Source organism: Coffea arabica, chromosome 2c (assembly GCF_036785885.1).
Source record: "Coffea arabica cultivar ET-39 chromosome 2c, Coffea Arabica ET-39 HiFi, whole genome shotgun sequence".
Classification (NCBI taxonomy): Eukaryota; Viridiplantae; Streptophyta; class Magnoliopsida; order Gentianales; family Rubiaceae; genus Coffea; species Coffea arabica.
In genome coordinates this window covers 64,231,290-64,303,378 of record NC_092312.1, presented here as the reverse complement: position 1 = coordinate 64,303,378, position 72,089 = coordinate 64,231,290, and the positions used below count along the sequence as shown (strand labels likewise).

Sequence of the window (72,089 nt, the reverse complement as noted above, 5' to 3'; positions counted from 1 at the left end):
AGATTCAGATTCGCACCAAAAATTGGCATATGGACAGACAAGAGAACGAGTGTGATAAAGTACACCCTCGTCTCAAACAAAATAAACAGATAGTTCAATAGTTCATATCACAGATTGCATGTACAGAAACCGAGTTAAACAACAAGTGAGGGGAGGGGTACACTCACCGGTTCAAGTACGGATACTTCAAAAGTTTTCACTTCACACTGGCTTTAATTGCCACGAAACCCTAAAAGAACCAAAGTAAAACAATTGAAGGTTCCACTTCCAAAATCGAGTAAACAGAATGCACATGTGAGGCTCGACTACTAGTCATATGCTTCGCCAACTAATTACCAATGTAAGGAGGCAAAACATGATTTTTGGGAATGAAAAGGTAATATGAAGACCTAGGGCTCAAACAACCCAAAAGCCCTTCATTTCTACCAAAAGGCAATTCAAACTTAAAGGAACCAAACGGCCTAGAAAATTGGACAGCATTCCTCCTAAATTTGCTTACTTTTCCAGCCATCAAGGCTTCCTTTTTTCCTCAATCAATCCCCAAAGTCACACACCAAATAATTTCATTCAATATCCGTTCAATAAGTTCCAAGTAGTACAAGTACAAATTCAAACTAGGGAAAAGTCCGGAAATGAAATTTAAGCTCTAAAACCCAAAAACAGTTTTGACGTCGTTTAGCGTATTGGACACAACCGGCGCTACGATTATCGGATGGATGTGTAATATACACCGTTTCGAAGCTAAAAGAAAGGGCTACAATGTTGAAGAAGGCCACTCAGTCCAGTTTACAATGTATCTAGGTAAAATTTGTCCAAACAACTCCAGATTTTCTAGTTCGAAATTCACAGTGACAGTCCTGATTCATTCAGTCATATCTCAGCATATACAACTCCAATTCAGGTGATTCCAAAGCCATTTGAAAGCTAAGACACAAGGCTATAAGTCTTAAGAAAACATTGACAATCAAATCAGTAGTATTCCTGGTCAAAACAACCAATTACAGAAACTGATTAGCATGTTCGGGTAGAAACAGGGCAGCAGGGGTATTTCGATCTTTTCACAGGCTACGTTGCTCCGATTGGGCTGAAATTTTGCAGAAAACTATAAAATAGTATTCTATACAACTTTTATGTTTTAATCTAAGGCTAATTCGGCATCTAACTATGAGGAACAATGCCAGGCAGAAAGAGGGGAAATGAAACCCTAACTTCCACAATTTCCTTTCAATGCAGAAATTTCCTGCAATTAACCACAATTTACACCTTCTAGCTTCATTCTACATCATTACCAACCATCAATCATGGCCACACCATATTACACATATGAAAACAGAAAAATTCAAGAATAAATATAAAAGTCACCAATCTCAACTAAAAGTCATGAAATAACCCACAAAAACACCTCTTAGGCTACCACAAGCCATTAATTAAACATCATCAAGAACAAAAGAGGAGTTCCTTAGATACTCACCTTAAAATATAAGAAGGGAAGCAACTAACCACCTTAGCCTTCCAAACAACTTCACAACCAACCTTAATATCACCAAACTAAGAGGTTTTATGGGGAAATTTGAAGATTAAACGGTTGAATTGAAAGATTGGACAAGATTGGAGACTGGAAAATTGAGAGCTTTTCTTTCCTTTTTGATTTATAAGAGCCGGCCAAGAAGCTTGCAAAATTGAAGTAATTTTGGTCAATTTTTAGTTTAAATGGTAAAGTCATGAATAGTGGTCAAGAGGTCAAAAGGTAAGAATGAATCTTCAAGTGACACTTGTCACTTCATTTAATGCTAATCTATCCTTTATTTCTCTCACACCAATCCACTTGGTAACCTCTAATTATCGCATAACACCCGGTAAATTAAACCCAATACCCAAATCTTAACCTAAGAGGCCGAATTTTTTCGAACTTTCTGCACTAGCGGGTCCCACGTCCGGTATACGCTCTTACTTTCTCAAAAACTAACCGATACTAGAAAAATCATCTAAAAACTAAATTTACTCATAAAATTATGTTTAAAAATTTTTCGAAAAGAAAATGTGGAAAACGTGCAATTAAAAGGAAATAAAACTTAGACATTAAGAAAATTACGGGTCCTCACACTCTCTTCCCCTTAAAGAAATTTCGTTTTCGAAATTTTCTTATCAACGGAATCTATCAAAATCTAAGGTACCCAACGGATCGTACCTTCTACGTCCTCAAACGAGTCAGGACCTTGATGGCGTTCTAAAGAGTACACCTGAGCCGGTACCTTGGATCCAGTCCCTTCCTTTTCCGACTGTCCAGGGTTAGTCTTAATGGGTTGCGGGGTCCCTTTTCCTTTTCGTAATCGAACTGGGTATTCTGCAATCCAATGATCGGCACTTCCGCAGCGCAGACATTTTCCCTCTTTCTTCCAATAATTTGCCTCCGTATGATTTGGCCCTCCGCAATATCCACAGGGACCACGAGTAGCAGAGACTGGTTCCCTTTGAGAGACATCACGCGACACTCCCGATTGTCGCACTCCCCCGTTTCCCTTTCCAATCTTAGGGGGCATACTTGTACCTTCTTGCTCAGAGCTACTCCCGGGAAAGCCCCTTTTCTTGGCTTGGAAATTTTTTTACCTGCAGCCTAGCATTCTCTACTCGTTGCGCCTTCTCTACGGCATCGCTGAAGGCGTTAATTTGGGCTACGACTAGATTTTTCTGGATCTCCGCGTTCAAACCCTGGACGAATCGCTGTATTCTTCGTTGCTCGGTCACGATAAGTTCGGGTGTGAATTTGGATAGTCGAGTGAATTGGCTCTCGTATTCGGCCACTGTTTGAGTCCCTTGACGAAACCGGATAAATTCATTCTCCTTTTGTTCCTGAATTAGAGGAGGAAAGAATTTAGCATTGAACTCCCGCATAAAGTTCACCCAAGTCCTGTGCATTTGCTCTCGGTCCCACTTTTGTCGTATTACGTTCCACCAGAAACGGGCCCCCCTTCCTACTGGAAAATAGCAAAAGTCACCTGCCGTTCCTTCGTATAGTGCAGGGCAGCAAAGATATCCACCATTTTCTCTAGCCACCTTTCGACTTTATCTGGATTGGGCCCCCAAATGAACTTCGGTGGGGCGAACTTCTGGAATCTCTCGAGAGCCCTGTCGTCGCTCTCGACGTGGTTACCAGGGTTCCCAAGGTTGGGATTAGGGTTGTGACCCTGTTGGTGCACTACTTGAGCTAGCAAATCAGTCATTTGCTGCATGACAGCAGCTATTTGGAAGTTGGGATCAACCCTAGGTTCGGGGTTAGGTCCAAACGAGATTTCCCCAGTGCCCCTTTCAGACGTGAGTTGCCTAATTCCACGCTCGCGGCCTTGTCCACTACGAGTGCCCTCCATTGATCTAAATCAATCTAAGGTCGAGGTGCAAAGATAATATTAAAGATAAGTATAGGCATAAGCAAATAACAAGAGGTACTCACAGATCAAAAGCATATATATACACACAACTGTACCGAACCAGTCACACAGTAGCAGGCAATTAGATACAACCAAAAGAGGTCCATGAAGGTAACGGGGTCATCCAAAAGTACTATAAACGAACTAGATTAAAAACGCAAAAGCAACTAACAAAAGTTATTTCCCTTCAAGGTCTCCATCCCTAATCTATGAGAATGCCACAATTTATATCTTAATCCAGGTTAATCATACTTACGAACACCGAACAAACCACATGAAGTTCCATAGAATCAACTTTCTAGTTCGCCCAATCCTTTCTAACCTAGGCTCTCATCTCTTTCGTATCCAGGAGCAAGAATCTCATCTAAGATAATTCACAACTCGAGTCGGCCGGTCCCAAGAGTAAATCATCCATATTATAGATTCCTACCCGACATACATATCTATCTTCCTCAAGTTTCATAATAAAGATTTTTACACTTATAACATACCAGGTTCATAACTTATGCTCAAAAGAGCACTTAACCCTTTAGACATCTTTACCAAAAGCGAGACCATAACACCACTTGGCCCCAAGCTCACTCCGCGCAGAGACCACGCGAAGCGGCTCTGATACCACCTGTGACAGCCCCACCTTTCCCTAAGGCATACCAAAGGGGTTAGCGGACTGCCGGCCCAACTCTCGCCAGGACTATCGAGTAGTTAAATGAAATCGAAAACGTTCAGGAAGATAATCGCGCGCTCAAACGATTCAAAGACGCCAAATGGCAAAACGAAAATCAAAACCACAATGAATAGTGGTTGCCACATCACCACCCAACCAGGAGCCAAACGAATACAGATATGACCATATAATTCGGGAAAGTATTTCCAATTCAAATAGGATACATGAACAGGGTAAATAGTTTTATACACATACGTTTGTAATTTACGGAACAAAAGAAGATAGTTAGATCAAAATACATTTAGAGTTTTCCAACTATCGAGGAGTTTTACAAAAATATATTAAAACTAGCTCGACTCGTGCTTCAAAACATCTTAGCCCCAAAAGTGGTTTCCTGTAAGGAAAACAAAGATAACGGGAAGGGGGTGAGTTTACGCTCAATGAGGTACCAAAATAATAGCAAGTAAGAAACGTGGAACTTCATATTCAATTAATCACATATGCGAATCAAATAAAGAAGTGAACAAACACCATAGACAGAAAGGATACGGGTGAGTCTCAGGAGCCAAATTCCCATTTGCTTCACCGAAACTTGATCGAAATAATAGTTGACACTTCGTCAACGTTAAAAAAAGTAACCAATACTGTAGACTTCACTTTCTTCGATTCCTTCCACCTCACATACCCCTACCGGGCCGAACTCCAATCAGTTCAGAAATGGTAATACTCGAGTATACCGGAATCAGGGGTTTCAATACCCAAAAATCCCAAAACAGACTACCGTGGTTCGTTATCTAATCGATCAGGCCCTTGCAGGCCCGATTCGAGTAACTAGCCACAGGTGTTGAGCTCAGAGGTCACAGAAAGGTCGTTGGATACAAGCTTCCAAACGACGTCCGAACAGATACAGATACAGATACAGATATCAGATTCAGATTCGCACCAAAAATTGACATATGGACAGACAAGAGAACGAGTGTGATAAAATACATCATCGTCTCAAACAAAATAAACAGATAGTTCAGTAGTTCATATCACAGATTGCATGTACAGAAACCGAGTTAAACAACAAGTGAGGGGAGTGGTACACTCACCGGTTCAAGTACGGATACTTCAAAAGTTTTCACTTCACACTGGCTTTAATCGCCACGAAACCCTAAAAGAACCATAGTAAAACAATTGAAGGTTCCACTTCCAAATTCGAGTAAACAGAATGCACATGTGAGGCTCGACTACTAGTCGTATGCCTCGCCAACTAATTACCAATGTAAGGAGGCAAAACATGATTTTTGGGAATGAAAATGTAATATGAAGACCTAGGGCTCAAACAACCCAAAAGCTCTTCATTTCTACCAAAAGGCAATTCAAACTTAAAGGAACCAAACGGCCTAGAAAATTGGACAGCATTCCTCCTAAATTTGCTTACTTTTCCAGCCATCAAGGCTTCCTTTTTTCCTCAATCAATCCCCAAAGTCACACACCAAATAATTTCATTCAATATCCGTTCAATAAGTTCCAAGTAGTACAAGTACAAATTCAAACTAGGGAAAAGTCCGGAAATGAAATTTAAGCTCTAAAACCCAAAAACAGTTTTGACGTCGTTTAGCGTATTGGACACAACCGGCGCTACGATTATCGGATGGATGTGTAATATACACCGTTTCGAAGCTAAAAGAAAGGGCTACAATGTTGAAGAAGGCCACTCAGTCCAGTTTACAATGTATCTAGGTAAAATTTATCCAAACAACTCCAGATTTTCTAGTTCGAAATTCACAGTGACAGTCCTGATTCATTCAGTCATATCTCAGCATATACAACTCCAATTCAGGTGATTCCAAAGCCATTTGAAAGCTAAGACACAAGGCTATAAGTCTTAAGAAAACATTGACAATCAAATCAGTAGTATTCCTGGTCAAAACAACCAATTACAGAAACTGATTAGCATGTTCGGGTAGAAACAGGGCAGCAGGGGTATTTCGATCTTTTCACAGGCTACGTTGCTCCGATTGGGCTGAAATTTTGCAGAAAACTATAAAATAGTATTCTATACAACTTTTATGTTTTAATCTAAGGCTAATTCGGCATCTAACTATGAGGAACAATGCCAGGCAGAAAGAGGGGAAATGAAACCCTAACTTCCACAATTTCCTTTCAATGCAGAAATTTCCTGCAATTAACCACAATTTACACCTTCTAGCTTCATTCTACATCATTACCAACCATCAATCATGGCCACACCATATTACACATATGAAAACAGAAAAATTCAAGAATAAATATAAAAGTCACCAATCTCAACTAAAAGTCATGAAATAACCCACAAAAACACCTCTTAGGCTACCACAAGCCATTAATTAAACATCATCAAGAACAAAAGAGGAGTTCCTTAGATACTCACCTTAAAATATAAGAAGGGAAGCAACTAACCACCTTAGCCTTCCAAACAACTTCACAACCAACCTTAATATCACCAAACTAAGAGGTTTTATGGGGAAATTTGAAGATTAAACGGTTGAATTGAAAGATTGGACAAGATTGGAGACTGGAAAATTGAGAGCTTTTCTTTCCTTTTTGATTTATAAGAGCCGGCCAAGAAGCTTGCAAAATTGAAGTAATTTTGGTCAATTTTTAGTTTAAATGGTAAAGTCATGAATAGTGGTCAAGAGGTCAAAAGGTAAGAATGAATCTTCAAGTGACACTTGTCACTTCATTTAATGCTAATCTATCCTTTATTTCTCTCACACCAATCCACTTGGTAACCTCTAATTATCGCATAACACCCGGTAAATTAAACCCAATACCCAAATCTTAACCTAAGAGGCCGAATTTTTTCGAACTTTCTGCACTAGCGGGTCCCACGTCCGGTATACGCTCTTACTTTCTCAAAAACTAACCGATACTAGAAAAATCATCTAAAAACTAAATTTACTCATAAAATTATGTTTAAAAATTTTTCGAAAAGAAAATGTGGAAAACGTGCAATTAAAAGGAAATAAAACTTAGACATTAAGAAAATTACGGGTCCTCACACTCTCTTCCCCTTAAAGAAATTTCGTTTTCGAAATTTTCTTATCAACGGAATCTATCAAAATCTAAGGTACCCAACGGATCGTACCTTCTACGTCCTCAAACGAGTCAGGACCTTGATGGCGTTCTAAAGAGTACACCTGAGCCGGTACCTTGGATCCAGTCCCTTCCTTTTCCGACTGTCCAGGGTTAGTCTTAATGGGTTGCGGGGTCCCTTTTCCTTTTCGTAATCGAACTGGGTATTCTGCAATCCAATGATCGGCACTTCCGCAGCGCAGACATTTTCCCTCTTTCTTCCAATAATTTGCCTCCGTATGATTTGGCCCTCCGCAATATCCACAGGGACCACGAGTAGCAGAGACTGGTTCCCTTTGAGAGACATCACGCGACACTCCCGATTGTCGCACTCCCCCGTTTCCCTTTCCAATCTTAGGGGGCATACTTGTACCTTCTTGCTCAGAGCTACTCCCGGGAAAGCCCCTTTTCTTGGCTTGGAAATTTTTTTACCTGCAGCCTAGCATTCTCTACTCGTTGCGCCTTCTCTACGGCATCGCTGAAGGCGTTAATTTGGGCTACGACTAGATTTTTCTGGATCTCCGCGTTCAAACCCTGGACGAATCGCTGTATTCTTCGTTGCTCGGTCACGATAAGTTCGGGTGTGAATTTGGATAGTCGAGTGAATTGGCTCTCGTATTCGGCCACTGTTTGAGTCCCTTGACGAAACCGGATAAATTCATTCTCCTTTTGTTCCTGAATTAGAGGAGGAAAGAATTTAGCATTGAACTCCCGCATAAAGTTCACCCAAGTCCTGTGCATTTGCTCTCGGTCCCACTTTTGTCGTATTACGTTCCACCAGAAACGGGCCCCCCTTCCTACTGGAAAATAGCAAAAGTCACCTGCCGTTCCTTCGTATAGTGCAGGGCAGCAAAGATATCCACCATTTTCTCTAGCCACCTTTCGACTTTATCTGGATTGGGCCCCCAAATGAACTTCGGTGGGGCGAACTTCTGGAATCTCTCGAGAGCCCTGTCGTCGCTCTCGACGTGGTTACCAGGGTTCCCAAGGTTGGGATTAGGGTTGTGACCCTGTTGGTGCACTACTTGAGCTAGCAAATCAGTCATTTGCTGCATGACAGCAGCTATTTGGAAGTTGGGATCAACCCTAGGTTCGGGGTTAGGTCCAAACGAGATTTCCCCAGTGCCCCTTTCAGACGTGAGTTGCCTAATTCCACGCTCGCGGCCTTGTCCACTACGAGTGCCCTCCATTGATCTAAATCAATCTAAGGTCGAGGTGCAAAGATAATATTAAAGATAAGTATAGGCATAAGCAAATAACAAGAGGTACTCACAGATCAAAAGCATATATATACACACAACTGTACCGAACCAGTCACACAGTAGCAGGCAATTAGATACAACCAAAAGAGGTCCATGAAGGTAACGGGGTCATCCAAAAGTACTATAAACGAACTAGATTAAAAACGCAAAAGCAACTAACAAAAGTTATTTCCCTTCAAGGTCTCCATCCCTAATCTATGAGAATGCCACAATTTATATCTTAATCCAGGTTAATCATACTTACGAACACCGAACAAACCACATGAAGTTCCATAGAATCAACTTTCTAGTTCGCCCAATCCTTTCTAACCTAGGCTCTCATCTCTTTCGTATCCAGGAGCAAGAATCTCATCTAAGATAATTCACAACTCGAGTCGGCCGGTCCCAAGAGTAAATCATCCATATTATAGATTCCTACCCGACATACATATCTATCTTCCTCAAGTTTCATAATAAAGATTTTTACACTTATAACATACCAGGTTCATAACTTATGCTCAAAAGAGCACTTAACCCTTTAGACATCTTTACCAAAAGCGAGACCATAACACCACTTGGCCCCAAGCTCACTCCGCGCAGAGACCACGCGAAGCGGCTCTGATACCACCTGTGACAGCCCCACCTTTCCCTAAGGCATACCAAAGGGGTTAGCGGACTGCCGGCCCAACTCTCGCCAGGACTATCGAGTAGTTAAATGAAATCGAAAACGTTCAGGAAGATAATCGCGCGCTCAAACGATTCAAAGACGCCAAATGGCAAAACGAAAATCAAAACCACAATGAATAGTGGTTGCCACATCACCACCCAACCAGGAGCCAAACGAATACAGATATGACCATATAATTCGGGAAAGTATTTCCAATTCAAATAGGATACATGAACAGGGTAAATAGTTTTATACACATACGTTTGTAATTTACGGAACAAAAGAAGATAGTTAGATCAAAATACATTTAGAGTTTTCCAACTATCGAGGAGTTTTACAAAAATATATTAAAACTAGCTCGACTCGTGCTTCAAAACATCTTAGCCCCAAAAGTGGTTTCCTGTAAGGAAAACAAAGATAACGGGAAGGGGGTGAGTTTACGCTCAATGAGGTACCAAAATAATAGCAAGTAAGAAACGTGGAACTTCATATTCAATTAATCACATATGCGAATCAAATAAAGAAGTGAACAAACACCATAGACAGAAAGGATACGGGTGAGTCTCAGGAGCCAAATTCCCATTTGCTTCACCGAAACTTGATCGAAATAATAGTTGACACTTCGTCAACGTTAAAAAAAGTAACCAATACTGTAGACTTCACTTTCTTCGATTCCTTCCACCTCACATACCCCTACCGGGCCGAACTCCAATCAGTTCAGAAATGGTAATACTCGAGTATACCGGAATCAGGGGTTTCAATACCCAAAAATCCCAAAACAGACTACCGTGGTTCGTTATCTAATCGATCAGGCCCTTGCAGGCCCGATTCGAGTAACTAGCCACAGGTGTTGAGCTCAGAGGTCACAGAAAGGTCGTTGGATACAAGCTTCCAAACGACGTCCGAACAGATACAGATACAGATACAGATATCAGATTCAGATTCGCACCAAAAATTGACATATGGACAGACAAGAGAACGAGTGTGATAAAATACATCATCGTCTCAAACAAAATAAACAGATAGTTCAGTAGTTCATATCACAGATTGCATGTACAGAAACCGAGTTAAACAACAAGTGAGGGGAGTGGTACACTCACCGGTTCAAGTACGGATACTTCAAAAGTTTTCACTTCACACTGGCTTTAATCGCCACGAAACCCTAAAAGAACCATAGTAAAACAATTGAAGGTTCCACTTCCAAATTCGAGTAAACAGAATGCACATGTGAGGCTCGACTACTAGTCGTATGCCTCGCCAACTAATTACCAATGTAAGGAGGCAAAACATGATTTTTGGGAATGAAAATGTAATATGAAGACCTAGGGCTCAAACAACCCAAAAGCTCTTCATTTCTACCAAAAGGCAATTCAAACTTAAAGGAACCAAACGGCCTAGAAAATTGGACAGCATTCCTCCTAAATTTGCTTACTTTTCCAGCCATCAAGGCTTCCTTTTTTCCTCAATCAATCCCCAAAGTCACACACCAAATAATTTCATTCAATATCCGTTCAATAAGTTCCAAGTAGTACAAGTACAAATTCAAACTAGGGAAAAGTCCGGAAATGAAATTTAAGCTCTAAAACCCAAAAACAGTTTTGACGTCGTTTAGCGTATTGGACACAACCGGCGCTACGATTATCGGATGGATGTGTAATATACACCGTTTCGAAGCTAAAAGAAAGGGCTACAATGTTGAAGAAGGCCACTCAGTCCAGTTTACAATGTATCTAGGTAAAATTTATCCAAACAACTCCAGATTTTCTAGTTCGAAATTCACAGTGACAGTCCTGATTCATTCAGTCATATCTCAGCATATACAACTCCAATTCAGGTGATTCCAAAGCCATTTGAAAGCTAAGACACAAGGCTATAAGTCTTAAGAAAACATTGACAATCAAATCAGTAGTATTCCTGGTCAAAACAACCAATTACAGAAACTGATTAGCATGTTCGGGTAGAAACAGGGCAGCAGGGGTATTTCGATCTTTTCACAGGCTACGTTGCTCCGATTGGGCTGAAATTTTGCAGAAAACTATAAAATAGTATTCTATACAACTTTTATGTTTTAATCTAAGGCTAATTCGGCATCTAACTATGAGGAACAATGCCAGGCAGAAAGAGGGGAAATGAAACCCTAACTTCCACAATTTCCTTTCAATGCAGAAATTTCCTGCAATTAACCACAATTTACACCTTCTAGCTTCATTCTACATCATTACCAACCATCAATCATGGCCACACCATATTACACATATGAAAACAGAAAAATTCAAGAATAAATATAAAAGTCACCAATCTCAACTAAAAGTCATGAAATAACCCACAAAAACACCTCTTAGGCTACCACAAGCCATTAATTAAACATCATCAAGAACAAAAGAGGAGTTCCTTAGATACTCACCTTAAAATATAAGAAGGGAAGCAACTAACCACCTTAGCCTTCCAAACAACTTCACAACCAACCTTAATATCACCAAACTAAGAGGTTTTATGGGGAAATTTGAAGATTAAACGGTTGAATTGAAAGATTGGACAAGATTGGAGACTGGAAAATTGAGAGCTTTTCTTTCCTTTTTGATTTATAAGAGCCGGCCAAGAAGCTTGCAAAATTGAAGTAATTTTGGTCAATTTTTAGTTTAAATGGTAAAGTCATGAATAGTGGTCAAGAGGTCAAAAGGTAAGAATGAATCTTCAAGTGACACTTGTCACTTCATTTAATGCTAATCTATCCTTTATTTCTCTCACACCAATCCACTTGGTAACCTCTAATTATCGCATAACACCCGGTAAATTAAACCCAATACCCAAATCTTAACCTAAGAGGCCGAATTTTTTCGAACTTTCTGCACTAGCGGGTCCCACGTCCGGTATACGCTCTTACTTTCTCAAAAACTAACCGATACTAGAAAAATCATCTAAAAACTAAATTTACTCATAAAATTATGTTTAAAAATTTTTCGAAAAGAAAATGTGGAAAACGTGCAATTAAAAGGAAATAAAACTTAGACATTAAGAAAATTACGGGTCCTCACACTCTCTTCCCCTTAAAGAAATTTCGTTTTCGAAATTTTCTTATCAACGGAATCTATCAAAATCTAAGGTACCCAACGGATCGTACCTTCTACGTCCTCAAACGAGTCAGGACCTTGATGGCGTTCTAAAGAGTACACCTGAGCCGGTACCTTGGATCCAGTCCCTTCCTTTTCCGACTGTCCAGGGTTAGTCTTAATGGGTTGCGGGGTCCCTTTTCCTTTTCGTAATCGAACTGGGTATTCTGCAATCCAATGATCGGCACTTCCGCAGCGCAGACATTTTCCCTCTTTCTTCCAATAATTTGCCTCCGTATGATTTGGCCCTCCGCAATATCCACAGGGACCACGAGTAGCAGAGACTGGTTCCCTTTGAGAGACATCACGCGACACTCCCGATTGTCGCACTCCCCCGTTTCCCTTTCCAATCTTAGGGGGCATACTTGTACCTTCTTGCTCAGAGCTACTCCCGGGAAAGCCCCTTTTCTTGGCTTGGAAATTTTTTTACCTGCAGCCTAGCATTCTCTACTCGTTGCGCCTTCTCTACGGCATCGCTGAAGGCGTTAATTTGGGCTACGACTAGATTTTTCTGGATCTCCGCGTTCAAACCCTGGACGAATCGCTGTATTCTTCGTTGCTCGGTCACGATAAGTTCGGGTGTGAATTTGGATAGTCGAGTGAATTGGCTCTCGTATTCGGCCACTGTTTGAGTCCCTTGACGAAACCGGATAAATTCATTCTCCTTTTGTTCCTGAATTAGAGGAGGAAAGAATTTAGCATTGAACTCCCGCATAAAGTTCACCCAAGTCCTGTGCATTTGCTCTCGGTCCCACTTTTGTCGTATTACGTTCCACCAGAAACGGGCCCCCCTTCCTACTGGAAAATAGCAAAAGTCACCTGCCGTTCCTTCGTATAGTGCAGGGCAGCAAAGATATCCACCATTTTCTCTAGCCACCTTTCGACTTTATCTGGATTGGGCCCCCAAATGAACTTCGGTGGGGCGAACTTCTGGAATCTCTCGAGAGCCCTGTCGTCGCTCTCGACGTGGTTACCAGGGTTCCCAAGGTTGGGATTAGGGTTGTGACCCTGTTGGTGCACTACTTGAGCTAGCAAATCAGTCATTTGCTGCATGACAGCAGCTATTTGGAAGTTGGGATCAACCCTAGGTTCGGGGTTAGGTCCAGACGAGATTTCCCCAGTGCCCCTTTCAGACGTGAGTTGCCTAATTCCACGCTCGCGGCCTTGTCCACTACGAGTGCCCTCCATTGATCTAAATCAATCTAAGGTCGAGGTGCAAAGATAATATTAAAGATAAGTATAGGCATAAGCAAATAACAAGAGGTACTCACAGATCAAAAGCATATATATACACACAACTGTACCGAACCAGTCACACAGTAGCAGGCAATTAGATACAACCAAAAGAGGTCCATGAAGGTAACGGGGTCATCCAAAAGTACTATAAACGAACTAGATTAAAAACGCAAAAGCAACTAACAAAAGTTATTTCCCTTCAAGGTCTCCATCCCTAATCTATGAGAATGCCACAATTTATATCTTAATCCAGGTTAATCATACTTACGAACACCGAACAAACCACATGAAGTTCCATAGAATCAACTTTCTAGTTCGCCCAATCCTTTCTAACCTAGGCTCTCATCTCTTTCGTATCCAGGAGCAAGAATCTCATCTAAGATAATTCACAACTCGAGTCGGCCGGTCCCAAGAGTAAATCATCCATATTATAGATTCCTACCCGACATACATATCTATCTTCCTCAAGTTTCATAATAAAGATTTTTACACTTATAACATACCAGGTTCATAACTTATGCTCAAAAGAGCACTTAACCCTTTAGACATCTTTACCAAAAGCGAGACCATAACACCACTTGGCCCCAAGCTCACTCCGCGCAGAGACCACGCGAAGCGGCTCTGATACCACCTGTGACAGCCCCACCTTTCCCTAAGGCATACCAAAGGGGTTAGCGGACTGCCGGCCCAACTCTCGCCAGGACTATCGAGTAGTTAAATGAAATCGAAAACGTTCAGGAAGATAATCGCGCGCTCAAACGATTCAAAGACGCCAAATGGCAAAACGAAAATCAAAACCACAATGAATAGTGGTTGCCACATCACCACCCAACCAGGAGCCAAACGAATACAGATATGACCATATAATTCGGGAAAGTATTTCCAATTCAAATAGGATACATGAACAGGGTAAATAGTTTTATACACATACGTTTGTAATTTACGGAACAAAAGAAGATAGTTAGATCAAAATACATTTAGAGTTTTCCAACTATCGAGGAGCTTTACAAAAATATATTAAAACTAGCTCGACTCGTGCTTCAAAACATCTTAGCCCCAAAAGTGGTTTCCTGTAAGGAAAACAAAGATAACGGGAAGGGGGTGAGTTTACGCTCAATGAGGTACCAAAATAATAGCAAGTAAGAAACGTGGAACTTCATATTCAATTAATCACATATGCGAATCAAATAAAGAAGTGAACAAACACCATAGACAGAAAGGATACGGGTGAGTCTCAGGAGCCAAATTCCCATTTGCTTCACCGAAACTTGATCGAAATAATAGTTGACACTTCGTCAACGTTAAAAAAAGTAACCAATACTGTAGACTTCACTTTTTTCGATTCCTTCCACCTCACATACCCCTACCGGGCCGAACTCCAATCAGTTCAGAAATGGTAATACTCGAGTATACCGGAATCAGGGGTTTCAATACCCAAAGATCCCAAAACAGACTACCGTGGTTCGTTATCTAATCGATCAGGCCCTTGCAGGCCCGATTCGAGTAACTAGCCACAGGTGTTGAGCTCAGAGGTCACAGAAAGGTCGTTGGATACAAGCTTCCAAACGACGTCCGAACAGATACAGATACAGATACAGATATCAGATTCAGATTCGCACCAAAAATTGACATATGGACAGACAAGAGAACGAGTGTGATAAAATACATCATCGTCTCAAACAAAATAAACAGATAGTTCAGTAGTTCATATCACAGATTGCATGTACAGAAACCGAGTTAAACAACAAGTGAGGGGAGTGGTACACTCACCGGTTCAAGTACGGATACTTCAAAAGTTTTCACTTCACACTGGCTTTAATCGCCACGAAACCCTAAAAGAACCATAGTAAAACAATTGAAGGTTCCACTTCCAAATTCGAGTAAACAGAATGCACATGTGAGGCTCGACTACTAGTCGTATGCCTCGCCAACTAATTACCAATGTAAGGAGGCAAAACATGATTTTTGGGAATGAAAATGTAATATGAAGACCTAGGGCTCAAACAACCCAAAAGCTCTTCATTTCTACCAAAAGGCAATTCAAACTTAAAGGAACCAAACGGCCTAGAAAATTGGACAGCATTCCTCCTAAATTTGCTTACTTTTCCAGCCATCAAGGCTTCCTTTTTTCCTCAATCAATCCCCAAAGTCACACACCAAATAATTTCATTCAATAGCCGTTCAATAAGTTCCAAGTAGTACAAGTACAAATTCAAACTAGGGAAAAGTCCGGAAATGAAATTTAAGCTCTAAAACCCAAAAACAGTTTTGACGTCGTTTAGCGTATTGGACACAACCGGCGCTACGATTATCGGATGGATGTGTTATATACACCGTTTCGAAGCTAAAAGAAAGGGCTACAATGTTGAAGAAGGCCACTCAGTCCAGTTTACAATGTATCTAGGTAAAATTTACCAAAACAAACCCAGTTTTTCCAGTTCGAAATTCACTGTGACAACCCTGATTCATTCAGTCATATCAACATATACAACTCCAATTTAGGTGATTCTAAAGCCATTTGAAACCTAAGACACAAGGCTATAAGTATTAAGAAGACATCGACAACCAAATCAATAGTATTCCTGGTCAAAACAACCAATTACAGAAACTGATTAGCATGTTCGGGTAGAAACAGGGCAGCAGGGGTATTTCGGTCGTTTCATAGGTTACGTTACTCCGATTGGGCTGAAATTTTGTAGATAACTATAAAACAGCATTCTCTACAACTGTTCTGTTTTAACCTAAGGCTAATTCGGCCTCTAACTATGAGGAACAGTGCTAGGCAGAAAGAGGGGAAATGAAACCCTAACTTCCACAATTTCCTTTCAATGCAGAAATTTCCTGCAATTAACCACAATTTACACCTTCTAGTTTCATTCTACATCATTACCAACCATCAATCATGGCCACACCATATTACACATATGAAAATAGAAAATTCAAGAATAAATATAAAAGTCACCAATCTCAACTAAAAGTCATGAAATAACCCACAAAAACACCTCTTAGGCTACCACAAGCCATTAATTAAACATCATCAAGAACAAAAGAGGAGTTCCTTAGATACTCACTTTAAAATATAAGAAGGGAAGCAACTAACCACCTTAGCCTTCCAAACAACTTCACAACCAACCTTAATATCACCAAACTAAGAGGTTTTATGGGAAAATTTGAAGATTAAACGGTTGAATTGAAAGATTGGGCAAGATTGGAGACTAGAAAATTGAGAGCTTTTCTTTCCTTTTTGCTTTATAAGAGCCAGCCAAGAAGCTTGCAAAATTGAAGTAATTTTGGTCAATTTTTAGTTTAAATGGTAAAGTCATGAATAGTGGTCAAAAGGTCAAAAGGTAAGAATGAATCTTCAAGTGACACTTGTCACTTCATTTAATGCTAATCTATCCTTTATTCCTCTCACACCAATCCACTTGGTAACCTCTAATTATCTCATAGTACCCGGTAAATTAAACCCAGTACCCAAATCTTAACCTAAGAGGCCGAATTTTTCCGAACTTTCTGCACTAGTGGGTCCCACGTCCGGTATACGCTCTTACTTTCTCAAAAACTAACCGATTCTATAAAAATCATTTAAAAACTAAATTTACTCATAAAATTATGTTTAAAAATTTTCCGAAAAGAAAATGTGGAAAACGTGCAATTAAAAGAAAAGAAAACCTAGACATTAAGAAAATTACGGGTCCTCACATGCAGATGACTGAAATGGTTCCAATGGAACACCGTATCCTTCAATATGTGTTTATTTTACATAATGATAACTGCTTCATGCAAATGTGCTATACCTGTGATATGTTCAAATTACTCGTAGAATGATAATTATCTCATGTTCATATGTCAACATGCAACCCTGAACCATACATGCGGTATGCTCAATTATTTAATTTATTAGAACTGTTAGAGTGTCTTTGAACCTCACTGGATTGTGTAGCTCAGCCCACGTTTTTGTTTTCTTTAACAGGGTTCGAGACCAAGAGTGCTCATGAATAGTATTAGATTGTTTTCTTTTGAACACTTTAAATTGTATTACAGCAGATAGCTGTAGTAAATATTCTTTTGGGTTGTATTAAGTTTGACAGCTGATAAATTGTAAGTGTGAGATATTTTGGAGTACTTTTATTATGTATTGAAGTTATTTGAAATATTATTGAAGTATTCCGAGTTTTTGAATTGTGGATTGTAGTGAGTCCTGGCGAGAGTTGGGCAGGCGTCCCGCGGATATCCTTTGGTTCGCCTTAAGGAGAAGTGGGGGCGTCACAGTTAGTATCAGAATTTAGGCATCAGATCTTTGTAGTGTATCCTAAACTTACAAGTTTAGGATGCCGAACTGTGGGATTGGTTTGAAAGTTAAGCGACTACTTGCAGGGATGAAAATTAGAGCCGCTTCGCGTAGTCTGTGCGCGGGGTGAGATTGGGCCAAGTAGTACTATGGTCCTTATTATGTGAATGAGTAAAGGCTTAAGCACTCTTCTAGAGTGTAAGTTGTGAATCATGAATGTGATAAGTATAAACCCCTTTGTCTTGATATTTGGGAAAAACATTTGGTATGTATGTTGGGTAGGAATCTCAAATGCGATGATTTACTCTTGGGAACTAGCCAGCTCGAGATGTAAATTATCTTATTTCGAATTCTTGTACCCGAGTACTCAAGCATTGAGGACAATGGTAAGAACTTGAGATCTCCATTTGCGGGTAATAAGAATGAACCAATATTTCACATGAATAGTTACAAGAAACCGATAATCGTTTGACTAAGATGGCCCAATAATTAAGAGCGAGAGGTGAAGAAGATCGTGGCCTAGAAGATCCTTGTGTTGGGGTTAAAGTTGAACATGTTAGGGAATGGGGATCATTTAGTTTCAATCAATCTAGTGAAGCACTACTTGTGATCTTTCGTAGTAGGACGATGGGAGTAGAACTTAAGAGATGGATGCACTTTTGATAATTACTTGTTCATTTTTGTTTATTGACTTTGACTTGGTATGTACCTTACTTGGTTTGTTTGTGACCTCTTGATTCGTATTATGACTTTTGATATATGTAAAGAATCATACTCCTAATTCTAAATGTATTTGTAACTTGTATATGCTTTAAGTTCTTCTATGCCTAATTATTCCTTTTCTTACGCCTATAGAGTTATATTAAGTATGGCTCGGCAAGAACAATGAATGGGTTGTGGTGTGGATTTAGGCAACCCGCACTGCTGAAAAAGAATGATGGCCGGTCTTATGTAATCCAATGGAATCTTAGTGATAGATATGAATCGGAAATGAACGAGAAGATTAGACCTACCAGTGATATAAAAGATTGATCTAGTTGGGTACCTAGAGAGGTTCTCCCCTGTGCAATTTTAATAATTGTTCTACCGTATCTTGTGGTTGGTTCTGTGGACATGTTTCAACTTTTTATGAATGTTTGAACTTTCGAAGTATTTCGTTGGTTATTTGTGAAGTGATTTGAACTCATTACTTATCTGTTGTACTTAAAAAAAAAATAAAAAAACTTTTTCTCTTAAAAGCATTTTCTAGAATAAATGTTTATTCAAATGCAATTCTTAAGTCGAAACTTTGATGAAATTTTTGAAACATCCTTCAGTTATATGTTATTTCATTGTATACGCTCTTTAATACCCATGCATTGAGTCGCATGATTAATCTTTTTAAATGTATTTGAGAAATTTGAAATATGTATTAATGACGGTGGCAAAAACATTATCTGAAGTTTCTTACTAAGAAAACTTAGTTTCGGACTATGAAGAAAGGTTTGTATCTTTTAACTCTAATTTTGAAATTGTGAATCGTATTTTGCCTCATACATATCCGAAATACATAAAAAAAAACCCTCGATTTTGTCTCGTATATTATGATTGACTTGATTTGAACAAAAATTTGAGTGGTCATTTGGGACCAAAGAAATCCGATTATTTCTAAAATTGTTAATTTTGGAGATCGAATGCCAATAAATGATTTCTGGACAAATTGAGTCGAAGATTTTGGTAAAGTTAGTTTTCTATTGAAAATATATCTTCCTATTTGAGTTTCGAACCATCAGATGGAATCATTTAACTAGACTTTTAATCGACCCTGGAGTTGACTATTCTTGTGAAAACCTTATTTTCGTGAGTGGTACAAGTAAAGTGTGATTGTTGCCCTATAGTTTGGAGGGTCGGAGTCCTATGAAGAAATCAGTGCTTAATTGTTAGTGCAAATTATAGAAGTTATAAATTTTGGTAGATCTAGTGGACCTGGCAAATAAGGAGTACGATATTATCGTAAGTGTGAATTTCAAGAACGAAATTCTTTTAAGGAGGGGAGATTGTGAGAACCCGAAAATTTTCTTATTTTATTTCATTTTACTAGTTTAATTAATTATTTAATTTGACTATTTAAAATCCATTTATATGAAAAAACGCATCTCTTATGTTTTTAAATCGTTTTGTTAGAAAAGTTACTTTTCGAAAACTCGTTTAATTCGGAACAACAAGTACATACTTTTCGAGATAATATTTGAACTAAGAGTGTATTAATTTTGGAAAAGTAAGAATGATCAATAGTAAATTAAGAAAGGTCGTGAGGACTCGTAAAAATATATTTATTTTAAGCTCCTGTTACGAGGTTATTTAAATATTTAATTGCCTGTTTGTCCCGAATATTATTTTCTAATTTTTTTAGACCCAATTACATGGAACTATGACTTACATGTATTTTTAAAATGACTTGTTATGGAAATTAATTTTTGGAAGCTCGTTAAGTGAGAATAGTGAATACGCGTTTTCGAGACAGTGATCGATTTGAGAATACAATAAACTCGAAAAATTAGAGACTTGTATATCAGTCTTAAAAATAGGTATTTTATGTTTAAGTACTCAAGTATTAGTTAGCAGTACTATCGTTATAAACATTTTTTGGAGATTTCACTTTATCGCGCTTAAATCAGAAGTACGTGTTTTTACGCGTGCGATCAATTAAGGGACTTAAGGCCTTTATTTTTAGACCATTAAAAGTGAATAATAATAGCATGAATACAGGTGCATTAGAGATTTAGTGCACAATTGAAACAAACTCGAGAAAAAATGGAGGTACGAAACGTGCGCGTACGCGTACCATTAAGAGTTGTCTTTTGTGTAAAAGGCCACCAACCACCAAGATTCTTTAGGAAGCCTCTTTTGATCAGCACCATCTCTCTCCTTTCTCCTTCAAGCTGGCCGAACACACTAAACAAAGAAGAAGGAACAAAGTTCTTCTCATTTCACCTCCATTCATCCAACCATTTCACCTCAAAATTTGTACACAACTTCCATAATACTAGAAGAACAACTCTAGCTAGGTGAGGAGCATCATTTTCACGGTTTCTTGGAGCTTTCTAGTGGCCAAAATTTCTGGTTTCATCTCAAAAACTAGGAGGTAATCATCTCAAAAACTAGGAGGTAATCATCTAATCTTCTAGTCTTAGTTTTAGTGGATGGATCTTTGATATGAAGCTTATAGCTTCATGTGGGTGTTGTTATTTGGATGGAAATTTTGTTGTGTGGGTTCTATGAACTCCCACTTTTATTGGATGGACTGATTTGGTGATTGATGATGAAATTAATGTTGGTTTAGTGCTTATATTAGTAGAATAATGTTGGGCTGTTGATAGAAACTCAAGGATAATGCAATGAGTAAAAGTGATTATTTTACCCCTGCCCTGTTCGTGCACTTTGGTGCAAAATTTTGAGGTTCTAATGGCTTTTTTATGATGCATACATGTTATATGGATAGTGTAGAAAGTTTCGTTGAAAAATAACATGATTTGGTTGGTCAAATATGTTGATTTCCAAAGTATGGCAAAACTGGAAAATTTTCCCGGATTGCCCAGGCAGTCCTGTTGTTTTAGCTATAACTTTTTACTTCGATATCGAAATTGAGTACCGTTTGCGGCATTGGAAATTAGACATTCCCAGATTTCTATTAGTATAAAATGTATATCCTGGTTCCACTTGTGTGAGCCAAACCATTCGTTTGAATTTGCTGTCCTGTTTCGTTGGTTCACTAGAGGGCAGAACATGAACTACAAATTGATACTCAAATGTGAGCTAGTTGTGGATGGATTTTGAAAATAATTTCCTCTGAGAACTTGTAACTTTATGAATCTAGTTTTCAACATCATCAACTACGCTCGATTCCAAGTTGAATTGAGTGAGATATGGCCAAATTACAGACCTGGATTTTTGCTTGAAAATCCTCTTTTGGCTAGTTAAATGGCCTAACTTGATTTGGAACTTGTTGTTTTGGAAACTTTGATGTCCAACATCTACCAAACTTTATATTAGATGTTCCTTAGACTTTGTTTCACAAATAAACCAGATTTGGGTTGGTTGCATTGGACAAAATGTTTAAAAATGGAAAGAAGAGCTAGAAGACAGTTTTGCCTTGGAAAATTTCTTGAACTTTGATGGTTTAGTTAACTACCTTCCCGTGTGAATTTTTAAATGAAATTTGATAGAGTAGTAGCCCTCATATGGAGGTTTAATTGTGTAAAATTTGGTGATATTCTAAGACCATTTTGATATGCAAATATTGTCCCGAAATTGCTCTTCGAATTTGGAAAACTTTTCCTTTTCTCTTAGTCGAATGACCAATTTTGACTTGGGAGTTGTTATTTCGAAATTCTTGGTGTTAATCACCTAAGAAAATGTATCTTGAAAGTTACTTAGACATTGTGTACACAAATGAACCATGTTTGAAAATATTTCATTAGCCAAATGATTTAGAAAAGGGAAATGGTAGCACAAGGCAGCATTGCCTTGAAAATTTAGAAACTTTCGTGACTTTGTTAACCGACTTTCCATATGTATTTTTCCATGAAATTCAATAGAGGAATAACCCTTATGTGGTAGTATAATACTATCAAATTTGGTGTCATTCTGAATCTATTTCAATGCTTAACCAAAGTCCCAAAATTTGTGATTTGAACCTGGAAATTGCCTAAAAGTTTCGATTTTTCAGCAACTTTGAACTACTATATCTTGGTGCTAAAAACTCCAATTCTTGTTCTATTTGTTATGTTTTAAACTTTGTTTATGACTCTAATTGAGTTCCAAATTTTAGAGACTGGTTCACATTGTGTGAATTTTGCTGCATTTCCAAACTTTGCCGAAAACCAACCTCGAAACTGTCTTGCAAGCCAAAACAGCAACTTTGAGACAAATTTTGAATACCTTCCGTTTGGAATCATGGAAAAATGTCTTCTAGAAACTTTTAGTACATTGGAAATAGTTTCCAACGGTATCAAGTTTTCTAATTTTAGTCATAGAGAGTGAGATCTGATTTTTCAAAATTTGCCTGCCGAATCTGAAATTTTCAAATTTAAAGCAAATTGAGGGTTTCAAACTCTCCATTTTCCTCCGATATTGTTAGACCGTTTTACATTTGATTTCAAAGGCAAAAATTAGATTTCTCTTGTGTTTTTTAGCATCACTTCCGAGTCTCGATTATGAATAATTAAGGCTTAATTCATGAATTATCCTTAGAATGAACACTAGTACAATCTTCTCGATAAGTAGGAAATTTTAAGCAATGGTGTGTAATAGACAACTATTGTTTGTTCAGGTGCTCAAGGAGACCTTCAAAAGGATCTCGAGGGGAACACTTAAAGGATTGTATACACACTTACTCTCTTGTTTCAATAGGTGGGTGTTCCATACAGGAGTACGTAATTTGAATAAGTCTATGACATGTTTATTCTATGATCATTAAGTGTTAAGGGTTACATGTTAAGTATTTACCATACTCATGCATATTTAAGTAAGGTATACTTGAATTATTCGACATGAAATGCTTGAAGAACATATTTACATGACTACTTGAATTATTCTACATGAAATATTTGAAGAGCATATTTACATGACTACTTGAATTATTCGACATGAAATGCTTAAAGAGCATATTTACATGACTATTTGAATTACTCGACATAAAATACTGGAATTGTATATTTATGTGATATGTTTAAATGATTAATTATGCTATGGCTACATAAGTCGGTTGGAGTGAATCTCCTCGACTCTTAAGTGGTAAAAGTGGGAAACGGCCAATAGCGGCCTATTAAAATGACAAATGTCTAGCAATTAACCGTGATTACTACCGTTAACCGTCAATCGTTAACCGTTTATCGTAATTATTTACCGTTTTCCTATCTACTTGATTACCTGGTACTTGGTTATTTGATTACCGTAAATTACATGTTCACATGAAATTATCAAATATTACTTACATGTTTATGTATTAATTGATGCTAGTAAATGCTCATATGAAATTGTCCACCATTTTAAGGCGAGTGTGTATTTTATCTCACTCGACCTACCAAAAGAATAAATTTTTACCGTTCGCCAAATTATTTGATTACTTGTGCATGTTGTAAGCTCTAAACTAAACTTGGGCCCTGCCCTTGGTTACTGACCTACTCGAGCCATGATTGAGCTCGGTCGGGTAGGTTGGAACCCTGAACTACCGTTTCAGTATACTCGAGTATTACTAATGGAAGGATAAGGCGATGATCAGACGGTACCGTAGGGACCGAAAGTCATAAGTTGCAGATGACCGAAATGGTTCCAATGGAATACCGTATCCTTCAATATATGTTTATTTTACATAATGATAACCGTTTCATGCAAATGTGCTATACCTGTGATATGCTCAAATTATTCGTAGAATGATAATTGTCTCATGTTCATATGTCAACATGTAACCCTGAACCATACATGCGGTATGCTCAATTACTTGATTTATTAGAACTGTTAGAGTGTTTTGGAACCTCACTGGATTGTGTAGCTCAACCTACGTTTTTGTTTTCTTTAATAGGGTTCGAGACCAAGAGTGTTCGTGAATAGTACTAGATTGCTTTCTTTTGAAGACGTTAAGTTGTATTACAGCAGATGGCTGTAGTAAATATTCTTTTGGATTGTATTAAATTTGAGAGCTGATAAATTGTAAGTGTGAGATATTTTGGAGTACTTTTATTATGTATTGAAATTATTTGAAATATTATTGAAATATTTCGAAATTTTGAATTGTGAATTGTAGTGAGTCCTGGCGAGAGTTGGGCAGACGTCCCGCGGATACCCTTTGGTTCGCTTTAGGGAGAAGTGAGCACAGCCTGCTTCTTGATCAATCGTCCACCTCATATAGGTATAAACTGCAAGATACCTTATGAAGTGTGGTCTGGTATGTCCCTACTTACTTAAATTTGAAGGCTTTTGGTTGTACTGCGTATTATCATGTCAGTGAGGGCAAGCTAGAACCAAGGGCTAAAAAAGGAGTGTTTCTGGGATATGGAGACGGGGTTAAAGGGTATAAAATCTAGTCACCCTCAGAAAAGAAAGTTATACTCAGCAGAAGTGTAATTTTTTATGAAAACTCTATACTTAACCCCCCAGTGAAGACTGTTGTTGAAGAAAGTGCAGGTGTTGATAAACAGGTAGAGTTACAAATAATTCAAAATGGTTTTGAATCACAGCAGCAATTTGGTAATAATCAACTGCTATCCTTTGAAACTGAACCTCCTGCAGAAGTAGAGTCTTCAGAACCTACATCAGCAGAAAGGTTGGCACCTATATCCCATACTGCGTCAGAAACGCAGTAGCATGGTATTGCTTATGATCGTGCAAGGAGAGTGGGAGTACGACCTCCTAGCAGGTATCGGGATTTTGTAGGTTATGCATTTCAGGGTGTTGAGGAGGTGGATTCTCCTGAGCCCTCTACCTATAGAGAAGCTATTTCAGACAGTGAATCAGCTCAATGGCTTGCTGCAATGGGTGATGAAATGGAGTCATTACCCAAGAATGACACTTGGGAATTGGTCAAACGGCCAGCAGAGAGAAAGGTTGTGACTTGCAAATAGGTCTTTAAAAGGAAGGAAGGAATTTCTCTAGCTGAGGGCATCAAGTATAAAGCACGTGTTGTTGTAAGAGGGTTCACTCAAAGAGAAGGAATAGACTACAATGGGATTTTCTTACCAGTGGTCAAACACACTTCTATCAGGGTACTACTAGCAATGGTTGCATATCAGGACTTAGAATTTGAACAACTAGACGTGAAGACAGCTTTTCTACATGGAGAGTTAGATGAAGAGATTTATATGATTCAACCAGATAGATTCCATGTTCCGGGAAAAGAAGATTATGTATGCAAGTTGAAGAAATCCTTGTATGGATTAAAGCAGTCCCCAAGGCAGTGGTACAAAAGATTTGACGGCTACATGATTGAGCTCGGCTACAACAGAAGTCAATATGATTGTTGTGTATATCACAACAAACTTGAAGATGGTTCGATGATCTACTTGATTCTGTATGTAGATGATATGCTCATAGCTGCGAGGAACAAAGCTAATATACAGAAGTTGAAAAGTCTTCTCAGAGCAGAGTTTGAGATGAAAGACTTGAGTGCAGCACAGAAAATTTTGGGAATGGAGATTTTCAAGGATAGAAGTCAGAAGAAACTTTTCTTATCACAGAAGAGATATATTGAGAAGGTACTATCCAGATTTGGCATGTCTACAGCAAAGCCCTTGAATACTCCGAGTGTAGCGAATGCTCAACTATCAATTACACTCGTACCACAGTCAGAAATCGAGATAGAGTATATGGCTAAGGTTCCCTATTCTAGTGCAGTGGACAGTTTGATGTATGCCATGGTCTGCACTAGATCTGATCTGGCACATGCAGTCAGTGTTGTTAGCAAATTTATGGCTAATCTTGGGAAAGAACACTGGCTGGCCGTGAAGCGAATTTTTCGGTACTTGAGGGGTACATCTGATGTTGGTCTCATCTATGGAGGTGATATAGAGTGTTTGATTACAGGCTATTTAGATTCTGATTATGCTGGAGATGTTGATAGTAGGAGGTCGATGACTGGTTATGTTTTCACTCTTGGGCATTCTGCAGTTAGTTGAAAAGCAACTCTACAACCTACAGTGACTCTGTCCACTACTGAGGTAGAGTATATGGCACTGACGGAGGCTGCAAAAGAGGGAATTTGGTTAAAGGGGTTGGTTGGAGATCTTGGCCTACATCAGGATCAGGCTAATATATATTGTGATAGTCTCAGTGTAATATGTCTAGCCAAGGATCAAGTTCATCATGAGAGGACTAAACACATTGATGTCCGATATCACTTCTTGAGATCTGAGACAAGGATCAAGGTGAAGAAAATTGGCATTGCTGACAATCCTGTTGACATGTTCACCAAGCCGACAATCCTGTTGACATGTTCACCAAGCCGGTTCCTTATAGTAAGTTCAAACATTGTTTGGACTTGCTAAATGTCCTAAGTTTCTGATAGCCCTTATGGACATTCTGATGGTACTTAGAGACAATTCTGATGGTAAAAGAAGACTCTGAGTACGTCGGACACTTCATCAGTGCGTCTGTTACATCTGTTTTCGAGAAGATTCAAGTCAGGGTGGAGATTTGTTGAAATGCCTGGAATCAAATCTTCGACCTCCGCTGAGCTGTTCGGGGTCTCGCTGCCCGGTCAGTGAGTCAGGGGTTCAAGGGGCGACGCCCCCCGGCTGAGGGGCCCGGGGGACAGCGTTGTCCTCGACGGGGGTTCGGGACAACGCTCCCGAAACTTACGGTATATATTAGATATCGTATCCATTTTAGTTTGGATCTCGATTTTTTGGCCTAATTTTTGGGTCCAATCCGTTTTGGTTATTTGGTTGTATACATATACCTTATATGCATACTGTACAAAATATCTGATATATTTCGAACTCTAATAGAAAAATCTGATTTCTCCCAAATTTGTTCTTGCTTGTTCTTGTTTGTTCTTCCGTTCCGCTGCATCTGTTTAACAGACCGGATGATTACCTTCTACTTCTTGGTGTAAAATCAAAATGTTGCAGCTCTAAAGTGCAAGAAAAATTGTGAGAAAGATGTCCTCCACCAAGCCAAGATGAATCTCCAAGTTGTTAGAAGCTGGATGGTGTTTTTGGGTGCAAGATTGGAGTAAAATTGGTGCAAGGTGAAGTTGGGTTTTCTCCTTCTTCTTCCTTGTGTGTTTCGGCCAAGCTAAGAGTGAGGAGAGAGAGAGAAATCTGGTGAATGAAGCTTCTCTTGGAAGCTCAAAGACTTGGGGCCAAAGTTTTGTCCAAAAGTCAACTACAAATAGTGTCGCGCGCGGGCGTTTCGTGTCCGTTTTCTCTCAGGTTTGCTTCACTTGTGCACCAAAACCTCTAATGTACTTTCTTTAACATTATAATTATTCACTTTTAGTAGTTTAGAACAAATTTCTTAAATCTCCATTTAACCATTTCGGCTCGATATACGCGAACTTCCGATTTGCGCGCGTTAAAGCGAAACCTAAATGAAATTCTTGTAACGATAATATAAGTAACTAATAGTAGGGTAATTAACCATAAAAATAGTTATCTTATAAATAAAAATATGAGTCCCCACACAAGTCTAGTATTAATTTCTCAAATCCCCAATTAGTTTGTACTGGCGCGACTTTCGGGAATCTTTCGACGCCCACACGGTATAAGTTTAATTTTTACTCACTCATATCTAATCTCTCAATTAACTTTTCTTAGTCTACTATTGATCATTCTTAATTCTCCAAAATTATTGCACTCTCGAATCGAATTTTGTCTCGAAAAGCATGTACTTATTATTCCTCACTAAACGAGTCTTCGAAAAATAAAATTTTCTAACAAAATGTTTTAAAAACATAAGTAAGGCATTGTTCCATGTAAATGAATTTAAAATAGTTGAAATAAATAATTCAGAGAAAATGAGTGAATAAATATTTAAATACACCAATAAAGTAGGCAAAAATAAGAAAATTTTTCGGGCTCTCACAGAATTTAGATAGTTATCCATTTAAAACCATTGAATTTATATGGATTATCCAAATCCTTTTAAGGTTGGTTTATATGGATGGATTCGTGGATATGAATCCATTTTGCCGCTTCTAGTATCCACCACCATTGACTAGTAATATGCTTGATAACTCTTCTGGATTGCAAATCAAGGTCCATAAAAATAACAACCTGGATTTACAATGGAGTATGAGTACTATTGTCTGTACATACTACTCTATACACTGAATTTCATCATTAGAGTTTTCTGTAGTTGAAATTGAGGAACAAATATGTGGTTCCTGTTAAAATGTAATAACAGATGAGGGGCCTTTGTGGAATTGCATATGCAATTACAGAGTGCAATTCATTGGAGGAATTAAGTTGTTTCTACATAAGCTCAATTCTTGTAACTGAATTTAAAACACAATTCCTACAAATTGTTTCACACTCGTTGTTTAAGTGTGTACATTTGTTAAACCTGTAAATACACTTCCTGTGTATATCCATATACTTGACTTTTCCAAAACAGAGCACATTTGGATTATTTTATTTGGGCTGCTTTCTAAAAGATGGACCAAGAGCTCACACCCAACCATCCCATTTTGCTGTAAAAAAATAAATAAATAAAAAGAGGCAACTTTCCCAAACAATTGCAACACTTGTCTTCTTTTTTTCTTTTTCTAATTGTACATCTAGAAAACACAATTCCAGATCATTTTCATTTCTACAATTTAAAAAAAGAATGGAAACAAAAGTCACCAGTAAAATACATTTGAAAACATGAGAAAGAAAACTGAACACAATTCAAAGGAAACAAACACAAACAAGCATGGCAATGTAAACAAAATTGCTCAACTCAATTCTGCTAAAACATTGTCCTGAGAAGCCAGGGAAAAATTCAAAGAGCCAACGCTTTTTTATTGTCTTTCTGAATCCTCACAAATTACCTAAAGTCCTTGGCTGCCCAGCTTCACTCTTGGAATTTCTACTGGCTCAGCCATTGTTAAAAATACCACCACTTGAACCTTTGCTACAAGCTACAGTAGCACTAGATGAAGTAGCAAGGGGAACACAATAGATTCTATTTTATGCGCTCTTAAACTTGGAAGACAGTTCAAAGAAATGGTTGCTACATTGAAGATCCTAACACCAACTTACAGTACGATTAGTTGAGCCTAGCTATGCGTAGCATTAATAAACTAGGCAATAGCCTTTCAGTAGTTGCAAACATATTTTTCGAAGAGATTGACAAAGTTTTCAAGTAAAGATAAAGTATAAGGAAATTTTGATTTAATAATAGCCCAACAAAGATCCAAAGGAAGCGATTTATCTAACAATAGCCCAACAGCAATTGCAGAAATATTTTTTTTTTTTGAAAAGGATGACAAGATGTTATTTGAAAAGAACACCTTTAATGACAAAAAGGAAAAAGAAAAAAAACCAATCTCAAGAACAAAAGACAGCAGCTTCCATACTTCATTTGACCGATCGATCATCTCAATAAATACATTCGACGGCACTAACAAGAATGAGAATTCCTGCAAAGCTAACTAATTACAGCTAATAAAAGTTCAATGAGCAATGGGCTACTGTGCTTGCTAATTTGCTGCACTCACTTAAGATAAAAACTTGCAATCATGACTTGTATAGTAGAAATAATGTCTTTTAGAATCAGTTTGTGGTTTTAAGGCAAAGAATGTTCAAAAGAAAATCAATGGAAGTACACCTACAAAATAAATTCACAGATTAATAATACTACTCCATTGAACATCACAATGATAGTAATTATTGATACAGAGTTACATATCCCTAGTTCGCGAAAAGATACAGGTTCCTCTGTGAGAACATTGGAGTTGGTTTTTTGCATAAAAATACATTTAGTGCTAAGTGCAAAGTTTGTTCACTCTTGTACATAAATGGCGGTAATTAGAGAAAGTCTTTCTACCATTTGTCTAGCTTCCGACCTGTAACTGAGACGTGCTCAATAAATGTCTAATTGACAAAACTGCCTCATTCACATGTTGTGCTTCCATTTGTCTAGGTTCCGACCTGTCATTGAGATACGCTCAATAAATGTTTAATTAGTAATAATTTCATGCATATGTTGAAAGCCCTCAAAATAATATTGAATCAAACAATTCTCAATGTGATGAATTCAGGATGCTTTCTGCTATAAGAAAAGATGGATAAAAGGCTCAAGCAATAAAAGGACAAAAGAAATCCTGAGGTCAGAAACGACAAACGATGCAAAGCTGGGAGGCAATTTAATTGATACAAGAGAAACTTTCTGATACATTAACGAAGTAGAAAAGAGGCCTATATATAAGATCATTCAGTGCCAAAATCCTATTAGGACTAAACTTATCGAATCACATTAATAATCGGACAACATAAGTTTTCTATACAATAAGCCTAAAATTAATAGGAAATAGATTTGGTAAAATCCTATATTATCTCCCTTAAATCAATGTTTCAAACTGCATCATACTAAGCATATTTTTCAACTTGAAAAACAATTCCACCTTCAATGGTTTCATAAAAATATCCTGACACTTGATCTTCACTCTTGCAATAATCAATGACAATATCTTGATCTTGAACTAGTTCATGAATGCAATGAAATTTGATGTCAATGTGCTTGCTTCGTCTGTGAAATGCTAGATTTTTTGACAACTCAATAGTAGACTTGCTATTATAATATATTTTGGTTAGATCAACTTGTTCATGCCATAGAAAACCAAACATTCTTCTCAATTACAATGATTGAGTAGTACTATATGTAGCTGTCGTATATTCCGTTTCAATTGTGGATAATGCCACCACTTGTTACTTCTTAAAACTATGAAAATGCACCACTACATAAATAAAAGGTATAACCTGATGTGCTCCTCTTTTGAATCATGTCATCAGTCCAATCACTATCTGTAAAACGAACAAGATTAGAATTGTCAGCATATGGAGAAAAGATACCATTAGATTGCCTACCTTTATTGTATTTTAAAATCCTTCTGACCGCCTACCAATATGATTGGCACTGAGACTCCATAAATTTGTTAATTAAACAAACACCGAAAGTGACGTCAAGCCTTATCAAAGTCAAGTATCTAAGACTTTCAACCAAACTCTTGAAATTAGTGGCACCAAAAATTCACTACTGTCATCTTTCACCAACTTTAACATCTCTTCAACTAGAGTCAATATAGGTTTGATAGTATCCATTTTAAACCTCTTTAATATGTCATTGCATTCTTCTGTGTAATAAATACTTCTTTTGTTTGAGAAACCTCAATGCTAAGAAAATATAATATTATTTCCAAATCAGTCATTTCAAAGTGACTAATCATAACCTCCCTGAACTTAAAAATCACATTGGAATTATTTTCAATAAAAATGAGATCATCCACATATAAGTATATAATAAGAATATCACTGCCAGGATTGAATTTGATTTGCAAAATATGCTCATGTGGACATCTATGAAATTCGTGTGAGCTCCCATGTCTTGTTCTCTATTGCATGGAACTCCTTATCCATTACCTGATTCCAGTGATTATTTTTGACAGCCTCTTCAAACTAATTGGATCACAATCTGTAAATAAAACATCAGACAAATTATCATCATTACTAACAGCATAATCATTCAAATATGCTACCATGCAACATTCTCATTGCGGATGACTTAATAATTGTACAGCACTTGATTGCGCCCTGGAAGATGAAAAATTGCTAGTAGATTGCCTGGACTGCTCTATTGGTTGATCAGAACAATTTTCTTCAACCAAATATGACGGTGTTGGTGGATGCTTTGGTATAGAATCTAATACTTTCTTAAATCGATCCCACACTCCTTGCTCATCAAACATGATATCTCTAATAATTATCTTCCCGATATCTAGATTGAATAATTTGTAACCTTTAGTTTCTTGACTATAGTCAAGAAAAATGCACTTTTATGCCTTGTCATCTAATTTTTTTCCTGATAGCACTTGGGACATCGAAATAGGCAAAAAAATCAAATATTTTCAAATGAGAAATATTTGATTTTTTTTTTGTCCGTCCATAACTCTTGCTCTGTCTTCCCAAAATTGCATCATGTAGGAGACGTATTAGAAACATAAACGGCACAGGAAACAACTTCTGCCCAAAAACCATTAGACATATTTTTAGCATGTATCATTGATCTTACCATATCCATCAGAGTGTGATTCTTCCTCACCACCACTCTATTCTGTTGAGAAATGTATCTGGCTGTCAACTAATATTTAATCTTATGTTTCTCCAAAAAATCATCATAAACACTAAAATCAGTGCCTCTGTCAGTTCTCAAAATTTTAATAAACCAGCCACTTTGCTTTTGAACATACACTTTAAAACTTTTGAATTTATTTTTCAAAAAATATACCCAAGTTTTCCTGTTAAAATCATCAATGAATGTAATAAAATATTTACTACTACCATTGGAAGGAACATCAACTGAGCACACGTCAGATTATATCGACTCTAATGATTGACTAGTTCTCCAAGACTTGTTTTTGGGAAAAGAATCTTTGTGTTTCTTTCCCAAAATACAAGACTCATAGTAGTAGAAAAATCAATAGAAGACAGCCCATGCATCATTTTCATTGTGGCAAGAAAACTCAAATTTTCAAAATTCAAGTGACCAAAATGCATGTTCCACAACCAAATATTATCAAATACAACAAAAATAAAGTAAATCATGATAATTAAGTGTATAGGCCATAAATGACTAGTATTTATATATATACCTTTACTATTAGTTTCAAATGATCATTAGTGATAGTGCTAATGCCAAATCTAAACTACAAATCACTCCCTTCTTAGAATGTCATCCAAAACTTCGCAAATTATGACAAAAATTTGGCACATAGAAAACATCAAAGGTAAAATTAGATTTACCATACTTCAAAGTAATACCAATTTTGCATTCCCAGGCACAGGCACTCTTTCATTATTATTATTATTATTACTATTTTCTTGCTCATTATTGGGGTAATTATTGTTACCTCTCTGATAGTAAAAATTACCTCCGTCACGACCTTTAAAATTGCCTCTACTATGGTCTCATCCTCTTCATATGAAATTTTGGTTCTGCTAATTTAAAGCATTACGCTTGTTTTTGGATTTATTTGTTTACACCTGTAATGCATTTTTCGCCATTTCTTTCCTTGTATCATCTTATAGCTTTCTGTTAATTTTTTGTTCATCAAAAATTAATGAACCTTGCAATTCTTTAGCTGTCATAGTTGAAAGATCTTTCGTTTAGTGAACCATAGCTACTACATGATCAAATTTCATGGGCAAGTATTCAGGGCTTTTTCTTCTATCCCTTATCGCCGAGATCATGACCATTGAACTCCATCTTGGTTTTTACGTCAATCAATCTGGAAAAATATGATTCAATGGTTTCTGATTTTAACATGGTGATTAACTCAAATTTCCTCTTCAACAACAATAGAATATTGACGGATTTTTGATAAGAGTGCAAGTTTAATCCAAAATATACCCGTTTGATTACAAGTAAACATGTCAAATATTAGTAGGGTATATATCGGGTCGATTCCACGAGGAGCAACTATTACAAGTACTAGATCCTTTACTTATTCTATTATTTAGGCTATCCATTAAATGAAGACAATAGAAAGAACAACACTTACTATCTAACTATTTTAACTAAATAACTTGCAAGATAACAATGGAGAGATTTCACTAAATACTTGAGTCTAGAGCGATAGAATCCACTTATGATACCAAAGATACAAGTGAATAGATTATCTCTTGTTACTACTCTTGTTTAACTAGAGATTCATTTCTAAATTTACCAAATCTCACTCTCTTGATGTACTGGTTTAGAATAGTCTAGTTTTCCCTATTCTCATGGTGAATAATTAGATCTACTCTTTTGTTCTTCATGGAATGCTAAAATAATCCACTTAAGTGTACCTCTATTCTCATGGGTTTACTCCTTAAGCTCTATTTATGTTGTTCCATCATGATTACCAATTTTCATTGAATAGTAACAACTAAAAACTTTCTATTAGTGATCAAGCAACAACAAGCAATAAGCATGCATAAATGAACAAGTTAATGCAAGATATAATAAGTGTAAATCATATTCACTACATATCAAGTAGTCATAAAGTTCATCTACTCTTTAGATTTAAAAACTTAGTTGCACATGCGAAATAAGACAATAAAAAGCATAATTTCATTGCATGCAAACATAGTGAATCACAAGAAAAGAGAAATATAGAGAAATCTTAGCCAAGGTGATGAACAGGCTCTCAAAATCTTCCATTTTTTCAACAAATTAATGATACAATGAGTTCTCCAAATTTTTCTTACAAGTTTCTAGCTAGAGAGTGTGATAACCCCATCTCACCCTAAGGCGAATCAAAGGGTTCGGCGGACCGCCTGCCCAGCTCTCGCCGGGACTCAGTCATACCTCCATCAAAACCGGAATAAAACTACACGAATCACAATGAAATGGAAGGGCCGCCGCCATGTAGGATCCAACCAAGTACACGTACACTTTGTTTGCCATGAAAGAATGTACATTCCCGAATATATATATATATATATATCACATGAACATGAGAAAACATTTTAAATATACATATTAGTAAGTTTACAAATCCAAAAGGAAACATTGTATTAAGATATATTTAGGGTTTCCAAGTTGTCGAGGAGCTACACCAAGAGAACAAAAGAATTTCTAACTAGCTCAACTCATTTCTCAAAACATTGCAGTTCCAAAAGATGGTTCCCTGTCAGGAAAACAAGGATAACGGAACGGGGTAAGCTAAAAGCTCAATGAGGTACCAACAGTATAAACAGTAGAATCAGTAGAATTCATGAGAAAGCACTTTGGAGGCATGTATTCACATCAAATACGAGAAATAAATGAACATAACAATGTAAAGGATACAGGTGGCCCTCAGGAGCCAAATCCCCGTTGCTATATTTGATCCCGCCTCGTTGACCCTCCGTCAACGTTCGAAAAAGAAACCAGTCCGGTAGAACACCACTTTAACGTCAAAACCCCGTTCACCAAACATACCCCTTACCGGGTCCGAATGCCAAACAGGAACAGGAATGGTAATACTCGAGTATACCGGAATCAAGAGTCTCAATACCCAAAGACTCCCGAGGAACAGGTACCCATGGATTGTCAATTATCTCGACCAAGCCCTTGCTGGCTCGATTTAATTAACTCCCCATGAGGTTGAGCTCAAGTTTAACAGGACGATCAAGTTTAATAGGACGATCGTTGGACACACTTCCAAACGATTGCATAACAAGTACAAGTAACAAGTTCAAGTACATAGCAAGTATTCCAGTTCGTTCAGTACAGGCAAGAGAACGAGTGTGATAAATTACACCCTCGTCTCATACAAGATAAACAGTCAGGAAAGATATTCAAATAGCAAGTTACAAGTACAGAAAATCAGTTTAGCAATAACTCAGGGGAGTGGTGCACTCACCTGATCAAACAAGGATAATTTCAAAAGTTTCCTTCCCAAGTAAGGCTTTACTCGCCGGCACCTCCTAGAACAATCAAGGCAAACACTTAAGACTGGACTCCAAGACCTAATAAGTGGAATTCGCAAGTAAAACTCGATTACAAGTCAGGTGCCTATCCAAATGAACCATTAATGTAAAGCGAAGAGGTGACTTTGGAGTGAAAAGATAACGATTAGTCGTAAAGGCATGAACAATCTCAAAACCCCTACCTACAATGACTGACCAACTCCAAATTTGAAGTAGAAAATGAAAGTAAGATCAATACTAGGAAAATCGGATTTTCCAGTTTCGCGCAACCCTATATGAAAAATCATATCTCAAGTTTTATAAGTCCAAAATTAGTAAAAGTTATACCGTTGGAAAATACATTCAAAGGGATATAACTTTCCAGAGAACACCCTCATAAGATTCAGAACGCAACTCAGTCAAATTCAAGCCTCAAGTTGTTGCTTTATCCAGTGAAAGACAGAACAGGTACAATATTTCAGTCAACTTTGAAAATCACCATAAATGGTACAAACATAAACAGGGTCTAAAATTTACACAGTTTATAGCCCTATGAATCTAGTTTAAAACGCAATAAACGGAACTCAATTCCAACATTCCTACATCAAGATATAGCAAATTTTCTGAGACTGTGCAGAAGCTCCACAAAAATTTTGACAGCATTTGCCTTGTCTTTCTTTACTTTCCAACCTAACCTCAACACCCACAAATCACAAGCTATCAAACACCTTTAATTATAGCCACAATAAGGTTCAAATACGAGTCATAAACCGAATCCACATATCACTAGAGTAAAATCATATGGAACGTATAAGTGCAAAATCAAATTAGGACATATGCGGAAACGAAGTTTGGGTTGGAAAACAAAAGGCAGATTTGCTGTTGCTTAGCGGAATTAACACAACTGAATCTATCCTTGTTGGATTGAGGTGTAATTTATAGCGTTTCGAAACTAAGAGAAAGGGTTACAATGTTAAAGAAGGCCACTCAGTCCAGTTTGCAATGTATCTAAGTCAAATTTACCAAAATAACCCCAGATTTTCCAATTCAAAGATTACTGTGGCAGTCCTGATTCATTCAGTCATATCTCAGCATATACAACTCCAATTCAAGTGATTCCAAAGCCATTTGAAAGCTAAGATACAAGGGTATAAGTCTTAAGAAGACACTGACAACTAAATCAGTAGTATTCCTGGTAAAACTAACCAATTACAGAAGCGGATTAGCAGGTTCGGACATAAACAGGGTAGCAGGGGTATTTCAGTCTTTTTACGAGCTATGTTGCTCCGATTGAGTTGAAATTTTGCAGACAGTTATAAAATATCATTCTATACAACTTTTACGTTTTAACCCAAGGCTAATTCGGCCTCTAACTAGGGAAAAAAGTATCAGATAGAAGGGAAAAAAATGGAAACCCTAATCTGGAAATTTCGGTTCAAAGCGGAAATTTTCCGCAAATAGCTATAATTTATGCATCCAAGCTTCATTCTAAACCATTCCAAGCCATCATCCATAGCTCAACAACATTAAACATATAAAAACAGAAAAATCATGAATAAATAGGAAAATTCACCTATTTAAACAAAAGTCACAAAATAGCACCTAAAATTATCTCTTGAACTCACATAAGGTACCAATTGAGCATTATTAGGATCAAAGGGAAGGTTCCTTGGTCACATACCTTGCAAACCCAAGAAAAGACCCAATTTAGCACCTTGGTCTTCCAAACCACTTCACAACCAACCTTAATACCACTAAACTAAAAGATTTTATGGAGTAATTTGAAGATTAAACGGTTGAATTGAAAGATTGGGCAAGATTAGAGGTAAGAAAGTGGAGAGGTTTTTCTTCCTTTTTGCTTGAAGATGGCTGGCCAAGAAGATGAAGAAAATGGTCAATTTTTGGTCAATTTTTGTTTTAATTGGTAAAGTAATGAATAGTGGTCAAAATTCAAGAATAAATCACAAGGTGACACTTGTCACCCTCATAAATGCTAAGCTATCCTTTTGTTTCCTCAACACTCATCTAAATGATATCCTCTAATTATCTCTTAGTACCTAATAAATTAAATCCTGTGTACAAAATTTAACCTACTTGGCCGAATATTACCGAACTTTCCGCACTAGCGGGTCCCACGCCCGGTATACGCTCCAAAAATCTCATGAACTCAATTATACTAGAAAAATATTTTAAAAACCCTATTTACTCATAAAACAAGTTAGAAAATTTTCTAATAAAGAAATTACAGAAAAACGTGCGATTAAATAAAACAAAACCCTAGAAAATACGAAAATTTACGGGTTTTCACACTCTCTCCCTAGGGATGGCAACGGGGCGGGGTTGGGGCGGGGGACCCCTCCCCCGTCCCCCGCCCCGTTGCCTATTAGTTCCCCCCATCCCCCGCCCCGTCCCCCGCCTCCCGCTCCCCCCGCCCCGCCCCGCCCCCGCCCCGCCTTGCCCCGCTTCCCCCACGGGGTTAATAAAATTTTATTATATAATTTTATTATAATTAAATTTTAATAAATAATCAAGTACTAAAATATCAACACATCACCAAATTATTATTCATTGTAATTTTACAATTGAAACTCATAAAAACAATCAAACAGAAGTTATTTGAATACAATCCAATATGATGAAATAAATATAACTAAAATAGTCAAATTTTCACTTTTAGTACAAATGCAATCACTAATTCATCATTGTGTTTGTGTTTTTTTTTGAGAAAAAAGTGTTATTCTATTAAGTGTAATTAGAAATTTAGTATAAATGTATTAGTAAATTTAGTATAACTAATTAATAAATTCTATTAGTAGACATGTATAATTATTCATATAATTGATAATATCAATTATATTACATAAACTAATATACATTATATAATACATCTAACTAATAATATCATTATCATAAGTTTATAACTAATTAACTTACATATAATATATAGTCATTTATATATATATTTATATATATATATATATTTTGTTTTGCGGGTGGTGGGGCGGGGGATGGGGCGGGGGTATACTCCCCCGCCCCCCGCCCCGTTTCTAAGCGGGGGGAAAAAATTCCCTCCCGCCCCCGCCCCACCCCCCGCCCCAACCCCCGCCCCGTGAGCCCCCCGCGGGCGGGCACCCGCGGGCACCCGCCCCCATTGCCATCCCTATCTCTCCCTCTTAAAAGAATTTCGTCCTCGAAATTCCTTATCATCGTCTTTTTCGGGATACAAAAATTTTACTACTTCCATCTCACAGTCAAATTGAGTATCATACTTAGCTAACCAATCTGTACCCCTTCACTAACCAGGCTCATTGAATTCTTTGGTATAGTTTCTTCTTCCTTGCCAAATTCCAATTCTTATACACCATTCTAGCTGGCAAACGGTGGGATACTAGAATCTTACCTTCCACGTTCTCATATGGGTCAGAGACTTGATGTTGTTCTAAGGAGTACACCCGAGTTGACACTTTCGATCCATTCTTTTCCCCCTTCGACTGGTCAGGGTTGGTGGTGGTTGGCTGTTGGCTCCTACTCCCTTCTCAAGATCGGCCTGGGCAATTTGCGATTTGATGATCTGCGCTCCCACAACGCAGACATTTCCTTCCTTTCTTCCAGCAGACATCCTCCGTGTGATTCGGTTTCCCACAGTACCCGCAGGGACCACGAGAAGCGGAGACTGAGCCTCTCTGTGAGGCACCACTTGACATTCTTGGTAATTGTACTTCCTCGTTTCCCCTTCCAATCTTAGGAGGCGTACCCTTATCCCCTTGCTCTGAGGTACTTCCAGGAAATTCCCTTTTGTTAGCTTGAAAGTTTCTAACTTGAAATTTTGCACTTTCAACTCGTTGAACTTTCTTTACCGCATCACTAAAGGTATTGAGTTGGGCTACAACCAGGTCTTTCTGGATCTCAACATTTAATCCTTGGACAAAACGCCTTCTCCTCCTTTGCTCAGTCATTATTAGTTCGGGAGCGAATTTGGACAATCTGGTGAACTGGCTCTCATATTCGACGACGGTTTGAGTTCCCTGGTGGAGCCTAATAAACTCATCTTCTTTCTTTTCCTGGATCAGGGGTGGAAAATACTTCGTGTTGAACTCTCTCATGAAATTCACCCACGTCCTTGGGGTTTGTTCTCTTTCCCATTTCAGTCTTATGATATTCCACCAAGAACGGGCTGCTCCCTCTAGTTGGAAGACAGCAAATGTGACATGTCGCTCCTCAGTATAATGTAACGCGGCAAATATATCAATCATCTTCTCTAGCCATCTCTCGGCCACGTCAGGGTCTGGTCCCCCCAGGAATTTAGGTAGCAAGAACTTCTGAAATCTTTCGAGAGCTCTATCCTCACCCTCAATGTGATTACCAGGGTTTCCCAGCTGATGATTGGGATTTTGACCCTGATGTTCTATTACGTGTGCCAAAAGGTCAGTCATATGTTGGATAGCGGCAGCTACCTGAACTTTAGGGTGCACTCCAAGTTCGGGATTAGGTCCAAGCATTGGTTCCCGATTTCCTCCTTCATTTGAGGTTCCGCGCCCCCGTCCCCGTCCACTACGAGTACCGTCCTTTTGGCTTAACCAGTCTAGGGGTGAAGCGCGAATATAATATTAAAACAAAGTATGCAGTATAAGTGATAGAAGTAGGTAATATACATATAGCACATCTAACACAAACAGATCACACAATAACAGTCAATTAAATACAAGCAAAATGAACCATCATGAATATTACTAACTAGACCAATGGTACAAGACCAACCAACTCAAAGCTGTCACTCTTTAGGGTTCCAGGCATGATCCACAAGAATAACCTAATTTATATCTTAGGCAGGGTCAATCATCCTTAGTTTTACCCTAACACATTACATGATGTCCCGTAGAATCAAATTCTAGTTCGCCCAAGTCACTTCTAACCTAGACTCTCATCTATTTAGTAGTCGGGTACAAGAATCCCAAAATAAGATAATTCATGACTCGGGCTGGCCAGTCCCAAGGGTATTTACAATTGAGATTCTTACCTGACCTACAGATCTACTATCCCAAAGCGCCATGATAAAGGTTTATAACTTATAACGCTTCACGATCCATAGCTTATTCTCAAAGAGCACTTATATATTGGTACACATTCACGGAATCGGGACCATAACACCACTTGGCCCAATCTCACTCCGCGCAGAAACCACGCGAAGCAGCTTTGATACCACCTGTGACAGCCCCACCTCACCCTAAGGCGAACCAAAAGGTTCGGCGGACCGCTTGCCCAGCTTTCGCCGGGACTCAGTCATACCTCCATCAAAACCGGAATAAAACTACACGAATCACAACGAAATGGAAGGGCCGCCACCATTTAGGATCTAACCAAGTACACGTACACTTTGTTTACCATGAAAGAATGTACATTCCCGAATATATATATCACATAAACATGAGGAAACATTTTAAATATATATATTAGTAAGTTTACAAATCCAAAAGGAAACATTGTATTAAGATACATTTAGGGTTTCCAAGTTGTCGAGGAGCTATACCAAGAGAACAAAAGAATTTCTAACTAACTCAACTCATTTCTCAAAACATTGCAGTTCCAAAAGATGGTTCCCTGTAAGGAAAACAAGGATAATGGAACGGGGTGAGTTAAAAGCTCAATGAGGTACCAACAGTATAAACAGTAGAATCAGTAGAATTCATGAGAAAGCACTTTGGAGGCACATATTCACATCAAATACGAGAAATGAATGAACATCACAATGTAAAGGATACAGGTGGCTCTCAGGAGCCAAATCCCCGTTGCTATACTTGATCCCGCCTCGTTGACCCTCCGTCAACGTTTGAAAAAGAAATCAGTCCAGTAGAACACCACTTTAACGCCAAAACCCCGTTCACCAAACATACCCCTTACCGGATCCGAATGCCAAACAGGAACAGGAATGGTAATACTCGAGTATATCGGAATCAAGAATCTAAATACCCAAAGATTCCCCAGGAACAGGTACCCATGGATTGTCAATTATCTCGACCAAACCCTTGCTGGCTCGATTTAATTAACTCCCCATGAGGTTGAGTTCAAGTTTAACAGGACGATCAAGTTTAATAGGACGATCGTTGGACACACTTCCAAACGATTGCATAACAAGTACAAGTAACAAGTTCAAGTACATAGCAAGTATTCCAGTTCGTTCAGTACAGGCAAGAGAACGAGTGTGATAAAATACACCCTCGTCTCATACAAGATAAACAGTCAGGAAAGATATTCAAATAGCAAGTTGCAGGTACAGAAAATCAGTTTAGCAATAACTCAGGGGAGTGGTGCACTCACCTGATCAAACAAGGATAATTTCAAAAGTTTCCTTCCCAAGTATGGCTTTACTCGCTGGCACCTCCTAGAACAATCAAAGCAAACACTTAAGACTGGACTCCAAGACCTAATAAGTGGAATTCGCAAGTAAAACTCGATTACAAGTCAGGTGCCAATCCAAATGAACCATTAATGTAAAGCGAAGATGTGACTTTGGAGTGAAAAGATAACAATTAGTCGTAAAGGCATGAACAATCTCAAAACCCCTACCTACAATGACTGACCAACTCCAAATTTGAAGTAGAAAATGAAAGTAAGATCGATACTAGGAAAACAGGATTTTCCAGTTTCGCGCAACCCTATATGAAAAATCATATCTCAAGTTTTATAAGTCCAAAATTAGTAAAAGTTATACCGTTGGAAAATACATTCAAAGGGATATAACTTTCCAGAGAACACCCTCATAAGATTCAGAACGCAACTCAGTCAAATTCAAGCATCAAGTTGCTGCTTTATCCAGTGAAAGACAGAACAGGTACAATATTTCAGTCAACTTTGAAAATCACCATAAATGGTACAAACATAAACAGGGTCTGAAATTTACACGGTTTATAGCCCTATGAATCTAGTTTAAAATGCAACAAACGGAATTCAATTCCGACATTCCTACATCAAGATATAGCAAATTTCCCGAGACTGTGCAGAAGCTCCACGAAAATTTTGACAGCATTTGCCATGTCTTTCTTTACTTTTCAACCAAACCTCAGCACCCACAAATCACAAGCTATCAAACAATTTTAATTAGAGCCACAATAAGGTTCGAATACGAGTCATAAACCGAATCCACTCACTAGAGTAAAATTATATGGAACGTATAAGTGCAAAATCAAACTAGGACATATGCGGAAACGAAGTTTGGGTTGGAAAACAAAAGGCAGATTTGCTGTTGCTTAGCGGAATTAACACAACTGAAGCTATCCTTGTTGGATTGAGATGTAATTTATAGCGTTTCGAAACTAAGAGAAAGGGCTACAATGTTAAAGAAGGCCACTCAGTCCAGTTTGCAATGTATCTAAGTCAAATGTATCAAAACAACCCCAGATTTTCCAATTCGAAGTTTACTGTGGCAGTCTTGATTCATTTAGTCATATCTCAGCATATACAACTCCAATTCAAGTGATTCCAAAGCCATTTGAAAGCTAAGATACAAGGGTATAAGTCTTAAGAAGACACCGACAACCACATCAGTAGTATTCCTGGTCAAACTAACCAATTATAGAAGCGGATTAGCAGGTTCGGACATAAACAGGGTAGCAGGGGTATTTCGGTCTTTTTATAGGCTACGTTGCTCCGATTGAGTTGAAATTTTGCAGGAAACTATAAAATATCATTCTATACAACTTTCATGTTTTAACCCAAGGGTAATTCGGCCTCTAACTGGGGAAAACAGTACCAGGCAGAAGGGGAAAAATGGAAACCCTAATCTGGAAATTTCGGTTCAAAGCGGAAATTTTCCGCAAATGGCTACAATTTACGCATCCAAGCTTCATTCTAAACCATTCCAAGTCGTCATCCATAGCTCAACAACATTAAACATATAAAAACAGAAAAATCATGAATAAATAGGAAAATTCACTTATTTCAACCAAAAATCACAAAATAGCACCTAAAATTATCTCTTTAACTCACATAAGGTACCAATTGAGCATTATTAGGATCAAAGGGAAGGTTCCTTGGTCACATACCTTGCAAACCCAAGAAAAGACCCAATTTAGCACCTTGGTCTTCCAAACCACTTTACAACCAACCTTAATACCACTAAACTAAAAGGTTTTATGGAGTAATTTGAAGATTAAACGGTTGAATTGAAAGATTGGGCAAGATTAGAGATAAGAAAGTGGAGAGGTTCTTCTTCCTTTTTGCTTGAAGATGGCTGGCCAAGAAGATGAGGAAAATGAGAAATTTTTGGTCAATTTTTTTTTAAAATTGGTAAAGTAATGAATAGTGGTCAAAATTCAAGAATAAATCACAAGGTGACACTTGTCACTCTCATAAATGCTAAGCTATCCTTTTGTTTCCTCAACACTCATCTAAATGATATCCTTTAATTATCTATTAGCACCTAGTAAATTAAATCCTGTATACAAAACTTAACCTAATTGGCCGAATATTACCAAACTTTCCGCACTAGCGGGTCCCACGCCCGGTATATGCTCCAAAAATCTCATAAATTCAATTATACTAGAAAAATGTTTTAAAAATCCTATTTACTCATAAAACGAGTTAGAAAATTTTCTAATAAAGAAATTACAGAAAAACGTGCGATTAAATAAAACAAAACCCTAGAAAATACGAAAATTTACGGGTTCTCACACTAAGAATGAGAAAAGAACTAAAACTAATGTCTACTAAGAACTACTAATAATCCCGTCTCTTCTCAATGATTCTTTCATATATATTGTTAAGAAAGTCAAAAAAATGGTTAATGATAAAACACAAAACTCCTTTTCTTTTCCCTAAGGAATCTTGAGCATGTGCAGCCGAAATTTTGAGGTAAAATTGAGCTGAAAAGCAGTGTGAAAACAGAGCAATTTGCAGAACAAGTTGTAGAAAAATAGGGGAGAATACGCGACCACCCAATACGCAACCTAAGGCCACGGATTGCCTTCTAGATTGCTTTCTCGATTGTTTTTTACTCTAATTCCTCACTAATCATCATGTCCAGATGTTTGTTCATGTAATGCACCATTAATACTTGTATTTGATCTTCTACTTTTTGAATTACCGTTGAATCAAGAGTTAATTACTTCGAATCGAATCCATCTCGCTCCAACATTGAAAGCTCTCCTCAATTCCTGCAAATATAACCGTTTTTTGCACATTAAGTTGCTCAAATGAAACTTGTAAAATTTAGATGCTTGAGGAACAAGTTATATCTTAAATCATCCTAATTTATACCAAAAACAGACATAAAATGCTACTAATATCCATATATAATAAACACTTATCAAATTCCTTCACACTTAAATTATTGCTTGTTCTCAAGTAATAAAAAAATAATCTGACAATGATTTAAGAAGTGAAACGAATTAAGTGAAGTCGAAATTCAATCTCTCTCAGCTCGGCAACCCATCATTATGTAACCATTCATATCCCTCACAATACTCATCATATCATGTAAGAGAGAGATAATTATACCCAAAATTCAACATAACAAAGTCAATATGTCTATCTCACCTAATTCCACAAATAACTGACTTATATAGTCACCTTAGAGATTCTTCCTTTGAAATGAAATGCTAACTTTACAAACCTTAAGAGGAAATTATTCACTTTATTTTTCTTTTATTTATTCTCAAAAGTGTGAAGATGTCTTTTGAAGCGAAGATCAACATTTTTAGATAAAGATCTCCGGTTACTCGACACTTTACTTATTACTCTTTAAGTCAAATACCCTTTTATGTGAAAATTGATATTTTTAGATGAACACTCCCGATTACTCAGTACAAGAATTTATTATTGGAGCTTTCTTTTTTTTTTTTGAACAATCCCCTCAATAATGTAGATACAAAGAAGAAAACACTTTACCAACTATATAAATCAATTATATGTAAAAGCAAGTAAGATAAGAGATTTCATTTATCATGCAAATTATAGGCATGGTTTTTCCTATTTTACAAGATATAATTTCTTGCATGCAATAATTCTAATCACATAATAATTGCTTCCAAGTTGAGTGAACATTGAATTTTTAAATTACTTACTTCATTTCACTCATATAGGAGAATTTGAAACAAAAAAGGATTTTAAACTTCATGCCTTTGTGGATTTAAGTGAAGTAAATAATGAAAATTTTAGGGCAAAATTTAAAATTTACATAAAATTTTAGAAAAAATTTGACAGAGTTTCGCCTTAAAATTGGACAAAAACTCCCTACCAACGAACCCGAACATCAACAATTCACAAGACAGGTAATTTCCTCATAACATGTCCAAACATTCAAATGCAAAAGTAACTCCTACTTAAGACATTTCTCCCCCCTAACACACACACTTAACATACATATTGTCCTCAATGTGTAGAGAAAGAAAAGAAAGCAAAATAAGAACAAGTTACTCCCCATTTCGATGGCTGCATCCAGTTCAATCTTGAGTCACGAACCATCGACAATCTGATGAGTGCAAAAATAAACATTATACAAGGAACAGATGAAAAGAAAACTACTAAGAAACATGAAAGCAAAATTAAAAGGATTCAAGAGGCCAGTGGGTCATCAATCATTTGCAACCTCATCGTCATGAGGAGGTGGTATGCCCAAATGGTCTTTAATTCGCCACATACGAATGTCCATTGACTCCAACTGATATTCAATTGTATTCAAGCAACTAAAAAGCCGTTCCCAATTGGGTTGAGGTGGTGGAAGAGGTGGAGCAGTAGTGTAGGGTCTAGCTTCATCTTGGTCTTGACGTGCCTTCTGTCGTCGCTCCTGAATAGGCGAAGGAAGATGCTCCATAATGATCCCCATTGCATGACATAAAGATACTGATAGATCTGTACTAGGGCAGACAACTACCTAAATTACTCCTTGCAAATTAACTCCTACCCACTCGAAGACTAAGACAGGAGACGGGAAAAAGCAAGCTTGAAAGAAGTAGTGTCTCTTCTCACCATCGACCTTATGTAACTTATGAGATGTTTGGTAGTGGGATGTAAGCGTAGGAGGATTGCTGATTGTGAAACATTAATTCAGAAAATAAATATCACTTTTTCAGACTTCCCCATGACCACTCTTTTTTCAAATCACATTGTGCACCATCATGTATATAATGAGACGATGCGACGCTCGCCACCATCATCTTCTTCCTTGAAGAACAGAATGGTTGATACTCAAGATCAAACCGAGACATGGCGTGTGATGGAACTCGTCTCTTGTTAGGAGTAATGAATCCTTTCATCAAATCAACCACAAGACCAGTGTTGTTGCAACCCAATATCCATGCTAGGAGATCACGAATTATGTAAATCTGAATACCGCACATCCACGAGACCACCAACTCTCCACTGTGGCTCGCCTTGTTAATGATGTTTACATAAAATTCATTAACTAAGTCCTAATAGTAGTGAGTCAGCAAAGTGAGAATCGACACCCAAACAAGTTGGTTAAACGCCTCAAAGATATGGTACACCATCTCAATCTCCGACCTAACATGCTTTTCAAAGATAAACTCCAAGTTAGCATGTGCCTCGTACCACTCTTGATTCTTTCGAGTTGAAAACCTGGTACTATCGTAAACATTGGTCTCAGCATGTTTAGATGTATTCCCCCGTTGATGCCTCCTCATAGGTTGGGGCGAAAGAGATCTCTCTTCTTCACTTTCTTTGAATTCGTCATCATCTCCATCTCTTCGTCGCCTTCACTATTCTCAGTGTTAGAGAAGGAAGGTTCGCGAATAACAGGTCGTTTTCCTTTTGTCATGGTATCTAAGAAAAAAAAACTATTAACTTCATATATGAAATTATAAAGTTTCACACATCGCATATTATACAAGAAAGATTTCTTATAAAATACTTAAAGAAAAATCTTTCCAATCATAATAACCGTAGGTATTTTATAGAATTTTTTTTCAATGGTAGGGATCAAATTTGGCTCAATTAACCACACATACACATTTTAATGTTATAAATAATCAATGAAAAACCTAAAACAATGTACAATGTTATGACATATAAGACATGACCTTAAAATTGTTAAAAATTTGTCAATAATTACCAAAATCACCAACTTATTAAAATAGACAATAAATATGTTCCAATCAATGAATTCAGCAATAATGAAGTTTATAGCAAGCATTAATTAACAATAATAATCCACATTTAGTCATAAATATGATTGAGCAAAAATTATTTCCAAAAATCATAAAATTCATCAAAATTACTCTCTATGTATAATGTACATTCTAAAACATCATCAACGCACGATATTTAGTAATAATCAATAACAATCCAAGCTACTTTTTCAATTTTATCCAAATATAGGAAATTAAAATTTTAAATAACTAATAGTCCATCAATTTGCTACATTTGAATATGTAAACATTCTTAAACAACCTTAATAAGCATATTGGATGCCAAAAACATCAATAAACATCATAAAAAATTCAAAATTAGAAGATGTCAGAAAGCTCAGGAAATTGAAAATACCAACTTCTAGAATACAAAGATTTGATAAAGAAAATTACCTCAATCGAGTAGAATGGTGTTTGGAGAAGAAGATTATACAAAAAGTCCTATGAAAAACGCTCCAATTGACCTCCAATTGAAGAATTTAAAAACTAAGAACCCTAACCTCCAATTTCTTAAAAACTAATTTTTGGTTGTTTTTCTTGAGTTTTAATTGGTTAAAAAGGCTCTTAAAAGGTTGAAAGGTGTTGAGTTGATGATTGTTTACAAGGAAATGGAGTAAAGAGAGAATTCGTGATGTGTATGCGTGTGGGTGTGTGAAAACGTGAGGAGAAGAAGAAGAGAATAAATGAGGAAAGAACTAGCGTTTTGCTGTTTTTAAAACAAGCTTAAAAAAACGGGACCTGTGCTCACGTTTTCTTTGGGTCACGTTTTCTGCTTTAAAATTGTAGAAAAGAATACGCGACTTTAGAAAAACGCAACTTGAAGTCGCGTTTTGGTACCTGTGTATTCTTCTTTATTCTTGCAGAATTGAATACATGGCTGGAGAACACGCGATTTAAGGTCGTGTTTTTGAGCCACGTTTTCAAAATTTTGCAGTTTTTCTGCAAAAATTTCTGACTTTTTCAAAATTACACTTGTTGCCCAATTGCTCAAAATGCATCTTAGATCACTCTTTTGTCAAAATCATCAATGCGCGCACATGTAAAATGATCAAAACATGTATTTTACTCTTTTTTCTAAAGAATAAAAAACAACAGTTGCTCAAATCGAAGGGTTGAATTCCTTGATCAAAGTTCGCTTTTTTCTTTCCAAATGGTCATCTTTGCTTCCATCTTCAAATTCTACAATACAAAAAATAAAATAATTTAAATACATAATCTAAACACAAAATCACATCAAATTAACATATATAACAAAAATATTGGTTGCCTTCTAATTAGCACTTTTGTTTATAATCATTGGTTCGACTCAAAAACATTGGCGTTTTAGGTCAAAGAAGAATCATCCAAAGGACAAACAAGTCCCTTAGGGATGATTTCACCCGCCAAGTAGTTTTAATTTTTGTCCATTGACTTTAAATTTCTCGTTTCTTGCATTAACTACTTCCACAGCTCCATAAGGAAATACTTGAGCGATTTTGAATGGTCCCGACCATCTTGACTTGAGTTTTTTCGAAAACAATATAAGGCGCGAATTGTGTAAAAACACTTTTTGCCTCACCTCAAATTGTTTAGGGATAATGTGGTTATCATGCCAATATTTGAACTTATCTTTATATATTTTGGCATTTTCTTAAGCATGTAGTCGGTGCTCCTCCAATTCGCTCAACTCAAATAACTTTCTTCCACCTACAAGATTAAAATCCAAATTAATTGTTATAATAGATCAATATGCCATATGTTCAATTTTTATAGGTAAATGACAAGTTTTTTTTGTAAACTAAATTATACAGCGACTTCTTTAAGGGTGTCTTAAATGCTGTCCGATACGTCCAATGTACATCTTTGAGTTTTCTCGCCCAATCCTTTAGAAATTCGTTCACTGTTTTCTCTAAAATGAGCTTGTATTTCTCAATTTGCCAGTTCCGTTTGTCCATTGGTTTGAAGATAGTATGGAAGTGATGTTTTGTGCCTACAACCATACTTAAGTAATAAGGAATCAAGTTACTTATTATAGAAATGTTTTCCTTCATCACTTAATATGACTCTAGGTATATTAAATCTACTAAAAATGTTCTTTTTAAAAAATCAAAATACTACCTTAATATCATTAGTAGATGAAACGATTCCCTCAACCCATTTAGAGACATAATCCATGGCTGCTAAGATGTATTTATACAGCAGTGGTTCCTCCCAAAAGTAGCTTTTAACATCGTGCAAAATTTTCTTCCTTTGGTGATAGTTAATACCCTTCGGTATTACTCCACTTACCAAATAATTAATAAAATCCGCATACCATGGAGAATTGACAATTGTTAGGACAAATTCATCCAAAAAATTCTCTTTTATTGGAATTTGGTCATTGGTAGGGATATACTCTAGTCACGATAGGTGATCCGCCACAAGGTTCTCCGATCCATTTTTATCCTTTATTTTCATATCAAATTCCTGCAATAATAGAATCCATCGAATCAGATGAGATTTTGCATTTTTCTTATGAGCAAATATTTAAGAGTTGAATGGTCTGTATAGATGATAACTTTAAATCCTACTAAATAAGATTTAAATTTATCTAAAGCAAATATGACTACTAGTAGCTTTTTCTTCGTAGTTACATAGTTAAGTTGTGTCTCATTTAGTAATTTGCTCGCATAATAGATGACATGCAACCTTCTTTCCTTTCTTTGCCTTAAAATCGCTCGAACCGCATAGTCATTTGCATCATACATCAATTCAAATGGTAGCAACCAATCCGGTGAATTTATAATTGATGCGGAAATCAACTCCTTTTTCAACCTATAAAAAACAATCAAACAATTGTCATCAAATTGAAAAGTGATATCCTTTTATAATAAATCACACAATAGCTTTGCTATCTTAGAAAAATCTTTAATAAAACATCCATAAAAAGCAGCATGTCCAAGAAAGCTTCTTATTCTCTTCACATTGTTTGGATTTGGTACTCGCTCGATAATTTCTATTTTTGTTTTGTCCATCTCAATTCTCTTAGAGGAAATCTTGTGCCCTAAGACGATTTCTTCTCGTATTATAAATTGGTATTTCTCTCAATTTAGCACAAGATTTGTCTTCTCATATCCTATAAAATCAAATCTAAATTATGAAGACAATGACCAAATGATGAGCGAAATACCGAAAAATCATCCATAAATATCTCCATAATTATTCAATGTAATAAAAAAAAATGGTCATCATGCAATGTTGGAATGTTGTGGGGGCATTATATAGGCCAAATGGCATCCTCCTAAAGGCAAATGTGCCATAAGGATAAGTAAATGTGATCTTCTTTTGATCCTTCGGAGCTATAGCTAATTGGTTATAACCTGAAAAATCATAAAAAAATAGAAAAATTCATAACCGACTATTCGCTCCAAAAGTTGATCAAGAAAGGATAAGGAAAAGTGGTCTTTTCTAGTAACCGCATTTAATTTTCAATAATTAAGACACACTCTCCACCCGACCACAAGTTGAGAAGGAATCATTTCATTATTTTTGTCCATAATTATAGTGATTCCACCTTTATTAGGGACAACATGAATTGGATTAATCCAAATACTCTCAGAAATAGGAAAAATTATATCTGCATCAAGCCATTTGAGAATTTCATTTCTTATCACCTCTTTCATATTTGGATTGAGCTTTCTTTGCATTTCTACCATTGGTTTGCAATTGTCCTCTAAAAGAATGCGATGCATACGTGTAAAAGGACTTATACTCTTGATGTCCAAGATTGTCCATCCAATTGCTTTCTTGTGCTTCCTTAGGCACCTTAGCAATTTCGCATATTATTCTTCATCCAAGTGAGCACTAACAATGACCGGTAAAGTGCTATTTTTTTTTCAAAAAACTCATACCTTAGATGATTTAAAAGTGGTTTGAACACTAATTTTGGAGGTTCAATCTTCGAAATTAGTGGGAGCCTTTGTTCTTGACCAAGATTTTCATAAACATTACCCCATTTATAGGGTGTTTAAAAATCCAACTACTTGACCAATTTTTCAATTTCTTCACAATCTCTCTCTTGCATCCCTAAATTCGTCAAACAAAGGTCAAGAGAATTGAAATCAAAATTGACTCGACTCAATTCTTGGGTTAGCTTATCAATTGTGTCAATAGCACAAGCATGATCTGTAAAAGAAGGGTATTTTTTATTTTATTTAAATTAAATTCTACCTCCTCTCCAACTACTTGAAACTTAAGTTTGCCACTTTTAACATCAATAATAGTACCTGCAGTTGTTAAAATTGGTCTTCCAAAAATAATTGGCATAGACATATGTTCTTCCATATCTAATACCACAAAATTCACAAAAATAATAAATTTTTGCACTTTAATCAATACATTTTCCAATACTCCCAATAGATATCTAATCGATCTATCAACTAACTACAAAGTAATATTGGTGCATTTTAATTCATGCAAACCTAATTATCTTGCCACCATTAAAGGAATTAATGATACACTAGCACCAAGGTCACATAATGTTTTGAAAATTCAACATTATAGATAGTGCATAGTATAGAAAAACTCCCCGGATCCTTTAATTTTGACAATAGCTTGCTTTGTATAATATCACTGCACTCCTCTATTAATGTTTCGCAGTCTTCCGGCTTCCTTTTTCTAGTCATGATCTCTTTCAGAAACATCGCATATAAAGGAATCGGCAAAATAGCATCGACAAAAAGGATATTAATATGCAATTATTTAAAATTTTTAACAAAATTTTTAAAATCTTTATCAAGCTTATTTGGCTTAAACTTTTGAGGGAATGGAACTGCCGAAGGTATTAGAATGGTAGTGGAAGATGAGGGTTAGTCTTGACTTTGTCTTTCCCTACTATCTTCCCCCGCACTTGATTCTTGGTTCGTCTTCTCTTTTTCTTTTTCCCCGCTCTCATTTTTTCTCTTACTTCAATTACCGGAGGGTCTTCTAATTGTTTACCACTATGAAGAGTAATGGCTTTAACATTTTCCTTCGGATTCACCTCCGTTTTGCTCAGTAATTTTTCTTGATTTCTATTGTTGATTAAATTAGCAATTTGACCTATTTGGATCTCTATATTTCTATACATTCCAGTTAATTGATCTATTCTCCCCTCTATTCGTTCGAATCTCTCCGAGGTGCCCTTAGCCAACTTTTCCACTGCAATCGCCCAACCTGGTTTAGTGTTCGACTGTGGTTACCTTGGTTGAAATCCCAGCGGATTTGTCGATCTTTGAGGATTGTTTTGATCCTTCCATCCAAATTTTGGATGATTTCTCCATCCCGAAATGTATGTGTTTGAGTAGGGGTTATTTTGAGTATATTTCAATTATAATTATTGACAAATTGAACCTATTTAAATTCAACACACTCATTAGTATCATGCTCACCCCCACATGTAGAGCAACATGCAACATATACACTAGATGAAGAACTCGAACTAACTCCGACTCTACTTAGCAATTTTACAATATTATTCATTTGGACACTCAACATGTTTAAGGTGTCCATTTCAATCGTACATGTTTGACGCCTAGAATTACCTCACTCATTTGTCCATTGGTAGTTGTTTGTTGCCATGTCTTCTATCAAGTTTTGAGCCTTTTAAGGTGATTTACCCATTAAAGTCCCACCTGTGGCTGCATCAATAATAGTTCTAGTAGAGAAAGATAAACCATTATAGACAGTTTGTACGATGAGCCAATCGGGAAGTCCATAGTGTGGATATTTTCGTAACAAATTCCTAAATCTTTCTCACGCTTCATATAATGATTCACCATTTCGTTGACTAAAACTAGTAATGTCCATTCTAAACTTAACCGGTTTACCCGGTAGAAAGTATTTATTCAAGAATGCTCTAGATAAATCAGCCGTTCTAGATAAATCAGCCAAATTAGTGAAAGTATTGTGAGCATGAGAGTGTAGTTAAATTTTAACTTTATCCCTTAAAGAAAATGGAAATAACCTTAGTCTTATAGCATCTTCACTAATTCCATTCATTTAATTGTATCACATATCTCCAAAAATGTAACTTAATGTGCATTTGGATCCTCTACGGCATCACCTCCAAATTGAGATTGTTGAATCATTTGAATAAGTGATTGTTTAATCTCAAAATTGTTAGCATTTATAGTTAGTCGTGCTATATTTGCTTGTGATTCTTGTATTCTCGGTAGAGCAAAATCTCTAAGAACTTACTTATTTGCTTCATTTTTCGCCATTTCCTTTTCAAAAGCCAACTCAATAGCAATTCCCTCTATATGTTGAATCTCTTTTTACTCTTGTTATGGTGTACGTCTTCTTTGTTTACGTAGTGTCCTTTCAATTTTCAGATCAAAATGTGCGACCATACGTAATGCCTGGTGCATACACTACAAGCAAAAAGAAAGAGATAATGTAGTAATTATATCACAAAAACAAATAAAAATTCTAACTTATCTATTGACAAAATTCAACTAACTAATAAAGAAAATGTCTAAATTAATAAAGTTTCTTAGACTATAATATTGCCGCTCCTTGACAATGGCGCCAAAAACTTGATGAATTTTTTATATAAGTGTAAGTTTAATCCAAAATATACCAATTTGGCTGCAAGTATACATGTCAAATAGTAGTTTATGGTATATATTGGATCAATTCCACGAGAAACAACTATTACAAGTACTAGGTCATTTATTTACTATATTATTTAGACTATCTATTAAATGAAGGCAATAGAAAGAACAACACTTACTATTTAACTATTTTAACTAAATAACTTGCAAGATAACAATGAAGAGATTTCACTAAATACTTGAGTCTAGAGAAATAGAATCCACTTATGACACCAAAGATATAAGTGAATTACCTCTTATTACTACTCTTGTTTAACTAGAGATTCATTTTCAAATTTACCAAGACTCACTCTCATGATGTAGAGGTTTAGAATAGTCTAATTTTCTCTATTCTCATGGTGAATAACTAGATTTACTCTTTTATTCTTTATGAAATGCTAAAATAATCCACTTTAGTGTATCTCTATTCTCATGAGTCTACTTCTTAAACTCCGTTTATGTTGTTCCATCATTATTACAAATTTTTATTGAATAATAGCAACTAAAAACTTGCTATTGGTGATCAAGCAACAACAAGTGATAAGTATATATAAATGGACAAGTTAATACAAAATATAATAAGTGTAAATTTTATTCACTACATATCAAGTAGCCATAAATTTCATCTACCCCCAGATCTAGAAACTTAGTTATTCATGTGAAATAAGACAATAAGAAGCATAACTTCATTGCATACAAATATAGTGAATCACAAGTAAAGAGAAAGATAGAGAAAGTTTAGCCAAGGTGATGAACAAACTCCCAAATCTTCTATTTCTTCAACAAAATGAATGATACAATGAGTTCTCCAAGGTTTTCTTACAAGTTTCTAACTAGAGAGAATGAGAAAAGAACTAAAACTAATGTCTACTAAGAACTACTAATAATCCAATCTCTCCTCAATGATTCTTGCATATATATTATTAAGAGAGTCAAAAAGTAGTTAATGATAAGACATAAATGTCCTTTTCTTTTTCTTAAGGAATCTTGACATGTGTAGCTACAATTTTGAGGTAAAATTGAGCTGAAAAGCAGTGTAAAAATAGAGTAAGTTGCAAAACAAGTTGCGAAAAAACAGGGAGAATACGTGACCACCCAATACGCAACCTAAGGCCGTGTATTGAGGTCATGTATTTCCTTTTGGATTGCTTTCTCGATTGTTTTCTACTCCAATTCCTCACTAATCATCATGCCTAGATGTTTGTTCATGCAATGCAGCATTAATACTTATATTTGATCTTCTATTTTTTGAATTACCGTTGAATCAAGAGCTAATGATTTCGAATCGAATCCAATTCGCTCCAACATTGAAAGCTCTCCTCAATTCTTGCAAATATAACCACTTTTTGTACAATAAGTTGCTCAAATGAAACTTGCAAAGTTTAGAAGTTTAAGGAGCAATTTATATCTTAAATAATCCTAATTTAAATAAAAAAACACATACAAAATGCTACTAATATCTATGTATAATAAACACTTATCAAATATTTTTTTGGATTCTATCAACTACTTTGTATGTTTTCGCCAAAATATCCCATGCTTATTTTGCAGTCTTGGCGCTAGCAATTTTTCCAAAAATAAAGCATCAATAGCCGGGTGGATTTGAGACAATGCCATGCTTCCTTGTTTCTTGATGCTTCCATCAATATCTGCAGCAATTTGTTGCTGAATAAAATGAAACAAATTATACTCCCAAGATAGGTTTCCATCTTAATCCTCCAAAAGCTGTAATCTTTTCTCTCTGCAAGTTTTGGTACTACACAGATAATATTAATTGGTGCAATTGATGCAGTTGATACTTACATATTTTCTAATAGATCTAACTCTGGATATCAAGATGTAGGCCCCCAAAATAATATTTAATCAAACAATTCTCTCAGTATGATGAATTCACTATGCTGTCTACTATAACAAAAGATGGATTGAAGGCTCAAGCAAGAAAAGGACAAATGAAATTCCAAGGCCAAAAATGACGAACGATACAAAGGCGGGAGGCAATTGTATTGATACGAAACTTTCTGATATATCAACGAAGTAGAAAAGAGACTTGTATATGAGATCATTCACTGCCAAAATCCTATTAGGACTAATCTTACGAAATCATGTTAATAATCAGACAACACAGGTTTTCTAAACCATAATCCCAATATTAATAGGAAATAGATTTGCTTTAAAATACTACACATGCGGATACGTCTTCAAGTTAATGCTCTCATTCTCTCTCCAAAAAATGCCAAAAAATTGTAAAATTTTACTTACGGTGGTCAATATTTTCTGCCAAAACCCAAGCCCTTTCTTCAGTAATAGCAGCAATTAAATTGTTGTTTCATTAATAGTTTTCTCTTAATATTTAAGATATGAAAAGAAGAAAAAAGGAAAATAACTATACAGAGACCTGCCTATATGGCCACCTTGACAATCTATCTTGCCTATATTTCTTCTTGATCACAGCAGAGCAAACCTTCAATCTTTTAACCGCATGGCGGACCTTCATTCTTTCAACTGTAGCAGTTATGGGAAGATGGAAAAATCTGAAATAACATTTTAGTTTCATCTTTCCCGCCCTTTCCTTTCGCCTTACTCATTGGTACAAATGACTAGTTAATCAGAAAAATAAGGGTTCCCACAGGCTCAATTTCAACTCTCAGCTATAAATTTAAGGGAAATGTTATTTGCAATAGCATTTTTGTTAATTAGACTCCCACTATTATTTTTATCATATGATTTTCATTTATTAGATTATATAATAATACAAATGGTGGAAGTGCAATTAACAAAAAATGGGGAGCAAATAATATTTTCCTAAATTTGAAATTAAATTACATCAAATCTCTAAAAGGCACTTGAAGGATAAAGAAAATTGTAAAGAATAGAAAGCAGTGATACTTGAAAATTAAGCCATAGCGAGAAAAGGAATAAAGTCAAAAAAACGTCAACTCTAACAAAGTCACTTATACTTGGCTATTCAAACAGTTTGGAAACAATAGCTCATCCAAGTCCAATTCATCTTAGTGATCATGAAAATAGTTCATTCTGACTTCACGGGTTACTTTTTCTTTTCCATGGAACAAAAGTATATTGAAGTGGAAGACTTTACAAAGATTTTTAGTCCAAAACTATCATCTTTGCAGGCAAAGGATACTATCATAAAAATACAACTTCCTTCTGACTAACCAATTTATACCACTTATTCATAGGATTGTGATCTTCTACATAGAAAATTTTATGTTTTCCATAAATACATTTCTCAATCACTTTTTTACCTTATATACATTAAATCATTACAATATATTTTCTACAAAAACTTTTAAAAGTTGCAACCCAAACAGAAAGGCAATGTCAGCAATTCTTATGGCCTATTTCCTAAGTCAATCCAAGCGGAAAGTTACTGTCGGCAATTTCCTAAGTCAATACTGTCAGCAATTCTTATAGCTTATTTCATCGTTTTACATATAACTATATATTATTTATTACTCTATTCCAAACTTGCTATTAGAAATGAGCATCATAGCAATGGCCACACTTCTTCTTGCTCTTAAGAATGCTCTACTTTATCTTAAAAGTTAAAAGCAATTGACGAGGCCATAATACCTCGGAATCAGCACAAATTCAAATTTACATAATCAACCATCAAAATTTTTTTTTCTAGATGGAAACTACTTGGATTCAACTCAATATACAGACTATAGGCTTCCCTTAATTAGTAGCACTATCGCATATTTAGATTAGTGCTGGTATCAACACGCATAGGCACTCTAAAGGAGAAGCATAAAACTTTAATACAATGAACAGATTGGACCATACATGAGTTCAATTCTATCATCTCCCAACCACATTGCTTTGGTAACATTAACAGGGGAGACCATGTAAAGTTGCAAATTTAGGCATCTAAGTGAAAATTTTATAATTTTGAAACAACGTTATAACTTTAATTGCCATGCCAAAAAGTTCACCAATCTACAATAATCTGTCAGTGACAGGTTGTCGAAGCCTGTGCAATAATAAAACCTGCTCAAACTAAAAGTAATTTCTGTAGATAGCAGTAAGCAGGGTCGAATCCACAGGGACTGGGAGTAATTGCTTCTTTTCAAATTCACAGTGACAAGGGGGTGTTTTTATGCAGAAGGTGACAATTTAAGCAATCCAACTAAGAGTAAAATAATAAAAATAAAATAGCCAACTAGAAATTAAATGACAAATTACTAAAACCAAATGAGTGATAATTAAAGATCTAGCCAAGGAATAACTTCAGCAATGGTTCACCTAATTGATCATCGATAAGCAAAGGCAATTCCAATTATTTACTAATAAATAGGTTATAACTGCTAAACAAGCGATGACAGTCAACCCCTCCTTACTGTGTCGATGATTAAGGTACGCCCGTTAATCAGTGCTCTAATTGAGAAATAATCCTAGGTACGTCCATAGAATTTAATTCCCCAATTGCATGACGTATTAGAGGAGCCCTATTCTAATCAAATAACGCACTACCAGGGTTATTTTAGATTAGCCCGCGTATTCCCCTGACACAAGTCTAATTATGCCAGTTGCCACTATTTTAGAGCAATTAAACAATTACGGATTTAATGCCCTAATTGACAATAGAGTATCCAATCAACTAATTATCTGGATCCAAGACAATCAATTAATTAAATAACCATAAACATAGCAACCAAGAAATATGCGGATACCAATAAATAAAAGAAAAAGATTAAATTAAATCGACCTCACAGTTTTAGGCGACCCAAAGCATCCGTTGTCCCTTGACTAGAGTGAGGAGATTAGTTCATAATTAATGAACAAAATCCACACCAAATTAAAGCAAAAGCTACGGCCATTGTGCCCAAGAGTCAGGAAAACTCAATTCGTTCTATTCAAGGCGAAAGCAAATTACAAGAAGCAATAGGTTGTTTCAATGCGTCTGACATACGAAGAAGGGAGAAACTATTCAAGGACCATGCGGAAAAGTCAAAGGAGAAACTCCAATTCCTCCTGCCATCCGTGGAGAATAACTACCCAAAAGCTAAGAAGAAAAAGTTAAAGACAAGCTAAGCTAAAAGACGAAAAACTAAGGAAGCCACATAGCCCCTCTGGCCTCTGCGCGGCGGCTCCCTCCAGGGGAGGAAGAAGAAGACTCCTCACTTCAGCCCTGCGTTCCTTCTTTTAATGCTGCCCTCTGCGAATTACCAAAAAAAGACTTGTATCTCCTTATTCCAAAAATGCCCTCGATTGCCTGCTATGTGAACTCTTTCCCGATAACTGTCAAATTGGCCTTTATTGTGATATTTTTGTTCTACTCCCTGAAATAAATATAAATTACGAAAAGTGAGTAGAATCTAATAATTAATTCACATCAGGTCAAGTAATAGGGAGAATTAATAATAAAATAAATGATAAAATTGCAACCTATCAGTCAGCATTAGTTTAAACATGGAAAGAACAAATTGTGCACAAAACATGAAAAGATAAATCTTCTGAAAATCTAAAATGTTACAACTAAACTACTTAATCACTTGAATTACCAGCCAAAAATTTCTATAGTTTATGTATAATTTCAAATCAAATATACAAGTGGATTACCTGGCTATACCGTGAAAAGAACAAATTCAGCAAAATAACACATATAAATACCAATGTTGGAACAACCCAGAATATAATCAACCACAAAGTCATAGGATTGAGCAAAGAACTTATCCATCTTTCATGTGACAGTGAGATGGTCATTAGATGACTAAAGGGAAAAAAGAATTGCATTAGTTGAAGAAAAGGAATGCTTTTAAAATTAGATTACATGAAATGAAAGTCAAAATTCTTGAGGAATAAATTTGCACAAAACCCAATAACATATCAGTAAAGTGAATAGGAAGCCAAGAAATGAATAAAGTAAAGCTAAACCCCAAAGATGACCAGATAAGAAATTTCACAATTTAAAAAGTTACAAAGACAAAGTAAAAAAATCGCAAATAAACTCATGTTAAACTGGGTATCACAATGAACCTAATATTCTACAACATGAAACACTATCAAAATAATAAGATGATAGGGCTATAATCAACATATTGAGTGAAAATAAAATATTATAAAACATAAAGAACCATTAACGAAAAGGCATCTTATAGCATAAATTACAAATTGCAGTAGATGAAAGCAGCCAGAAAAAAATGCAAAGAATTAAACCAATATCAAGAAATAAAGGGAAAAAGAAACTGACAAAACGGAGACAGACAACTCAATCTATTATTGTCCAGTCAAGAGCACAGACTGAGAGGGGAAGGAGCGTTTAAGTGCCTGTATGATACAAAAACACAAGATAACAATTTTTGAAAATAAGCATCAACTTGAGCATAAATTTGTACAAAAAGTTCAGAAGGACATACTTAGCTACTATAAGACTAATAAAAGAAACCAACAAACTTTGACAATTAAGATAAGGCTCAAATTTATTTTATCAAAGTCAGGCAGAGAAGAACAGCACCACCATGGCGGCAAACTTAGTTGCAGCTCTAGAATAATATACATCAAAATGCCATCTGAGTTGCCTCACCAAGGCACTGCTTAATCCAATTAGTATCAAGCCTTAAAACACAACTCACGACATCAATATCATATCATCACAGCCAAATATGAAATAAAATAAATTTACCTATTTCTTCATCATCTGCGGTGAAATCCGAACAAAAAATCTACATTATAGTCTGTGAAGGGCAAACCCAAGGGTTTGGTGGACCGTCTACCCAACTCTCTCTAGGACTCACTCACTTACATTTTGACTCACTCACTTACATTTTTGAAATAGTCTTTCACACCTCTAGATAAGCATAGAAGTTCCATTCATCCAAGAATTTCAACTTAATTTACAACCCAAAAGTGTAACATAGGATTTCATTACCAAATCTCCAAAGTATATTTCATCTACAAAATTACACGTATATGAAGATTATATACATTAGTTCATGCTTACTTGCTCTGGTCTCCACTCCTGTAAGGAAAATAAAACTAAAGGAATGAGTTAAAAGTCCAGTGAGGTTCCGAAGCAAGCAATCGGGTAGATAAAACATGGACATATCACATTTAACAATTTACACACTTTGCATAGTAATAAGCAGTCATTCAAGAAGCAAACATTGATTCATTGGAAGGATACGGACTCATTTGGAGCCATTTATTCATTCAATCATTCAGTCTCCGACCATTTCTCCCTTATACCTCCGAGATATGAAAATACCTTTGAAAATAAAAAATCCTTCAGTGATCATTTCATTCATTGCATTGCATTCACTAGCCAGTTCTCCACCAGACTTCGTGATCATACTTGAGTATACCAAAACACTGTCCCAGGGTTACCAGCTGTTCGACCGAGTCCGCTTCTTGCTCGAGTCAATTGGCAACGAAGGGCAAGGGCCCAATTCAGCCAAAGGCTTACATTCATGTACAAGTAACATTCAATCATTTGATCATTGAAAATTCACATTCATTTAGGTCGAGTGCGATAAAGTACACAATTACCCATTTGACAATCATTGAAAAGCGTTTAACATTCAAGCAAACATTCACAACATTCCACATATTCATTTGGAACACAATATGCAAGGAACACTCATGTTTTTTTAAAGTAGAGCAACACTAAAAGTTCGATCCCAGATTGTGCTCCAAACCCTAAAAGTAATCAAGACAAGGTGTCATAGTTTGACCATTCAAAACTTAGGTTAATGAAGTGCTCACTTGAGACTTAATTATGAGCTATACGCCTATCTAAGTTTGGCCTCTCAAAACACAAAGTTCAAAGATAAATTTGAAACCCAATCAAAGAATATCCAAGTGCATTCTAGGGTTTTGGTTCAAGTGAGTTATTAGTGTAAAATGAAAAGCACTTAGACTCACAAGATTTAAAAGACCAAAAGAGAAAAATTGGATATTTATAACTCATGAAGCTTAGCAAAACATACGTAAGATATACGCACGACTTTTAGAAGAAAACAACCAACCTCGAGTCTAAAGTTGGGCAAACGAAACTAGAGAGCATGATAGAAGGAGCCATTGCTTTTCCTCTTACTTTACACATAATTTTTGCTAAAATTTCAGCTCATATGTCACTACTAAGGTGGAATCAAGCAAACGCAAATAACCTAAGTCCACACCAACCCAAAATCACCCTTCTAACACCACTTATAATACAAGAAAGAAAGTAACGAAAATTTCAGCAGCACTTCCCCTTATTTTCTTAATTTTTCCATCCGAACTCAACACCTATATTCATAGCAATTCAACCTCAATCACAATCACAAGGTATAGGCTATAAAGCACACTTGTTTAAGGCCACAAAACCATCTAAATTAGCCAATTATCTAGCTCAAAATCAACCACAATAAAGTTGGAAATTTGTAACCCGAAGCTGAAATTTACAACTACAAGCTGAAATTTTCTATAATCAAGCCAAAATAACATATAAAAGGTAGAAAATTCACATGGCAAAACTACTAAATCATAGCCAAGCCCAAATCATCATATCAAAGCTGAAATTTCTCACTAAAAGCTAAAATTTTCCAACCACCACACAAACCATGAAAACTACAAAATCAAGCCTTAAATTCACTCATATGCAAGTTATAAAAAAAAAAGATGGTTTCTTGATGTAGTTACCATGATAGCCTATGAAGAAATGGAAACCAAGAGCTTCTTTCTCCCAAATGCCTCCACCAAAGTCCTTAATCGTTCCTAAAGGTTACCTTTTATGGAATAGTTTGTAAGATTAAGGTGAAAACTCAAGGATTCAAGCAAGATTGGAAGTTGGAAGTTGAAGTTTTTCCTCTCTTTTCTCTCTCAAAGTGGCCGGCCAAAGGACGAGAAAAATGAAGGATTTTTGGGTCAAATTTTGTTTTATTAAAGGCTAAGAATGGTTGTAGTCAGAATCAAAGCTCCAAGGCTTTGGTGACAAATGGCCTTCCAAGGTTAATCCTCATCTTTTTGTCTTCCAAATGCTAAAATATCTGGCCAACAACTAATTATCCTTTAATACCTTATAAAATAATATCCCTTTGCACAAGACTCCTCTTAATCTTCAAAAATTTATCGCACACACCTTGCTAGTGTGTCCTACTTCCATAATGTACTACGAACTTATCATGCACTAATTTATACAAGAAAAATGGTTTAAAAAACTTAAGTCACTTATAATGATATCTAGGAAATTAAGGCAACCAAATAAACAAGTAAAGTAAAATTAAAAGGAAATATAAATTAAATTTCCAAAAATAGGGAAAATTTTAAAATAATTTTTGGGTTCTCACACTCTCTCCCCCTTAAGAAAATTTCGTTCTCGAAATTTTTACCTTCCATTGCCTCAAACGACTCTGAAGCCTGTTGCTTGTCTATGGCGTATACGCACGCTGGCACTCTTGATCTGTTCCCTCTTTCATTAGCTTGTCTAGGATTAGTTTTATTCTCTTGTTGAGCATTATTCCCTCGTTGCTGCTTTTTCAGACAATTGCTAATTTGATGGTCGGTACTCCCGCAAACTAAACATTTTCGTCCCTTCCTCCAGCAATCATTCTCAGTGTGATTTGTTTTCCCATAATGTCCACAAGTCAAGTGAGAAGCCACTTTTTGGCCCTCTCGAGAAATTCTTTCTTGTTGCCCTTTTGCTACTTGACTTTCTCTTGTAGAACCTTCTTCTAGTATTCCTAATGTTTATGGTGGGTAAGATGAATGGTTCGCTCGTTTTGCTTTAGGAGGCATTGTATTTTCTCTAGATTCCTCATGTGTATTGTTAGGTGCACTCCTCTTGCGTGAGTGGAAAACTTTTACCTGTGCCTTTGCATTATCAATCCTTTGAGCTGTCTTAAGAGCTTCCATAAAAGTATTAACTTAAACCGCCACTAAAGCTTCTTAGATTTCCAAATTCAATTCTTGTATAAATCGTCTCACTCTCCTCCGCTCCGTAACCACCAATTCAAGAGCAAATTTGGACAATTTAGTGAATTGTGTTTCATATTCGGCCACACTCAAGGTTCCCTGGTGTAATCTAATAAAATCATAATCTATTTTCTCTTGGACCAAAGGTGGGAGGTATTTCTCATTAAACTCCCTTATAAAATTTACCCAAGTCCATGCAGTCTATTCTCTCTCACTTTGCCCTAATAACATTCCACCATACTCGGGCTGGTCCTTCAAATTGAAATACAGCAAAGTTCACCTGTCTTTCCTCTGTGAAGTTCAAAACTGTAAAGATATTAATTATCGCCTCCAACCAATGCTCAGCTGTATTTGGATCAGACCCTCCAAGGAATTTCGGTGGAGAAAACTTTTGAAAATGCTCTAGGGCCCTATCCTCACCTATCTCAGGATTCCTAGGTTGATTCATTGGAGTTTGGCCTTGTTGCTCTACTAATTGCGCTAAGATATTGGTCATTTGTTGTATCGCCGTTGTCACTTGGTCCACTGCTTTGACCCTCGGTCCATGATTTGGCTCGGCCACTGCTTCTCTTTCATTTCTTGGTTCCTCCGGTTGCCTAACCCCACGGCCACGACTAGCCCCATGTTCATGACTACGTCTTCCCTCCATACCCTTCTCTCTCTCTCTTTTTTTTTTTTTTTTTATCAAAATAGGCTATATAGTACATAAACAAAATAAATCAGCTAAACCGGCAAGATAAAGACATTTTCAAATCACAAAACCGAAGATAAGGAATCAAGCGTAGTGTAGTTATAGCACATCAAGTTCATACCTAAGATAGTGTACATATCAAGCTGATCAAAACCAAAACCAAATATAAAAGACAAAAGCAAGTACCATACATATTATCATTGGCGTGTCAAGGGTAAAATACATTCGGTGGCAACGCAGTGACAAAACAAGAAAGGAAACAACATGTCGTTCTCGAAATTCTAATCTTTACTCGTAAAACTCAAGTCTGCAACCTCCAATTTACTCATGGTTATTGTCAAAGCCATACCCAAAAGATACTACGGCTACTCACCCCCATAGTATCCTTTCCATTCTTAATCGGAGAGGTCATTTTACGTTCACCAAAAGAATATATACAAGATTAGAATCCAAACTCTTTTCTCCAAAACTTCTATACCTAATCCAAAACTCTCAATCTGGGCAAGATAGGAATCAAAACCAAATCCCTACTTTTACATCGAGGGGTAGGTATCAAGGAAGCATAGGCAAGGATAGTCAATCAAGAACCAAATTAAAAGGAGATAGGTCTGCAGTGCTAGCTTCTCCAACATGCATGACAATCTAACCACCGGCCATAGAAACCCTAACCAACCAGTTACTGGATTAGTCTCTTATAGCATTCATCGATCCGTTCTCCTCAATCAATTCAATTCCTAGGTCACATATTAAAATCTTCCATGCGTTAACCTTTTCCATTCATATCTACCTCAAGGGCAATCATGATGTCGACTCTCATCTAAATGCCCTCAACTCTTGAGTACTCGAGTACAAGAATTCAAAATAAAATAATTTACAACTCGATCCAGTCGGTCTCAAGAGTAAATCACTTATATTAGAGATTCCTACTTGACGTACATATCTATCTTTTTCAAGTATCCTGACAGAGGTTTTACGTTTATAACATTCATGATTCACAACTTATGCTCAAGAAGAGTACTTAGTCCTTTATACTCATTCACGTAATTGATAGATCGGTTATTTTGCACACTTTGCACCATTATTTTGTCCTAATTATGGCTTCTCATGGTGCTAAGAATTGGGATTTCGCTCATATTTGGTATTTGTGTAAAGTGTAGGTGGTTGGCGTAAAAAGTGCTCTCGCAGGACAAATTTCTAGAAGACTTTTTGTCTCAGGGCGTGCCCACGCCAGAGACCGAAAAAGGTACATCAAAAGGATGGACCCGCGGGCTTAGTAGCAGCAAAAAGTGGACAATTAGAAGGTCGGGTCCACGTGGACCGGATGCGTGGGATCGGAACCCTTGGACAAAAGCCTTGCTTCTAATGTGATTCCCACTGGCGGCGGCTTCAGATAGAAAAAGAAAAAAAAGAAAAGGCCGGCACGTCTGATTAGGAGATTAGCTTTTGCTTCAGAGGGTCAGACGTTTTTTCCTTTCTTGCATTTGAGCGGCCAATAGGAGCAAGGCCAGATTCACGTGTAATTACTAGATTAGCTTTTTGGTTTTTTTTCCTCTCTTGCTTCCGTCTTCAGTACAAATATTAATGCAGAGACAAAGGAAACTTTTTCTTTTCTTTCTTTCGTCGCAATTCCATCGTTCCAATTTCTTTGATGACTATGTGCATGAAACCTACCAGCACAGGCGTGATTGGCATGATGAGAAGCGGCTAAATTTTTCCTCTACCCAAAAGTCGACGCGAAGGCACGGCCCATAATATTTGTGAGATCTAATCGAATTTTCATTATTTCTTTCAATTTGTCACTATTCGTGCGTTCTCTGAATTAATTGTTCATGGTTATTTTATTAATTAAATATCAACGGTCGGGTATTTGATTTAATTTAATAGCCTACTGTCACATTAACTAAATTGAATCCGTAATTGTTCGTTTGGTTGATAACTAGTGATAACCACCATAATTGGTTTTATGTTGGGGAAACGCAGGATCTGATTTAAATACTCTCTCAGCGTGTTTATTGGTTAGGATTGGGTTCTTCTAGTTCTAATGCAACTGGATAATTAAATTCCTACGATCGTACCTAGGGTTGGTATCTGGTTAGAGAAACAGTCAACGGTCGTATCTTGGCTGTCGAAAAGATAAGGAAGAATTGGTTATCAGAGCTTGTTGATAGCTATAACTAACCTAGTGATAAATGGATGAAATATCGTTGCATCGATGATCATTTAATTGGACCATACCTGAGCAGTTGATCTTTTGCATAGAACTTTTATTAATTGTTAATTTTAGTAAATTGTGCTTTGTGAGTTAGTTTTGAACTTTGTTTGTTTTATTTCAATTTTTATTTTTATTTGCCTCACATTATAAATCCCCCAATTTCGTTTTACTAATTTGGAAAGAAATAATTTCCTACCCGCTCCCTGTGGAATCGACCCTACTTGCCATTGTACGCAAAATTAATATTTTTATAGACAAATCTGGTATATCGAATCAAGCAAACTCTTCAGGAATAGGGTGAATCAAGTAACCCATTGCACACCTAGGGTCACTGCTCCAGTACTTGGATTTGTTCTATAATTAATTGTGGTGATAATTAGGACTTTTTTTTAGTAATTATTATTGTACAGGTTCGGCACCTGTCAATTTTTTGCGCCATTGTCGGGGACCGGTGTTTTGGTTAATTTTGTTTCTTTTTAAATTATTTTATTTGGATTTGTCTAGCATTTTTCTAGTTTATGCCTCGTTCTTCTCGCACAGGTGAGTTGATTTTCGATCCGGAGGTAGAAAAGACTGCACGCCGAACTAGAAAAGAGACTAGGCAACTCAGAGAGGAGCAGTCTAGCATAGCTTCTCAGGAACTAGATTCAGAGATCGAATCATCAGATTCAAGTGGTGATAGTTTAAGTGACCAAGGCCAAGAGGACACCCTTATGGCGAATGCAAGAACACTAAGGGAGTTGGCTGCTCCAGAATTGCCCCAACAGCCCTTATGCATCACTTTTCCAACATTAGCTGAAAATACCTCATTCGAATTGAAGTCAGGGCTAATTCACCTATTACCCACGTTTCATGGCCTCTCGAGTGAAGAACCCCATAAACACATCCAAGAGTTCGATGTGGTATACTCCAGTATGAAGCCTCCAAGCATTACAGAGGAGCAGATCAAACTCAGGGTCTTTCCTTTCTCCCTTAAGGATGCAGTAAAGGATTGGTTATACTACCTACCTGCAGAAAATATCACAACATGGGCCCAACTTAAGAAGAAATTTTTGGAGAAATTCTTCCCTGCATCCCGGGTTGTAAGTCTGAGAAAAGAGATATGCAGCATTAAGCAGTATCCTGGAGAGTCTCTATATGATTACTGGGAAAGATTCAATAAGTTGTGCACTAGATGCTCACAACATCAAATTAGTAAACAACTATTGAACCAATATTTCTATGAGGGATTCCAATCGTCCGACAGGAGTATCATTGATGCTGCAAGTGGGGGAGCATTAGTGAACAAGACACCAAGGGAAGCATGGCTACTTATTGAATCGATGGCAGAGAATTCTCAACAGTTTGGCTTCCGTGAGAGTAACCCTACCCGTAGGGTCAACGAGGTAGAGACGTCGTCCATTCAGCAGCAGATATCGGAGCTGACATCTTTTGTACGACAATTAGCTGTGGGAAACATGCATCAAGCAAAGGCCTGTGGAATTTGCACAAATATGGGCCACCCTACTGACTCCTGTCCTATGTTGCAAGAGAATGGGGCTGAACAAGTGAACATGACTGGAGGCGTGCCCGCGCCTCGAAAACCGTACGACCTATACTCCAACACGTACAATCCAGGTTGGAGAGATCACCCCAATTTCAGTTATGGGAATAGGCCACAGAATTCATTCTCTAATCATCCACCAGGATTCCAACAACCGTGGCAACAAAAGCCTCAACCCTCGTCCTCCAACTCAGGGAGTTCCTTGGAGGAAATTGTCAAGAGTTTGCCCACGACCACTGCTCAACTCCAGCAATAGACTAGGTCCTTGGTCGCGAGCACTACTCAGTTTAAACAGGACACCAAAGCAGGTATGAAAGACATGGAGACTCGAATGAGTCAAATGGCAACTGCCATTAATTGCCTGGAGTCCCACGTTTATGGAAAATTGCCATCACAGCCTGAGGCAAGCCCCAGAAACGTAAACGCTATGACATTAAGGAGTGGCAAAGAGGTGGAGGGCCCTAAGGCTACAAACCTGAAAAGTAGGAATGAAGATGAGATCGAAAAGAAGATGGAAGAAGAAGGACGCATCTGTGGCAACCCTGAGGTAACTCTTACTCCATCTGTGCCCATTAAATTCAATTTACCCCATTTTCCATGTAGGTTAGAGAATGCGAAGAAGGCGGAAAAAGAGAAAGAGATCTTGCACGTGTTTAGAAAAGTGGAGATCAACATCCCTTTGTTGGATGCAATCAAGCAAGTACCAAAATATGCGAAATTTCTCAAGAACTTGTGCACTGATAAGAGGAAGTTGAGAGGGGATGAAAGAGTAGCGGTAGGGGAGAACGTGTCGGCCATGCTCCAAAGGAAGCTTCCACCCAAGTGTGAAGATCCAGGTATGTTCACAATCCCCTGTAAGACAGGGAATACACCAATCAGGAGAGTCATGCTAGATTTAGGGGCGTCAATTAATGTGATGCCAAAAACTATTTTTGGTTCTCTAAATCTTGAGCCACTAAAAGAAACAACCATTATAATTCAACTAGCTGTCCGCACGAATGCCTACTCGGAGGGGCTAGTTGAGGATGTCTTAGTCCAGGTAAATGAATTAGTCTTTCCCGCAGATTTTCATATCATGGACATGGGAGATGAGAAATCATTAAACCCGTCGTCTATCTTGTTAGGTAGATCTTTCTTAGCACGGCCCGTACTAAAATAGATGTGAATGAGGGTACTTTATCCATGAAATTTGATGGTGAAACTGTGAATTTTAATATTTTTGAGGCGATGAAGTATCCAAAGAAATCTAACTCAGTCTTTGCTTTGAGTGTTATTGAGCCGTTTGTGTAGGAAGCTTTCGAATTGGATGGCAAAGACGCATTGCAAGTGGTCCTAACAAAGCATCTTGAGTTGGGAGTGACCCCTGATGTGGACGTAAGGGACGAGTTACATCGAGCAATTGAAGCATTCCATTCGCTCCCAATCATTCAACCCAGGTATGAGCTCACTTCCCTTTTTGTATCGGAAACTCACGCAAAATTATTGCCATCGGTGGTGCAGGCACCCGAATTAGAACTCAAACCTCTCCCGAAACATTTGAAGTATGTATTCCTGGGAGATAGGGAGACACTTCCTGTGATTATTTCTGCTCGTCTGTCTCCAAGTCAGGAGGAAAGACTGGTGCGACTCCTTAGAAATCACAAGGAGGCAATCGGGTGGAGCATAGCCGATATCAAAGGGATAACCCCGTCCTTATGCATGCACCGGATAAGACTCGAGAATGATGCAAAGCCGGTGAGGCAAGCACAGCGAAAACTGAACCCCTTAATGATGGAGATTGTGAAGAAGGAGATACTCAAACTCCTGGAGGTGGGGATCATCTTCGCTATTTCGGATAGTCCCTGGGTGAGTCCGGTTCAGGTGGTCCCGAAGAAAGCGGGAGTAACTGTAGAGGAAAACCAAGAGGGTGATATGGTCCCGATCAAGAAAGCTACTGGTTGGCGTCAGTGCATTGACTACCGGAGACTAAACTCTGTGACAAGAAAGGACCATTTTCCTTTCCCCTTTATTGACCAAATGATTGAGAGATTGACAGGGCGTGTTTACTATTATTTTTTAGATGGTTTTTCAGCGTGCTTCCAGATCGCGATAGTACCAGAGGACCAGGAGAAGACCACGTTCACTTGCCCATTTGGTACGTTTGCTTACCGTAGGATGCCTTTCGGCCTTTGCAATACTCCAACAACTTTTCAAAGGTGCATGGTAAGTATTTTTTCAGAGTATGTAGAAAAGATAATCGATGTGTTCATGGATAACTTTAGCGTATACGGGGATAGTTTGAGGAATGCCTTGACAATCTTGCTTTAATTTTAAAAAGATGCATAGAGACGAATTTGGTACTTAATTGGGAAAAATGTCACTTTATGGTAGATCATGACATTGTCTTAGGGCACGTTGTGTCGGTTAAGGGAATAGAGGTAGACAAAGCTAAAGTAAACCTTATTTCTGCTCTACCTTACCCCGTATGTGTATGGGAAGTACGTTCGTTTTTTGCCCACGCAGGTTTTTATAGGCGATTTATCTAGAATTTCTTGAAAATTGGAGCACCCCTGTTCAGGTTACTGCAGAAGGACGTGCCATTTGATTTCACTGGTGAATGCAAGATGGCCTTTGATACATTGAAAGAGTCGTTGACATCACCGCCCATCATTCAACCCCCAGATTGGATTCGGCCATTTGAGATAATGTACGACGCTAGTGATTATGCCGTAGGTGCCGTGTTGGGGCAGAGAATAGGCAAGGCGGCGCACGCGATCTACTATGTATCGAGAGCATTGAACGGAGCCCAACTCAACTACTTCACGACTGAGAAAGAATTATTAGCCATTGTTTTTGCACTAGAAAAATTTAGGTCATATTTATTGGGTGCGAAAGTAATTGTTTTCTCTGACCATGCAGCCTTGAAGTACCTGTTAGAGAAGAAGGATGCAAAATCGAGACTCATCAGGTGGATCTTGCTCCTGCAGGAGTACGATTTAGAAATCAAGGACAAGAGCGGGGCCGATAATTTGGTGGCTGACCATTTGAGCCAATTGCTCACGAATAAGGAAGACCTGCCGTCGAGAGAGTCATTTCCTAAGGAGCGATTGCTAGCCGTTGGTGCGTCCGTACCATGGTATGCCGATATTGTAAATTTTTTGGTAACGAATCAATTG

General features: G+C 37.0%; 2 protein-coding genes and 2 non-coding genes across 7 annotated transcripts; 2 read left to right on the top strand and 2 right to left on the bottom strand.

Moving 5' to 3' along the window:
* Positions 1-34,943: 34,943 nt before the first annotated feature.
* On the bottom strand, positions 34,944-48,681 carry LOC140035376 (uncharacterized). Of its 4 annotated transcripts, none has more exons than XR_011839525.1 (6): positions 48,380-48,681; positions 46,429-47,621; positions 44,926-46,311; positions 42,162-42,225; positions 35,801-35,864; positions 34,944-35,083 (listed from the first exon to the last, which is right to left on the bottom strand). XR_011839525.1 is itself a non-coding variant. In XM_072076086.1 (6 exons), the coding sequence occupies exon 6, from the start codon at positions 40,343-40,345 to the stop codon at positions 39,383-39,385; it is 963 nt and encodes a 320-aa protein (XP_071932187.1). In that variant the 5' UTR covers positions 40,346-41,444; positions 42,162-42,225; positions 44,926-46,311; positions 46,429-46,626; positions 46,809-47,621; positions 48,380-48,681; the 3' UTR covers positions 38,970-39,382. The 4 variants fall into 4 exon arrangements, 3 of the variants coding, with proteins under 3 accessions (XP_071932187.1, XP_071932186.1, XP_071932188.1); XM_072076086.1 differs by lacking the exons at positions 34,944-35,083; positions 35,801-35,864 and adding an exon at positions 38,970-41,444 and having other exon boundaries at positions 46,429-46,626; positions 46,809-47,621; XM_072076085.1 differs by lacking the exons at positions 34,944-35,083; positions 35,801-35,864 and adding an exon at positions 38,970-41,444.
* Positions 48,682-53,692: 5,011 nt separating this feature from the next.
* LOC113728364 (small nucleolar RNA R71) lies at positions 53,693-53,800 on the top strand. The gene has a single exon (XR_003458087.1). It is a non-coding gene; the product is annotated as a small nucleolar RNA R71 (small nucleolar RNA).
* Positions 53,801-67,909: 14,109 nt separating this feature from the next.
* LOC113724496 (uncharacterized) lies at positions 67,910-69,190 on the top strand. The gene has a single exon (XM_027247392.1). It carries the CDS (start codon positions 67,910-67,912, stop codon positions 69,188-69,190), a length of 1,281 nt encoding a protein of 426 aa, XP_027103193.1.
* On the bottom strand, positions 68,477-68,583 carry LOC113728289 (small nucleolar RNA R71). The gene has a single exon (XR_003458018.1). It is a non-coding gene; the product is annotated as a small nucleolar RNA R71 (small nucleolar RNA).
* Positions 69,191-72,089: the final 2,899 nt, after the last annotated feature.

Bases quoted from the DNA above. Each gene is read 5' to 3' on its own strand.
- LOC140035376 (XM_072076085.1), bottom strand. From the start codon at position 40,345: ATGCTTGGACCTAATCCCGAACTTGGAGTGCACCCTAAAGTTCAGGTA.
- LOC113724496 (XM_027247392.1), top strand. From the start codon at position 67,910: ATGCCTCGTTCTTCTCGCACAGGTGAGTTGATTTTCGATCCGGAGGTA.